The sequence below is a fragment of the Terrapene carolina genome, unplaced genomic scaffold (genome assembly GCF_002925995.2).
Source record: "Terrapene carolina triunguis isolate 2854851 unplaced genomic scaffold, T_m_triunguis-2.0 Scaffold247, whole genome shotgun sequence".
Lineage (NCBI taxonomy): Eukaryota > Metazoa > Chordata > Testudines > Emydidae > Terrapene > Terrapene triunguis.
Genome location: NW_020664598.1, coordinates 11,162,084 through 11,234,172, shown reverse-complemented (window position 1 = coordinate 11,234,172; position 72,089 = coordinate 11,162,084). Strand labels below are relative to the sequence as shown.

Below are 72,089 nucleotides of genomic sequence, written 5' to 3'. Positions count from 1 at the left end.
TAACTGCTAGCCATGTAAACCCACCCTAAGATCTGAGAGTTAAGATGGATTCTTTCTGCTTCTGCACAATCACCGGTAAAAAAAGATTTCCTGTGCCAAATTCTGTCCTCTGTTACACCTGTGCAGTCCCATTGGAACCTAGTTAGCATGATGCATGAGCCAGAATATAATCTAGCTCACTCTCCCGCAATTTCTTTAGCTCTGCAGGACTGATATGGTTAAAAAACAAAAAAAGAAAGAAAACTCATTTTTAGTAACTAGTCAGCAGCTGTGACTGAATATGAACAACCCGCTGAGTAAAAGGGTTCAATTTCCATACTCACTTTCTCAATTAGAACTGCACTTTATATCCCAGATCCTCAGCTGGCGTAAATCGGATGTTGCTTCATTGACTTCAGTGACGCTGTGCCAAATTACATCAGCTGAGAATCTGGCTCCATGAGTTTAATCTTTTTAAATCTCTTTTTCTACACTTTTATGTATGTATCTTCCAGAAAGACACAATTCTCAACTTTTCTCCCCTCTTATGGGTAGTTAAGATGTGCAGTTGGGGCAGACAGGCATTGGACAAGTTAAATCATAAACAGAGGGACAGCCATTCCATGTTTCTACAGAAAGAGAAAACAAGTAGCAAGGCCGAGGAAAGCGCAGACACAAGAAGTGCTGAATGTGGCACCATTAGGGCTTCACTAAATCCAAGTGTGAAGAAGATTAGGGAAATCAGAGTGCTTTCTCCATACCCGTATGGGTCTGAGTCAGAGCAGGGGGAAAAGAGAAGAACTCCTCAAGCAGACCTCTGTTGGGCTGTGCTGTAGCCATGTTTATACAAGTATCTAGCAGGGCTTGTCACACCAAACCCTGTGACTGAATTCTCAGTGGGACTTGGGGGTGGTTTTTGAACTGGTTAACAATTACTGTAAAGGATCCTCTCTGGGATGGAGGAAGAGGATGCAAAAGTTCTTTTAAGTACAGTCAATTCTAATCAATACTGATAAATCCTAAATTATTTTATTATTGATATGACATACAGCAGGTGCTTTCTAGAGCAAATAAAAAGATCTGACTAGAGCTGATTAGGAAATGAATTTTATTTACCACATTCAAACTTCCAAAAAAAAATGTTTTACTGGATTTTTCAGATTTTCAATGAAACCCTGAAAAATTTCAGCAGAAATGGAGATTTTCCCACATTGTGTCAAAAATTTGTTTTTGTCTAATAGTTTTTGACAAGCTCTAGATCTGACATGATCCATTCCCTGAAAATCTAAACAGTCCCATTTAAGAAATGAGCAACAAATGAGAGTAATAAAAAATGACCCTTATTCGGGAAAGCACAAGCTAGTGCTTACTTGAATAGGACCCCTTTCTTGCATTAGGGCCAGTGTGAGGGGAAAGGGGAAGGACAAGGGTTACAGTGATAAGATTGGGCACTTACACTACTCAGTTCTGGTATGTGCACATCTCAGTAGTAATTTAATTTATTATGTTTTAAAACAATATATTTGAAAATCATTTCCTCTTTGGGGCCCTGAACCTGCACTGTAGAGGTTACTGGGAGTTTTCCCATTGACTTCAATGGGAGCAGGATCAAGCCCTTACATTCCTGCTAGGCACTGGGTTCAGGGTCTGTATCAAGAGATGCCTGAAATGCTGAAAAGCATGCAGCTCCCTGCTTTGCCTTAGGTATTTGTGGCATCATGACCTCTGCAAAGACAAACACAAAGCCCTGACTTAGCGTCTTTTTAGCTAAAAAAACAAACAAAGACCTTTTCTGTTTGCGTTTCAGATGTATGTAAGTGCTAAGCACTATTATTATTTTATATCATTTTAAGGCTACACATTCATGGCCGAGTTCTGCCTGCTTTAGTCACACGAGTAGGTCTTTGAAGTCAATGGGAGCTCTGGCTGCTCAATGCCTTTGAAAATCAGGCCACTTATTTAGGTGTTTAAATATGGACTTAGACGGTCAAGTTGGAAAATATTAGCCTCAACCTTACTGCATCCCACTCTTTTCCCATCTGTACATGGGGATATTTACCTGCAGAACCTCAAATGAGGGAGGATTATTAACTAATTAATGTTTGTTAAACACTGTGTATTTCTGTAATATCTTCCACCTGAGGTTTTCAAAGTGTTATTATTTAACATTTGTTATTGTACCTCACTTAATGGTTGTAAGGGGCTTTGGAGGCCTCAGGTACTACATACCTGTGACATAGCATGAAAACTGCCCTAGCTTTGTCAACGTGAATCATAATTACACTGAGTGATGGGGAACCTTACAATAGTTTTTTACTGGTTGCCTACCTACTAATTCACAAAAGTCTGATGCAGCAATGGAAAGTCTCCCATGGAAGTCACTGGATCAGGCCCATAATTTGGAATCTACAGTAGGGTGATTTACCAACTTTTTTTATTTAAAAAAAAAAAGCATTTCAGTTCTCCTTAAAAGTTGGACTGTTCACTCTATGGCATGTTTCATCATGCTGCATGCATGGGGCAATGTTATCTTTCAGTCCATAGAGCTGTACAGCATGCAAAGCCACAAATATGAGGAAAGATTGGGGTTGGACCAACCCACGTCATGGTCTCTATTTGTAGCATGGAAATTCACACTGATCCCTTTTAACATAAACATAAATGTGAGGAAATGAACATTTGATTAAACTAAACACACAGGTCCTTTACATCCAGGACCCTAATTTAAAGCACAGTCACCTCCATACAGAAAATAGCAGCTGGAAGAGGAATTATTTAATTTAATCATCTGGCTCTTATGTGACACGGTGAATGTCTGCTGAGAGAAGGGGAGAAAAACCCTCCTCTTTATTCTAGTAACCACCGAGGAACACTTGCATGGCAGGAAAGATTAAATCCTGCATGAAGTACAGTACTTAATATGCTTTGGACTAGTGACATGCCCTTCAGAAAGACCTACCCCAGTTTTATAATTCTCTCATCGAGACTTTTGGACCTCTGGCAGTCCTTTCTCCTGTTTTAGTTCCTCCCTGCCTCCCTCCTGCTGGGATACTTCACCATTCAGAATTTCTGCCACCCAAGTAGAAATTTTGATAGTGTCAGACAAGCTTAGCGAGTGACTCTTAATCTCTGCAGATTGAGGCAAGCCTAGGGAGAGAACTGAAGTAACTTCCCAGGTTGTGTGAGAATGTTTAAAGGATGCCAGAAATAGGCTATCCCTGTACTCTGTCACACTGACCCACTACAAGCGTAATGGCCAATGGTTGTCTCAAATGTTCAGCTAGCTGGAATTCAACAGTTTTTCTCGGAGTAAAGGAAACAGTTTATGGAAAAGAACTATTCTCCCTCCCCCACCCCCCAACTTAAAAAAATGCCAATGGACAGAGGACAAATTCTAAAACCCACCTGATTGGGCACTCTCCAGTTATAATAAGGTCCTTATACAACAAGGGCCAAATTCTGCCACCTCCTCCATGGCTATGGAAGAATCCAGAAACAGCAGAACCTTCCTTTATCTCTCCCTCTCAAATTTGGTTATTCTGGCTTAGTATATGGGGGAGTACTTATGCCCAAGAAAATCTGTCCTTCAAACCAGGAGGCTGGTGCCTCCAGAAGTTCCTGTGTGGTTGAAGCCAGAATTGGTTTACAGAATTTCTTTCTCCTCTGTTGGTTTGTAACCTGCCTCTGACCTGCAGTAGAATAAACCAACCTAAAGACTCTCTCTTCTGCTTACTTTAGATTGTACTTTATTCTGCATTCATTCACCCATAGGTATGGATGGTAAACTAGGTGTTTAGGAATTTCTGCCTGTTTTTGTTAGGGATGCATGCATATGTGTTTGTTTTTCTGTTACAGAAAAATCATTGTATGTCATTGAATATTTCCATTTGAACTATCAGGCTGCGATGACCTTTTCGTACAGTACAAAGGCAGCCTGCTGTAGGTAACTCTTGTCTGTCCTCCATCAAGAACTGGAGTTTTTGAGTCCGAGGAAGGCCTAATTGACACCAGATGGAGTCAAAGCTGCTGTAAATTTACACCTTCTTCTGGCTTCTTTATCAGGATTGTCACACCAACTTAGACTCCCACTGGACTGTCATATAAACACTTACTTAGGGCCAGTTTTTCCTTACACTTATACCAATGCAACTGCAGGACTTTAGTGGATTTACACCTGTGTAGCTGAGAGAATTTGGCTTTTAGACACCCACTCACTTGCAGGGCCGGTGCAACCTATTAGGCGACCTAGGCAGTCGCCTAGGGCGCTAGCATTTGGGGGGCGCATTTTCTTCGGCGGCGACCGCAGCGGCCGGATCCTCGGCCGCCCCGGTCGGCGGCGGCATTTAGATGGAGGGAGCTGGGGCAGAGGCGTGTGGGGAGGGCCGCCTGCAGCAAGTAAGGGGGGAGGGCGGCACGCAGGGGAACTCCCCGCCCCAGCTCACCTCTGCTCCGCCTCTTCCCCTGAGCACGCCGCCCCGCTCTGCTTCTCTCCCTCCCAGGCTTGCTGATTGGCGCTGCAAGCCTGGGAGGCGGGAGAAGTGGAGCAGCGATGGCGTGCTCAGGGAGGGGGCGGAGCAGAGGTGAGCTGGGGTGGGGAGCTGCCGCACGGCTCCCTGGGCGGGGGGGGGAGCTGCCAGGGGGGGGGGCGCCTCAGGGCAGGGGGGATGGGGAGCTGCCACAGGGGGGGCGCCTCAGGGGGTGGGGAGCTGCCGCAGGGCTCGGGGAGGGGGTATGGCGCAAGGTGGAAGTTTCGCCTAGGGCGCGAAACATCCTTGCACCGGCCCTGCTCACTTGTCAGTGTATAACTTATATAACACATCACCTCTGAATTTGGTCCACTGAATGTGCACCTGAGTAGGCCTATGCCGGTGTAACTCGTGTGACAATGAACAAGAAGAGAGGGGCATAGCAAGGAAAGCAACTAAAACAAGAGTGTAAGAAGGTGTGAGTTACAGTAGGCTACAGCTTACTTTCATCTACACCTTTTTAAACCTTCTTCTAGCTCCTTGGAGTGTAAATTACACCAGCTCACACTTACCCCCTTACTGAGGTGTAATTGACCATAAGAAGGTCTAAATATGTATAAGGGTAAAAGCTAGAAGCTGGGACTGGACGACAGGGGATGGATCACTTGATAATTGCCTGTTCACTCCCTCTGAAGCATCTGGCACCAGCCTCTGTTGGAAGACAGGATACTGGTCTGTATGGATCATTGCTCTGCTCCAGTATAGCCATTCTTATGTCTTCATTCACTTTTTTTAATGCTTTGCATTTTGTTGTGACTGATTTTGACTTTAAAACCTCTGTAACTAAATCATAGCATAAATCGGAAGTCCAGCCTGAAATCATATGTCCTATGACAGATTAAATGTATTGGATGGAGGCAAGAATACTTGTGGCAGTCATTACACTCTGAATCACTTTGGCTCCTGCATAGAGTTTTTTAACCCTATGCTGTAGTTGTAATGAAGGCAAATAATTTGTTTTTTCTCCTCCCACAATAGTATCCATGTAGAGCTGCTGAGTTTTTCCGGATGGGTGACAGCATGTTGAATCCCGACTGTATCCACTGGGAAACAAAATCAAACATCTCTTGCTATGAGGAAGTTTCTGTTGCCTGTAGCAAACACTATTGATTGAATTCTTTCTGTACAAGCCAACTCCAAGGTGGCAGATCTGAGTTTGCTGTCTTCCCTGGTCAAGTCACCCCCAGTTTCACTCCCTGAGACACTGAATGTTGTAGGAGTGCTTTGGTGTAGAACTTAACAGACATTCAAGTACTTCAGTGTGGCTACTAAAATCTAACGAGAGTCGAGCTGCTTCCATCAAGCAAGCAGTTGTTAGGCTTAGGCTGTCTTCATTCATTGATATGCACACTAAGTGCCATGGCTCTTCTCTAGCCACGCCTGTCTTGATAAGGTTATTAAAAAGGTTGTAGAGGGGCAGCTCTAACATTATCTGGTGTTCTCGGGTTTCTTTGGCCCCTATCAGTCTGGGTATGGCACACAGGCAATTCTGGTAGTGTTGAGGGATTATCTGCTCCTAGCAGTGAGCAAAGGTCAAGTGCCCAAGCTGATTCTTTGATCTATTAACAGCCTTTGAGCCATATGATCAAGAAATGTTGTTCATTTATTTGTGGACCTTGGCTGAGGTGGATAGGGTTGCTCTGCAGCAATTTTGCTCTCTCCTTTCTGAGAGGTGCTTGAGGTTGACACTGGCTTATTGTTTACGTACCCGAATTTCTGTCCCCCTCCTGTCCAGCATTTATTGGGGGGATGGTAAAGCGATTTGGTCTGACCCAGATGGTGCAGTCTCCTGGCTGTCCCAGGGCCTGACCAAGAGAGGAGTTTGGGTGAACATAAGATGGCTCAAATTCATTCCAGACAAGATGGAGGGGTTGCTGCGTGGCAGGAGAAACATGCACAGCCCATGCAAGGGCAGCATTTGCTCCCATTACTGTGAAGTGTGTCCACCCTTTGTCAGGTAGATTTGCTGTTTGGAAGCGCTTCCCTAGCCATTTACTGCTGGATTCACAGTTAGTGCTGGTGGACAGAACCACCATTTTATTAGATACGTGACCTGATCTCTCTGATGTGAACCTCACCATAGTCATGCATGCTCCGGTGACCTCAAATTTGGATTGTTGGGACTACCCTTCTGGGCTCCTCCAAAGCTGCAGCAGAAGGAGACTGGCAAGTTACTCAGCAGTGTTAGTTATAAGGAATATATTATCTGTGGCCTCTGGAGTCTTCACAGGCTTCCAATTCAATTCCTGATGCAATTCACTCTGTATATTTTGTTGCATAAAATTCTATCTGATTTTAGTTCTTGCTTTCTACCCCAAGTATTGTCATGACAGTTAAGACCAGCTGAGGGGCATTGTTCACAGACTGTACCCAGATTTGATCTTCTATAGTCTGGCAAAATGGCATTGCCAGTAGAGGGCCCTTAGCTTTGGGCCAACAGAGTCTGACTAAGTGCCAGCTATAGGTGAGCATCTGAGAAACTGTCATTGTGCTCCCCGGTGTTGCAAAGTTTGGTTAACCCGGATATATCTGTACATAAATAATTATACAATAAAATACTATATACAATACATACAATAATAATAAATACTATAAATAGATGTATGTATGTATATCTTAGTGTGTGTGCACATGCACATGTAGTAAGTCATGGAGCTACAGTGATTTACACGAGCTACGGATGTAGCCAACAGTTCCCAATGGATATAGCTCATAAAAACACAGTAGGCACTAACTGGCCCCTTATTTGTCTTCTCAACAGAGAGGACAAATACTGAATGAATCCTGGTGACTGAATTACCCTCTCACTGCTAGAGAGGTCCTTCCAAGTCATGATGGAGACACAGTGGTAGGGCAGCGTGAGAAATTTGTATGGCATCTGCTGTGCTTGTGTAGACAAAGAGAAGACTTGAGTTTCCACTGCTGTTAATCCAGTTTCTTAAACCAGTGCTAAATTCCCTTTCATTTTGTTTTTTCCAATTTTTCGCACTGTATCCACTTTTCCACAGACTAGAACAGCTGATCTATGTGTAAGGAGTCTATTTGTTTTCACTAGTATTTAGGAGTCCTACCGCTATGCTTACTGCATGTTTGGATTGCCATTAGGAAGAGATTTATTTAGGAATTTACTTTCTTCTAGTAGCACTCAATATGCTTTCCAAAAAGAAATAAGTTTCAGGCCCTACCCTGAGGATCTTCCAATCTAAAGTCAGACTGAGGGTATGGGGATAAGTGCACATCTGTTAAAGACCCTCAGTCCACAAGTTGATCTGCACATGCAGACTCCTGTGCCCACGTGGAGCTCCACTGAAGGTGCAGAGAGTGGAGCTCCATGCAGAAGTCTGCGTGAGTGGAACAGCTTTCAGCATCCGGAGCTTAGATTGCATTAGTGCCCAAAATGTGTTATCTATTTACATGGCCCTCAGCACTGTATTGTCTGACCCCTTTGCAATCATTCATGAACTTTATCCTCACAACAGCTCTGTAAGGTAGGGAAGAACCATCCCCATTTTACTGATGGGGAACTGAAGCACAGGGTAGATGAAATGACTTGCCTGAGGTCCTGAGGTCATACAGGAAGCTTGTGACCAAGCCTGAAGTTGCTACCCTATCCAGAAGACCATCTTGCTTACTTCTTCAGTGTCTGGCAAGTTAGGCACTTTCTGGTCACAGAAAAAGGGTTGAAAAGCCCAAGGGAGAGATGATGGAGGAATGTGTTGCCCATAAACCTGAAAAATAAGCCAGTGAAACACGTCCAAAAATACCTCAATGGATTACACTCATTTCTAAGTTAGTAAGGAAAAGATATAAAAACACTGTGAAAACTATTGACGTAAATCTTTGTGTAAGACAATGGTCACAACATTAAAATGTCTGGTGTTTTATTACATGCAGTGTGGTGCCTCCTTTTTTCCTGCATTCTCCAAAAAGAAAGCTATTTCTGGACTAAAACATACCCAGCACTGAGTAACATTCAATGTACAGATGTGCTACACAGGGGCTTCAAGTGACATCTTAGCATGACAACCTACCACCCTCTCAGACATACCTGCCAATATTTGAAAGCGGCCATTAAGGATATCTGGAGAGAAAAGCATATTTCAATGCCTTTGAAATGCAGTGGGCTAAACGTTTTTTTGAGAGAGGGAGTCGAAAAACAAATGGAAAATATTTTGTTAAAAATATATCAGGAATGTCCCTCCTAAATAGGGATGTTTGGCGTTGGGGACGACACCCGGTCCAAGATCAGACCGTGCGCACAGCTGCTGAAGTAAGTTCAGCTACTTTGAAGTTAGAAGCATGGAAATGCCAACAATTATGTAGCATCTGACATATGAATTCACTGAGGTGCAAGTGAAAGTTGAGCTCACACTCTACTGCTATTGCCCTGGCTCTTCTTTCTTACGTAAACAAAACCAATTTTCTTCCATGGAAAATCGTCTGTTTGTGTTGCTTTATTTTGTTTGCTAAACTGCTAATTCCCTAAAGGAACTGAGGCTATTTGAAATAGCATCCGAAATTTGGGAGATAATCAGTAAAAAAACAAATATTAGCTTTTGTAAAACCTGGGAATTTTTCATTAAAAATTGGTAAACACAAAACAAAGGGCCTTAAATATATGTGCATCAAAGTGTAGACTTCTTTGCATAATCACAGAGAGGCAGGATGATCTTGTGGTGAAGGCACTGAATTTGGACTCAGGAGATCTGAGTTCATTTCCAGGCTCTGCCACAGACTTTCCCGTGTGATCTTGGGCAAGTCACTTAATCTCTCTGGGCCTCAATTATTTGTCTGCAAAATGGAGCTAATAATATTCCTTCCTGCCCCTCCTTTGTTCGTCTTGTCTATTTAAACTGTCAGCACTTACTGTCTGTTTGCACAGCACCTAGCACAATGGGGCCCCAGACTTGTTTTGAGGCTGTTGGCACTATAGTAATAGATATAATAACAATAAATGATTATTGCTGAAGTAAGGGACAAAATGCATATTGTATTGACTAGAGATGAGACAGCCTTTAACATAAGAGAAGAGTGGTAGCCCTATTTGGGCCCGGTGTGGATTTGAATAACTGACATAGCCTCTCTGCCTCTATTTCCCTTCTGAAAAAAGAGTGTAATAGAACTTATCTCCCTCATAGAAGGATCCGTCAGAGTTTGTACAGCCCTTGGAAAATCTGAAGTGGCACAGTGCTGTCTTAGCTCTGAATAAAGGGGATGTTCTAACCTGGCCAGGCATTCTCATTTTATTGTACATATTGTCTGCATACCATCTGGAATTGTTCTCTGCTTAGTATTTTTAGAGTGTAACATACATTTTTCACATGAAAATTCAATAAAATATGCATTATATATGAAAGCTGATGTAGTAAATGAAGAATGGACAGAATCCAGTCCCTGTTGTGAACCTCAGAGGCCCCAAATCTTCACAGTTTTAGTCTAGCCTGGCGTAAGTGCCTCTTGCCAATGCACTCCATGTCAGATTTTAGAAGAGACAAGGAGATCCCTTAATTTAAACTGTACAGTACTCAGCTTTACTGGGGATCTTTTTAGATGTACTTTCTCTGCCCTCTGCTGACAGAACTGAATAATAACACGTACGATCTCCGTGAGTTTTCCAAGACAGGAAATGGTGAGAGAAATGTTCCCTCTCTCTCTGTTGTAGGGCTGGAGCTTTATTTGTTTATTCTATTATTGTCCCTGTTGGCTCCTTTGTAAAATGTAAATTCATCGGGGCCAGAGTCGTGTTTGTTTATATGATGCTTTCTATCAACTGAATGTATACTTTCAGGGTTATGTAAATTAGGCCCAAATCAAGGTCTGCTACACAAAGAACAAATAAACTGGGTTTGCACAAGAGATCACCATGGGAGAAAACAGAATTCTCCCCCTCCCCCCATTCACTACTAGGGTCCATTGGAATAGCACAAGTTGTTGCCACTGTGAAGAATTTTGTGGTAAAAATCCCACTGGGCACACTGTGGGCCCACCCTCAAATGCCACAACCTTGCCATGGAGAAACTCACCACAGAGCACCGTTCCAGGATGCATTGGTCAGTAGTCTCCAAGGTAGCTCCTCCACAGCCTGCAGCTCCAGCAGTTTCCAGCGCTTAATTATCTCTTTCTTCCTTTTTCCCAGGATGTCCCTGACTACCAAAATGTCCAAGAGCTCCCTTACCTGGATATGGTGATTGCAGAGACACTGCGCATGTACCCACCTGCATTCAGGTATACCTTTCCCCTCTAGCTCCTAGAGAGTACATCATTAGATAAATACAGTGGAAATCTGTTTGGAAGCCCCATGCTCTTGGCCTCCATGTAGCTAAGCTATCAGTACTGCTCGGGCACTTGAGAGATACAATGGGGCCAAATGAATGAAGAAGACTGGCTAAAGTTGGTCTACTTAATGCACCCTTTTCAAAGCCAGCTGGAGTCTCTTTTCACTGTTCTTCGGGTCCCCCAAGCCCAGGGGAAGCAGTATCTTTGAAGCAGACTAGCCTTAGGAAGTTAGATGGTTCTTCTTTGGTCCGCTTCAGAGATCTGAGTACAGAATTTGCATAGCCTACTGGCTGAGTAGACCAGTCACCCCATTAAACCCCCGATCTTCTGAAGATTGTGCATGTCCCTTGCTGTATTCAAAAACATGAATTGTACTATGTGCTAACATTCTGCCCTAATACTATATTATACCGTTACAGCTAACTCTAGTGCCCCCATCCAGTGAGTATTAGAAATTTTCCTTAGCTGATACTAAAATATTTTCCCAGGGAGCTTAGACGTGTTCATTTCAAAAAGGTGGAGGGGAATAAAGAAATTAGCAAACTGTGTAAGATCACAAAACTGTAACAGAACACAAGTCTCAGCTCTCAGGGTGGGATTTTCAAAAGCAAACTAGCATTCACCTAACTCTGCTTCTATTGAAGTCAATGGTAAAGCTCCCCTTTATTTCAGTGGGAGTAGAGTTAGGCCAATGCTGAGCACTTTGGAAAATCCCACTCTACGGTAACAAGTACCTTAAAATAGAATATCTGAATATTAACCCCTCTTTTACTTACCCCCAAGATAAGGGTAGGATCTTCCAAGATTTTCTGTGGAGTTGCACAGGGTTATAAGGGTTAATTATGCTTGCTCATAAACGACAACATTTTACTCTGAAATCCGTGGTATATAAATGGAAGTTCCTGTGCCTATTAACCATCAGGGACATTTGAATTTCAACTCTGAAACACTGGGAAACAATCAATGTTTGTCAGATGGGAAACAGAATTAGAAGAGAAGGAAGTTATTCTGAAGCTCCCATTGGTGTCATTTGTGGTTGTTCCCGATCTCTATCTAAGGCCCAGTGCATTGCAAAGATGCCAGTTACATAAGACAAGAATAGTGCTGTATTCCAGAATACAAAGAAATAGTGAAAATTCAATAGCAAATAAAATAATTTTACTACCACGAGTGAGAGAAATTTAAAAACAATCTGAATAAATAGAGAACTTCATTCTGCAGAGCTGGTGGTCCAGTACCTTTCACCAACATCCTATTCACTTTTCAGCAAAAGGGAGGACTTGACAATATTTTTTTCAAGGCTTTGGTTCTTAGTTATCTATTTTATTTAATTTTGTGTGAGAGAGAACATAATGCTGTGAATAGTGCCAAAGTGTCAGTCCTAGAGACTGGAATCTTCCATTTATTCACTACATAGCTATAGGGCAGGCAGCAGTAATCATAGATAGTACCCCAGTCATGAGGTCACTACTGATCTGGAGAAAGCACTTTTTATGGATGAGATAACAGTTCGGCCTCCAGAGTCCATGCAGTCTTTGGTTTCTGCTGAGACTGTTGATATATTATTATTTGTATTACTGTACCACCTACAGGCCCCCAATCAAGATCAGGGCCCTGTTTTGCTTGGCACCGTTCACACATATAGTAAGAAAGAGTCTTTAATTTGAAAAGCCTGCACACTAACTGGACAAAACAGACGAAGGATGAGAGAAAAGACGTATTATCCCCATTTTACACTTGGGAAATTGAGGCACTGAAAGATGAAGGATAAAATTTTCAAAAGCACCTAAGTCTCATTTTCACACATGATTTAGGCACCTAGGTGCTTTTGAATTTTTTACCCTTCATCTTTTATTGCTTGAAATTCAATTGGACTTAGACATCTGAGTCACTTAGGGTAAAAATTTGCAAAAGCACCTACGTGGCTTGTGCAAGGTGACGCAAGAAGTTTGTAACAAAACCAGGAATTAAACCCCGATCTCGAGTGCGAGGCTAGCGCTTTAACTAAAAGACCATCCTTTCTCTCTAACAGTTCTGGTAGCAGTTTCTGTGATTTCCAGTGGCTAATGAAAGGAGACCATCACGCTAATTTAACATGTAGGATACCAAACAGCCATCAGGTGATAACAATGCACAATAGGAGCTGGGGCCTCTAGCTGCTATGGTAATAGAAACATTAAATTACTCATAAAAACCTCCCTTAAAAGAACATTATGAAGAGTTGCAAAGTCAAGCTCTCAAAAGTTAGGAAATGCCAGAATTAAGTTAAGCTTTAATCTGGCCCCCTTATGATAGTCTCTACTGATGTGACCACATGCTATTTTTTCCACAGGACCCCTGCCTCATTTGGTGCACAGGATGGACGGTGCTCACTTAGTGAGCAGCTATTCAATCTTTTCTTTCATTCCTCATCATTCAGTGGGCGGCCCCAGGTCTCATTTACTGCACATTATTCAAACTGTGCTCTGAAAACAGAATTATTAATTCCCTCCTGGGTTTTTCTATGAGCTCATCACTATATAGCCGAGAGAGTCACAGACATTAATTAATTTATTTTCGCAACACCCCTGTGAGGTGAGGGAGTGGTATTGTCCCCATTTTACAGATGGGGGAACTGAAGCACAAAGAGATTAAGCTTAAAAGTGTCCATTAATTTGGGGTGCCTGAGTGATTTTTTCAGCGTGCTTAGCATTACACAGCACTTTGTGTTCAAGCCCAGCTCCCCTATTGACTGCAGTTGCAGCTGAGTGCTCAGCACTTCTGGAAATCAGACCCCAGGGTATCAGGTTGGGTACCCAGAAAATAAGGAACATAACAATTAGTGACCAACTCTGAAAAGTTTGGTATAAGGGACTTGTCCAGAATCAGGAAGGAACTCTGTGGCAGAGGCAGGGATAGAATCCAGTTCTCCAGAGCATCACTCAACTGCCTTACCCATAAGATCATCCTTTCTCTTCCTGCAATCCCCTGTCTCATTCACTACACATCTTCTAGCTACCGCAACAGAGGCATCTTACAGACAACAGCCTCCTTCACACAACCCCAATTCATTTCCAAAGAATGAGGGCAAGGGTCCTGTGAAAAAAGTACTATGGCATCATTAATGAAAGGCTGTATCGGGGCGCTGGAACAATTTGTATAGTGGGGGTGCTGAGAGCCATTGAACCAAACTGTAAACCCTGTATATGATGGAAACCTCTTCAAGTCAGGGGGTGCTGCAGCACCCTCCACACCCCTAGTCCCAGCCCCTATAGGTTGTATCACAGTGGTCCTTCCCCAACCTTTTCAGTGTGGCGGGTGCCTGACGACTAGGCGCCGAGGAGCGTGGCCACCGGACAAGCAGCCGCCGAAATGCCGCCGAGAAGCGGCAACACCAACAAGCGTCGCCGCCGAAATGCCGCTGAAAATCAGCGGCATTTCGGCAGCGACGCTTCTTGACGTTACCCTTCTCGGCGGCTGCTTTTCCAGCGGCTAGTAGGCGGGCGCACATAGATGCTACAGCGGGCGCCATGGTGCCCACGGGCACTGCGTTGGGGACCCCTGTTGTATCATAATTCATATGCATAAGGAGGCAGAATTAAGGTTGCACAGGCACCTTAATACTGGATTTCCTGACTTTTGATTTTGCAGCATTAATTTTTTCTACGAGTAATTTCCTATGGTTATAAAAAAGCAAACTGAAAAAAAAAACTCCACCCAGAAATTCCATCATTTAGCATCATACTGATACCCACATGGACCATCATCATTGCTGGAACCTTTGGATCCACTGTTAGGGTTGCCAGCTGTCTAATCACACAAACCCAAACACCTTTACCACGCCTCCTGCCCCGCCCCTTCTCTGAGGCCCCGCCCCACTCACTCTATCTCCCCTCCCTCCATCGCTCGCCTTCCCCCACCCTCACTCACTTTCACCAGGCTGGGGCAGAGGGTTGGGGTGTGGTAGGGGTTGCAGGCTCTGGGATGGGGCCGAGGGGTCGGAGTGTGGGAGGGGGCTCCAGGATCAGCCTGAGGCAGGGGGTTGGGGTGCAGGAGAAGGTGTGGAGTGCAGGCTTCAGCTGAGAGGCGCTTACCTGGGACAGCTCCCGGGTGGTGGTGCAGCTCCCTGCCTGCCCTGGCCCCGCGCTGCTCCCAGAAGCGGCCAGCATGTCCCTTCGGCCCCTGGGAGCTGCAAAGTCAGCACTTGGGGCACATGGGGAGCCTGCCTTAGCCCCACTGTGCCACTGGACTTTTAGTACCTAAAATCCCCCGGTTTGGCTTCAGTAGCCCCTGGGAGATAAGGCCTGATTCCGGAAGACTCCCGGCGAAACCGGGAGGGTTGGCAACCCTATCCACTGCTCAGACCTCTGCCTCCTGAACTGAGTAACTGGTTGATAGCAGTAGTAGGTTGCCATTCTGTCTGTGGACCAGCACTAGAGGGAGGTGAGACATTTTGCTGGTGGGTTTCATAGATATTTGCTGACAACAGAGGAATGGTGAGGCTCAGAATGGAATGTTTGGCTCCGTCCCAGGCTCTGGAGGGCAGTGTGTTCTTGTGGGCAAAGACTCTTCTGTCCATTTCCCCCCAATCTTGATCCCTTCTGCCCTGTTCCCTCCCCAGTCCTCTCTCTTCCCCATTCCTGTTCCCTCCCCAGTCCCAATTCCTTTCTCCTTACCCAGCCAGTTCAGGTTCTTATCCAAATCCCACTCTCCTTGCCCAACCAATCATAGTTTTCCCCTCTGGAGTCTCCATTCCACTCCCCCACCACCCCCCCCTTCCAGTCTCCTTCCCCACCCATTCCCACTTTCTCCCATGCCCTCCCACCTCCTAGTCCCCAGTCTTCTTGCCCAGACAGTACCAGTTCACTACTTCCTCCTCTGCTCGGTCTCCCAGCCCCCTTGGCCTCCACTTCCTACCTCTCCCTTCAACCACATTTGCCATCCCCACTGGTTCTCAGTCTCTGTTCTCAGGCTCCTTGTCCAGTCCCATTGGGACAGTCTCTTTCCCCCACATCTTGGCTCCTCATCAGATCTGTCCCCTCCACCCCACTGATTCCATCTCCTTGCACAGCCAGTCCCAATCTCTGTCCCTAAATCTTCATTTGATCGATCTCCCCCATTTTGCTGCCAGTCCCAGTCTGCTTGCCCAGCCAGTTCCCAATCTCTCTACCCCTAGTTCAAGTTTCCATCTCCCCCTTTCGTGTCCACCAACCTCCAGTACCAGGCACCCCCACCCCTCCAGGTTCCTTGTCTCACTCTGCTCCCCTCACCTCTGCATCCCCTCCCCTGGTCTAGTTTTTATCCCCTCTGCTTTCAAATCAGGATGTTTCCTCCCACTCATTGCCTGAGCGCAACAGGGGGGCATTGAGAGCACCGGAGAGATATGCTCCCTGTTCTCAGTTAGTGTCTGGAGCCAGCCTGCAGCAGCTCAGCTACAATTGCAGAAAAAGTCCTGCTCAGGCCTGGGCGGTAGCATGCCCAGTGCAGACAGAATCTTTGGAGATTTTTAGCTATTAAACTCTAGCAAGTCTCTACTGAGCATATGCAAACTGCAGTTTTTCAAAGGCTTATAACTTGGCCAATTTTCACAAAGACAGCAGCAATACAGCCCTGATACGAAGGGCAACCTTTCCCAAATTTCAGTCCCTGCTCCAGAATATGGGGATGCTAGCACTTCCCAAAGAAAACGTCACCAGGATTTTTTAACGTGGGCAAAACAATATATTTTCCCCTTAGCCTCCTTCTCAGAAACAATGGAACTATTTTGGCTGACATTTTCAAAAATTTCAGCTTGAGGCAGATGCCTGGCATGGGAAATTAGAGTCCAAATGGAAAGTTTGACAAAGTTATAAGCAAGTGAAAACAGGGTCTAATAATGGGAAATGTCAGGTAACCTTAATAATAGTGCTACCAGACCCACCTATAGCAGCAACAGTTACCAATTTGGGATGGATGAAGTCTGGCGCTGCAAGGATCCATATTTCATTTGCAGTTCCCCGAAAAGTCCATGCTCTCTATTTTTATGGTGAAGATGATTGTAAACACCCTTTGTGCGGCAAGCAACTGCTGCTCTGCTTATCTACCAGTGACCACTGTGACGGGTTGGATCACAGAAACCCCCTTGCGGCTGCCAACTGATGTGCCAAGACTACTACTGCCAGCTTGGGACTCCAGAACCCTGCCTGGTTGTGCCAGACACGCTTGCCAGCCACAAACACAGACCCAGGTCTGAACCACATCCCACAGTCTGCAAGCTTAACTGAAAGCAGCTTAAGAAGTGTTCCTGTCTTTAACACTCAGATGCCCAACTCCAAATGGGGTCCAAACCCCAAATAAATCCGTTTTACCCTGTATAAAGCTTATACAGGGTAAACTCGTAAATTGTTCACCCTCTATAACACTGATAGAGAGATATGCACAGCTGTTTCCTGCCCCCCCCCAGATATTAATACATACTCTGGGTTAATTAATAAGTAAAAAGTGATTTTATTAAATACAAAAAGTAGGGTTTAAGTGGTTCCAAGTAGTAACAAACAGAACAAAGTGAATTACCAAGCACAATAAAATAAAACATGCAAGTCTATGCCTAATACAGTAAGAAAACTGAATACAGATAAAACCTCACCCTCAGATGTTTCAATAAGCTTCCATCACAGACTGGACGCCTTCCTAGTCTGGGCACAATCCTTTCCCCGGTACAGCCCTTGTTCCAGCTCAGGTGGTAGCTAGGGGATTTCTCATGATTGCAGCCCCTTTGTTCTGTTCCACCCACTTATATATCTTTTGCATAAGGCGGGAATCCTTTGTCCCTCTCTGGGTTCCCAACCCTCCTACTAAATGAAAAAGCACCAAGTTAAAGATGGATTCCAGTTCAGGTGACATGATAACATGTCACTATAAGACTTCATTACCCACTTGCCAGCACACACGAAAACTTACCAGTAAAACAGAGCCATCTACAGACAATGGTCCTGGTTAATGGGAGCCATCAAGATTCCAAACTATCATTAATGGCCCACACTTTGCATAATTATAATAGGCCCTCAGAGTTATATTTCGTATTCCTAGTTTCAGATACAAGAGTGATACAGTTATACAAATAGGGTGAACATACTCAGTAGATTATAAGCTTTGTAATGATACCTTACAAGAAACCTTTTGCATGAAGCATATTCCAGTTACATTATATTCACACTCATTATATGATTTTATGAAAATATTCTAGAGTGCAACGTCACAACCACCATCTTACTTCCCTTATAATTGTAAGACTAACAGAGATGACTTATTCTATGGCTGCTTTCAACACCCTGCCTTTGTACTTTTATTCTTACTCATTTGGGGTTGGTGACATTTAACTGTTGCAGGTTTACTCGGGAGACATTGAAGGACTGCGTAGTGATGGGACAGCATATTCCAGCTGGCGCTGTAATAGAAATTGCAGTTGGACCTCTACATTATAACCCTGAGTTCTGGCCAGAACCTGAGAAATTCATCCCTGAGAGGTATGTGGGATAATGCTCATCATCTCTTGTACCATTGTCCTTATTTAGACCATTTAGAACAAAGTCCTGCCTTATATGCTGTTTCCTGTGTGGCTAATAAAAAAGAACCCTATGTGTGTAAGCACTTTGCTCCCAGGATGCCGATCCCATGCACTGGAAGTGCATTCAGTGTGTGGATATTCAAATGAACACACCAAGCAACCCCCTTTGCTGCATAATTCCTGAACCCAACACAGCCCCAGCAATCAGCTGTTAACATGGAGTGGATAGACACCATATCCAGCATCACCTCCACCAAAGTAGTTGGGTACTGGTAGATGAGACTTAAATAAGAAGCAATGTCTGTGGTTGCCTACCTGGCATGGGTATAACCTGTTCCTGTTCAAATGCTGCTACTTTGGCCACTCCTGGATATAGAAATTCTGAAGAAAAATAGGCTACCCATTGTATTCATTTGCATGTAATTACCCAGAATTCTCCTCCAGCCCATGGCTGTTTCAGAGCAGCCTTTCTGTCTGAGATCTTGGAACAGTCTGGGTGTGCTGCTAGGTACTTAATCCTGTACCTGAAGCCAATGGGAGTTTTGTCTTAAGGGGAGCAGGATAGGATTCCAAGTTCTTCATCCTGCTTGCAGGACAGACTTTCATGTAAAGCTTTTCTCACTTTCAAACTGGGTCTTAACTGTGTTCTGCTTGTATAACAACTGCATGGAGAAGAGACTATCCTGCAGCTGCAGAGGTTAGCAGACAAAAAGTGCACTTGGAATTACTGCAGATCCAATACTATGTAGAAGCACAGTTTTGCTTAGTGGACACAGCTGCTAAGACCCACATCTCAAGTTGCCATCTTGTGAAAGGTCGAATACAAAGTGCTAGCCTCTCAAACACACTGGGTGTGATGCAGACATTCTAAGACTAGCTCTGAAGGACTAATGTAACTGTACATATAAGTGAGTTTGTATAGAGGAATCCTCTTGGAACAGTCCATCCTGTATACTAGTTGTCTGTTTTCTATGTCTTAGCCCATAAAAAGGGGCAGCACTGGGGTCAGAACATTAGAATGGCCACACTCGGTTAGACCAAAAGTCCATCTAGCCCAGTATCCTGTCTTCCGACAGTGGTCAATGCCAGGTGCCCCAGAGGGAATGAACAGAACAGGTAATCATCAAGTGATCCATCCCCTGTCGCCCATTCCCAGCTTCTGGCAAACAAAGACTAAGGACAGATCCCTGCCCATGTTGGCTAATAGCCACTGATGCACCTATCCTCCATGAATTTATCTAGTTCTCTTTTGAACCCTGTTATAGTCTTGGCCTTCACAACATCCTCTGGCGAAGAGTTCCACAGGTTGACTGTGTTTGTTTGTTTTAAAGCTGCTGCCTATTAAACCTTCTTTCAGGAGAAGGGAGCATTTGTGTTGTATTCTCAGGGACAGATGAGAAATGTGGCAATGATCTTTCTAGTGGCAGATGTCATGTCTGGGTCTTCCATTGACCATTGGACCATATAATCTACCCCAGCTTCTGGAAGTGTTCAGTAAGCAGTGCTTTAAAGTGTTTGGGAGATGAGAACTATAATGCACTCGACCAGATGTGCAGTGCTGTGCATAGTGAAGCTGAGGCAAATGTCTTTCTTCACCTCTTCCTGAAGCAGGAGGTACAATTACCCATAGACTCACCTTAGTTTGCATAGGTTGCCAGTATTGTTAGTGGTCATAAAATTAGGCCTCTCGCTCGCTCTCCAAAAAAATAATAATCCAACTCCGGTATTTTTCTCTGACCTTCTGCTCATGAACCATCCTCAGACTGATTATGTTGCATGAAGAAGAATTTATTAGCTCTAAATTTATTGCCCTTAGTCTTGTATTATGGGACATACTAAAAATGGAGAGACTGGCCAGTTTTCACTACACATGGCATAATTCTGAATATCTCGATCAAGTCCTTTCTGTCCTGAGGCAGGAGGTGTCTCTTACTATGTGTTTGTACAGTGCTTAAGACAGTAGGGTCCCACTCTCTCTTTGAGGCCTTTAGGTGCTACCATTAATACAAACAGCACATGATGATTTTCCTTTCCAGGAAATCTGTGTCTTGAAATAGCCTTCAAAAGCTCTCAGCATATTTAAGTCCTACTGTGTTCATTGCCTTTCTCTGGACCTTTCCAGACCCAAGTGCATGGGCTGCAACTGTGGCTGGTTCCTTGCACGGGGTATGCAAGTGGAGGGGAGGCTTGTTGCTCCCCCCCCTCCCCCCCCCCTTGCCCCCGTGCAAGTGCCCTTACAGGTATGTAGCTGGCATTAGGGCAGTTCTTGCTGGCCTGGCCCAGTAAGAGCAGATATCTAGTACAATAGCACCTCTTGAAATGTTGTTGCTTTTCTAGAATGTTCATAGATTTTAAGGGCAGAAGGCCCTAGATTTCAGCTGGATTGCTGAGTGCACTGAGCCTAATCCCTTGTCTGGCTAAAACTCCAAAGCCAGACTGGCTGCTTTTCTGGAAGGCTAGACTACAAGGGATAGAGTTTCCACCACATCCCTTGGTAGTTTGTTCCAAAGGTCACTCCTCCTCGCAGTTAAAAAATTGTGCCTTTTTTCTAATATGTATTGCCAATGTTTTTATTAGGTATTTTAAAAGAATTAGCTACCCTGTCCTCTTCTGGATGACTGCCACCTTAGTCCTCACTAGCGATTGAACTGGGCACCTCCAGAATTAAGAGCATGCCTGCCTTCAGTTTGAGCTAAAAACCTAAATCCCCTACGTCCTCTATGGATGGAGCACACATAAAACAGTGGGATACATCTGTGCAATAAGAGCCTTCTTCCTCAGCCAATCAGATCCCTGCTTTCATATTCCTGTTTTTCTCATTGTCCGTCCTGAAGAGAATCCCAGGCAGGCTCTGTCACTTTACATTGCTTTTGCAATGCAGAGGCAGCATTCTTGCTCATTCTAGATCAGGGTTCATTAGTTTGCTCTTGGCATATGCAGGCAGTAATTTCGCCATTAGTTTATGCATAGGGTCTGGGTTGCTATAACCCCTGAATTAGTGTTCTGTAGTTTCCTCAGATAATGAGTGTTTAGTGAGGGTAGTTCATTAAAGACGGACTTTTAAAAATGAAAAAGAAAGTCTGTTTGTCCTGCTGGGAGAACTACTCATTGACAAAGGACGTTTTAGTTTAGAGAAGAATTTGCTAACGGTCCCCTTGAGAATTGTTTACCGAGACCAATTTAAATCCAGCTCTCTCAAGATGGGAGTAGAAAATCACATCAGTATGAAAACCGTTTCTTGAGCTGGTTTCCAATTTACCCACCTTGCAGGTTCACAGCGGAGGCCAAACTGCAGCAGCATCCCTTTGCATACCTCCCGTTTGGGGCAGGACCTCGCAGCTGCATTGGCATGAGGATGGCTTTGCTGGAGATCAAGATGACCCTGCTCCGGATCTTGCAGAAGTTCAGATTTGAAACCAGTCCCGAGACCCAGGTTTGTATATATGGCAACTTATGGACTACACCTGTAAACTCTCTTGTAAACTGACAGACTGTTCTATAGAGGGCCAGTGGTGTGTCATAGTGCAGTCATGGGAAAAAACTAACAGGCACATGTGTATAATAGAAGTGGCAGCAGTCCTGAATCACATTACAGGTCTGTCTCATCTTACGCTGGGGTTACGTTCTGCTGTCAGTGCATAAAGCGAAAACCGCGTATAGTCAAAATTACATTGAGTTGAATGGCGGGCAGAATCGCCCGCACTACAGGTACAGTATTAAAATTGGTATTTTTTTCTCTTTTTTTTGTTTTTGCCGACCGCGTAAAGCTGAAATCGCGCATGTTAAATGCGCGTAAGATGCGACAGACCTGTACTTTAATCAAAATATAATTTGATTTATCGTTTAGCAAATAAAACAAACTTTATAAACCAGAGCCTACAGCCCAGATCCTCCGCTGGTGTAAATAGTCTATGTCAATTTACACCAGTGTGTTTATCAGAGTATGCTGGTACTTCTGTGTGTGCACCTACTGTACATTTAATAGCTCTAGAGCTTACTGCAGTTTATTTTATTTAGATTTGTAAGATACCTGGACATCCATTGTCTAACCCTCTAGGTATAAATTATTTTTACCATTATACTGCCAACAACTGGCTGTAAAAAGGACATTTTACAACTTCCACAACGTCTGTATGAGTTAATCTCATAAAGGAAACTGAAAACATCATCAATTTGTACTTGTGAATCTTTTACACGCACGTGCACACAGTGTGTGAAAGAGTAAATGTATAAAATATGTCATTTATTTTCTCTTTTTCAGATTCCTTTGCAGTTGACATCTGTATCGTCATTAGCACCAAAAAACGGAGTCTATGTTAAGATAGTACCTCGATAGAGCAAAAACCCCATTCTGAAAGCCTCCAAGGAGGTGATCCATTGCTCAGTGGCTCACTGATAGATTGGGGGTAACATTTTCAAAAGTACTTAAGTGATTTGAGAGCCTAAATCTCATTGAAAGTCAATGGGACTTTAAATGTGTGGGCCAAAATCCTGCTGACTTTCAGTGAGACTCAGGCTCCTAAGTCACTTTTGAAAATGGGACTTAAGTACTTTGGAAAGTTTTACCCAAGCACATTACTGTGAATAGTCTCTGAAAAAGCCTCCCACTTTTCATCAGCCTTAGTGGTCATAGCAGGACCCACTTCATTTTACATCTACATGGGAGTTTGTCCAGGCTCCAATGTGACAATCTTAGCAGTCTGCACTTCCTCACCTTCAGTAGATTTCTATAATATGTTGAATGATAGCTCGTTAGCTAACACCTTTTAACAACAGACCTTTAAATCCCAGTCTCAATAAACTCTGAAGGGCAACATATGTAGTGGTAACAGCAAGGACTAGGAATCAGGACACCTGGGTCCTACTCTGAACTCTGCCATTGACTGATCTTGAGCAGACAGCCTAACCTCACTGTATCTGTCAAATGAAGATAATGCTTACTCACCTTTTGTAAAGCTCTTTGAGACATTTGGAAGAAATATGCTAGTATTATTATCTAACTTTTGTTACAATGGATTTAAAAATAATGGTAAATGTCTGTACAGCACTTAAGTTCCTATAAGCAGGACCAGACCAAAGAATGTTGTAGACTGCTATTAAATTTTGCAGCCTCCTTCATTTCCTTTGACCCAATGAGCTGACCAAGAGTAGTGCCAACTGAAATGCATAGAAAGGAAAAGTGTCATGCCATGCTGGGGAAACTCCTGCTGTGCCACTATCTTCAGGTCAACCCTAACATTCCCTGAGTCCTCCTAAACACTTCAAACTTGTATATTCCAAGGTTCTCTAAATACTATTCAGTAACATGCATGAGCTAGTGCTTAAAGCCAAGGATTGGGAGCCAGGAAAATCAGTCCCAATAGCTACACTAACTCCTTAGGTGACCCTGCAACAAGTCACTTCACAAACTTGTGCCTCACTCAACCCACATAGGGAAAGAACATGGGTGAATGCTAGGCCCAGAGGCTGCCTGCATGTCTTCACAGCCCAAGCAAAGGCAGCACTTACTTGATTCTTCAGGACTGTTTGCCCACCACATCTGCAGTAGCTAAAACCAATTTGTCCATGTTTGGAATTCTTCCATATTTGCACATATGGAGAAAACTGTCTCTTCCGCTGCAGTTTTGGGGGGCGCATGATACCTAGATAGAGGCAGAAAGTTTACTCCATGCCCAAACCTGGGGGGGGGAAATTGAGAAAAAGGAAGAAAGTTGTCATAGGTCCAAGTTTTTGTGTGTGTCCCTGTTGCAGGCCCCTGGGTCCTTGGGGGGCTAGTGGAGTGTCATGGAGCATCCTTCAAACTGGGACACTGACCATGACAGCTGCAGCAGGATTAGAATTCCCACCAGCTTCTACTGCTGTCTTAAGCCTCAAGGAACTGTGGCCCAGATCCTCAAAGATATTCCACTGATTTCAATGGAAGTCAAAGAGCCTAAACACATTTGAGGATGTGGGCACTTGTCCCTTCCTAGGCAGACTAGCAGCGCCGATGACATTACAGATCACTAGAGGAAGTTCTACCCACTGAAGAAGGTAGGTCTCAGTTGGAGAGTGGGGTGATAAAGAGGCAGCCTTCCAAGTTTTGGGGGGAGATGTATATTATTTTCTTTAAACATAGGGCCCTACTTTTGTTTCCACTGCGCACTGAGATCATGAACAAGAGGAAAGAAGGAGGTTGGTAAAGTTTATTCATTTTGCCAAAAATATTATTTCCTCCACTGCGAAATTAAATTTCCTCAAGTTCCAGCCAGCTGAGCGCTCATGAGTACTTTTATCAAAAGCTCACTGGGCTTTTTTAAACTTAACCTCAGATTGCCCTTTAAAAAAATAACACCTGTTGCTAGTTGACATGTAGTGGAGGGAGGGAAAGCCACCCTGGCTCTCTTTGGGAATTGGGCTTCTGCTGCAGCAGCTTCAGCTGAGCCAGGGACCCTTCTTTTCTAAAGCTATGCTGGAGGAAACACCATCTCTCTTGCATGGTAGACACAAAAACAGCTGCAATATATTTTTCTGCTGCTGCGTGAAAGTTCTCTGCAGATAAGGTACAAATGATATTGAGTAAGGAGCTCTATTATAGGACTGATGCTGCTCCATGATTTCCATCTACAGTTTCTTGCTTGCATATGGCACATTGAGACTGGTATGATTGGCACATGCTGCTTTCATCTCTTGCTGGTCATTGTGACCACACTTTTAAAATTCATGCTCTCATCTTCCTTAGCAAGGCTTGTGTTTATTTCTGTGATGGAATTTTCTTCTAGCTTGAGTTCTAGAATAGTAACTATGGATTATAGGCCTGATAGTTAATGCTCCACCCTTGCCATGCTGGAGTTTAAATGACTCAATGTGCTTATGAAATGAGATATTGAGTTAATGGTCTTCTCTAAAAAGATGCAGCATGTACCTCTATGCACTATTTTGCCTCATTTTTTTCAATAGCATATTATTTGTGGTTGTGATTCTAAATTATACCTGTAAACTGGAATAGTGTAGTGTCTCATTAAAGATTTTTCCCCTCCATTTGACTTAAAGAAAAAGCGTTTGTCCTTTTCTTGCTATCTACATCAGAAAGTCAGCCTCCAAGTTTTCTTCCAACAGTGTTCTCCTGCTCCCCCACCGCCCGTAGAGTAGTAGGTCCTCCCTTTCTTCATTTTTAAACACACACTTTAGAGCCTAAACCCTCTTAGTTATACACTTTACCAAATCACCTATTTATTGCCATATTTATCCAAGGGACTGGAGCTACCACAACATGTCCACTGGAATTTAAAAAATATTGTAAGAAAACAGATCAGCATAATTGATACAGTGCATTGGGTTCTAAGGCATGGAAACAGGCATCTCTGAAGGGACTTGGGTTGTCAGATACTTAAAACTGATACGTATATTTTCATTCAGAGCCACTCAAATGCAGGTTAGTGGCTTAACTAAGAATACAGTGACTGTCTTGCAGGACTTTTCAGCTACTATGTTAATACCAGCTTGCCCGTTCCTGAATACAGGGCTGGTTGCAAAGGAAGTAAGTGCCAGCTGTATTTACTTGTCCATTTTGAGGTAGCCAGTTTTTCCCCACAGGTGCAAATTAAGCCAGAATTCTGAATCTGAAAGTTAGGCACCATTTTGTTAATTCTACTTGGAGGCAGTCAGTATCTTTGGACTAGCGTGGCAACTAGAAGGTTAAGAGGGAAAGAGAATGCTTCGGGACAAATGAAGAGTCTTGTACCCTACTGCTTCCTTTTAAATGGTAGTTGCTGGCCTGGCAACCACCAACTTTATTATACAACAGCACTTGATGATCCTCACTGCACCACTGATGAAGCATGGTGGGGAGATGAGCTCATCTTTGCCATCGAACTATGCCCTGAGGGTCTGAAACGGGATAATAAATGACACTGCAAGCTGCCCTTCTGATGTTGCTCCCTCCCCTCACAGACGTGAGATACAGGAAGCTGTCATTCCCTCAAGGCAGCTTTTCCAATCCCGCCTGCCACTTTTCTGGAAAAGGGGATGAGGGGAAAACAGCAGCCTGCCCCTAAAGCTGAGCTTCCTATCAAGACACACGATAAGCGGAGGTGACGCAGAGAAACAGCTGCTTGGCTGCCGACGCCTGCAAGCGCACTCGTTGCTGGGACATAACTGGGACACGTTGTTGAGCTGATTTGTTAGAAATTTGAAATAGTTTGGAACTTTTCCTCACGGTGCCACAGCAGAGAAGCCCAGCTGCACTGGCTGCTGCTGTGGAGGCAGACAGAACTTCAGGAGGCGGTGGCTTCCCATGCTGCTAGAGCAGGAGTGGGCAAACTTTTTGGCTAGTAGGCCATGAATACTTGTGAAATTGGGGTTGGGGTGTGGGAGTGGGTGAGGGCTCTGGCTGGGGATGAGGGGTTTGGGGTGCAGGAGGAGCTCCGGGCTGGGATTGAGGGGGATCAGGGCTGGGGCAGGGAGTTGGAGCGCAGGAGGAGGTCAAGGGTGCAGGCTCTGAGCAGCGCTTACCTCAAGCAGCTTCCGGAAGCAGCAGCATGTCCCCCTTTCCGGCTCCTACAGCTTCCCTTGGCCGTGGTTCCTGGCCAATGGGAGCCGCGGGGGCGGCACTTGGGACGGGGCAGTGTGTGGAGCCCCCTGGCTGCCCCTACACATAGGAGCCAGAGTGGGGACATGCTGCTGCTTCCAAGAGCCGTGCAAAGCCACATCATGCATGGAGCGGGGCAAGCCCCTGACCCCGGTACCCAGTTGGAGCGCAAGGGCCAGATTAAGACGTCTGACAGGCTGGACACGGCCCAGTGGGCCATAGTTTGCCCACCCCTGCGCTAGAGGCTGATAGGTCTAGTTCTGCCTCAATGCTACAGGCTGAATTTCCCATTGTAATGGAACTGTGGCCCTGAGCATGAGGGCAGCTTATTGCTCCCATGGAACTATAGTTGGAGGGTCTATAAAAGGATCAGACTGATCGTTACTCCTTGGAGCAGGGACTAATGTTTCAGGTGCTGTACTCACATTTCACAATGAGATGATCCTGATCAGGGACCGCTGGCACTCCTTAAAGTAACAGGGAAAGCTACACATTACCTCTTTGTTCATAGATGCAAGGCTAAAAAGTCAGTTTACTTCAATTTATCTTTCATCTGTGGCTCAGAGTGATTGCCTAATATTTCATGTTTAGCACACTTGTTTAAAGAGAGACACCACTTCAGCAAGGAAAGAGGTGAATGTATAACTTCTCTAGAGAAAGTGTAGATGCTTTATGCCTTGCACAGTCTGGCTGCAGGTTTGTTTTAAAATTACATGTGACTACTTTAGAAGAGTCTTTGCTTTCTGTCATTTGTCTGGAAGTGACTAGGACCTAACAATGAAACATCTTCAGGGAATTCACATTTTGCAATCAATGCTAAAAGCTGTCACTTTAAAAGTGTGTTTTTATATAACTGTATTGGGATAGAGAACTTTGGCAATGTAGTAGTTCACAGAGCACTTTTCAGGAGGGGGAATTTCTATTACTCTGGATTACACATGAAATTTTATCTACTTTAATTCTGCAGCATAGTAGAAAGTCACTTCACAAAATAATATTTTAGATACATTTTCTGCTTTCTATTCTATGAGTAAAATGGACTTTCCACCTGAACTTTACCATAGATGCTGATTTGTTTAGCATATATTTATTGTCCCCCCAGGCCTTAATAATAGCACCTGTATTGGAAGGGTTAGAGGTCAACTCATAAAGCTGAATCTCTCACCCCTTGTTATTGAGGAAAGTTATGCACTGGACAACAAGCTAATTTCTTTTAGACAGACATCAAGTCGGATCTGAGATGCTTGCTCTCTGCCTGGCTGCAGTTTGCCACCCCTCTTCAAGCAGTTGGCAGGATTTCCTCAATTGTTAGTATCTTTAAAACTAAGCTGACTCCCACAACAATACTCACTTAAAAATGGAGAAGGCATCTGGAAATCATTCAAGGCACTTTTGAACAAGAGGCCTGACCTATTTACTGTTCAGTTTCTATGACATGCACGGATCCAATGGTTAATTAACTACCCCCTAACAGCTGTCTAACCTCCCCATTTCCCTGACCTTCCTCCTAAAATAAAGTACTTTAACTTGAGCCACAGAGGTCTCCCATTACCTTCAGTTCCATGATTGCTGATGTCCTCTCCTTAAGGTTGCCCTGTGTCCATGCTTCTAGGTCCTGCCTTGCGTGATCTTGAAAGTCCCCACTTCTAATCCAAACATGAACGAAACCACACACACACACACACACACACACACACACACACACACACACCCCCTACCTACCTCTCCCTCCCTCCCATGTATAAACAGAGCTGGCCTTCACTCAGCCCTCAGATCAGGCCCTGGCTGCAGGTATCAGACTTGGCAATAACATAAGATGAAATGCTCACACCTCTCCTGTCATTCCCCACATAGTTCTTAGCTAACAGGCTCTGTTATCAAAGCCCTATAAATCAAGGCAGAAGCTGAATATCTTGCAAGCCTGAAATACTAAGTTAATAGATAGACTCAGTTTCCAGAATATATGCAGCAGGTTGGTCATAAAATGCTGAAGTACCCTACTGTGCTGCAGACTGCATTACTGTCAAGCCAGTTTTTCGTTTAGCCCACCCTCCATATGCCTTCCCAGGGCTCCGGCAGAAATCCATATACACTAACCCCTCTATCATCCCACTCTGTAACACCACTCACTCATGTGCCAAACAATCAAGAGCTATGGCTATCACTTGAGACAGTCAACATAAGTTTGCATATAATTTAGGTTTCATATGAAGTACCTTTTTCAAAAGCCAATCATTTTCAACCCCACTGTAAACATAGAGGACTCTACAGACTCCCTTAGTTTGTAAGAACTTGAACATGAAAGTTCACTAGAACCAAAAAGCGCAATTAATGCTGCTATTTTCAGCACCCAAGATGAGAAAACATGAAAAAAGCAATAAAGCCTGTTTTTCCCTGGGATGGAGGGAGAAGCTTCCTCAACCTTTGAAAACTTACAATAAAAACTACTCTGCTTTGCATGAAAGGCATTCAGTGTGAATCTACTTTGTTGCTGCTTACCACAGTAAGAAACAAGGATCCACCTAGGTAGAAACATTAAAGAGGATTAGAGGATACAAAGAGGCCAATATTTGACTAAAACCTTAATCAGTTTTCAGTTCAAAATATTTTAATTTGCATTAAAAAAAGAGGAGCCATACATATTGCCACAGAAGAGACACATACGGCTGAGAATAAGAAGATTCAATTTCAGTTTCAAACATTAAAAACATTGAGAACAAGGGCTACAGACTGTTTCCAGTTAGGCATTTTTTCCTCATGGAAATCCTGAGGCACTTATAATACATGACTAGCCAATGCATTTACTATAACTGAAAGATAGCTGCTGTAACCCCACCATTCCCAACAATTACAAAGGAGAGGAAGGATCCTGAGTACTGGTTTCCTCTCTCCAAGCAATGCAAATGTTAAACTTCAGTCACCAAACGAGAAGTATACAGCAGCTTACGTTTCCAGGTACCAATAAAAGCATTATTAAACCCTTCCCCACCAGAACAAACCTGTACGGACAGTGAAAGTTATGGAAAGCTTTAGTGGTTCATCCAGAATTCTCACAGCTCTATAGTAACGCATTTGTTTGTTAGTTGTAGCAGCGTCATCACAAAACTAAGCAGCTCAGCTGTTCACAGTAGGGCATTAGGCACTATAGTTTATTTTGTGTACATACGGACAGTCTTATTGACATACAAGGATGGGCAACCTCTAATCAGTCCTTGCTATGTTTCCAGCTTTAGCACTTGCTTCCAATCTTTACCAGAAGATAGATGGAGAAGTCAGAAGAGATCCATGCAGTGTAAGTAACTAGTGATAATCAGAGGCATTATTAGGATTCTGAAGTTTCTTCTGCTCTCCCATATTGCAGCAGGCTTTTGGACAGAGCTTTACCCAGCACATAAATACACCCCAGAAGGGAATGTATTAAAAATCCAGGCTTAACTTTTCATTCACACGTTAGTTAAGAGGTGGAAGGGGAAAGCCTCCAAGAAGAGAGGAAAGCTCAGAAGTGCAGTTCTATTCTGAAATGCAACTACTGTATGTGAAATGGTACATTTACTCTGTCTATCTGTTCCTTGCATCTATAAGAACTAGATAGCTGATTTTAGTGTCAGAGTTTTGATTGCTTTTTACTCCTGTTAACATACAGGAATGAATAGAGCCAAGATAAATAGTGAACTAGATTCTATCCTTTCTGAAACATCAACAGAATTGTTTTCTATATTCCAATTACAGGACCAATCACTTAAACCTGTATAGCCCCCACATACATATATATACACATATATAATATATATATATATATATATATATATATATATATATATATATATATAGTGGGTTTGCACAGATGTCACTGAAGACATACGACATGACCTACGGAACCTTTACTACTGGTATTGATAAAGGAGGAGGAAAGAACCTCGCTCAACGCTTAGATCCCCAAGTTGAGTTTGCAGGGCTGACAGCTAGGAAAAACAGCCTTGTAAAAACTTTTTTAATCTGGGGCTACTGAGACAATAAACACGATCCCCACACTGTTAGTCTTGCATCTGAAGAAGTGAGGTTCTTACCCACGAAAGCTTATGCTCCCAATACTTCTGTTAGTCTTAAAGGTGCCACAGGACCCTCTGTTGCTTTTTACAGATTCAGACTAACACGGCTACCCCTCTGATACTTGATCCCCATACTGATTCTTAAAGTAGAATCATGCTTTTAAATAATGCAAACATGTATCTATATACCACCTCTGACAACTAGGAACAGATAATAGCAGAAAGCTGTCGCAGCCACCTCTCTCACACCAGGTCAGAAAAACGTCAATTCTACAGGAAAGTCTAAAAGAGAAAAAAGAGTAAGAGAGAGAAATTCTTAGATGTTTTGCCTGAAGTAGTTCCGCTGGAGAGGAGAAAGAACACAAACCAACTGCTCTGGTGTCCCTTCTTACACACCTAAGCTTGCCGCTGTTCCAACCACAACACACAACTCTCTCATTTATGTTAACATCACAAATCCTGAATCAAACTAATGTAACTGCAGATTTAAAGCTTCCTGCATTATTTTATTTGTAACCCACATTTGGGGCTTAGCAGGCCTGAGGTATTAGGAGGAGAAATCCTTAGCAAGTAGAGGGTTATAGGAGGTCACCCTGATGTGGTAGCAGTGATCCACAGGAGGTCTGTGTGTGCAACAGTCCAAGGAAACTATTAAACAAATTGCTTGCCCACAAGAAGCCTTGTGCAGATTCTGCCCTGGCTAACTAGTTTCACAGCTAACTTCACTAGGGGAGAACTAATGAAAACATAATTACTTTTTTTAAGAAGAATTTCATATGACATCACAACCACCTGCTTTTCTATTACTTCATCTCACATTGCAAGAATCATATGAACATCTACTGGATTTATTAAATCCCCCAGAACAGACTAACAGTGGGAAAAACAAGTTAGTCCCACTAGAGAAATTTAGGAATAAAGACTGGATTTTAAAAACTCATAAAAATACTATGGCTTTTCTAAAATTTCTTAAGATAGTCACCCCTGCTTACTGTTACAAGGAGAGGGTGGAGAGTCTAAATGTGTCTAAAACATACTGGGCACATTTTTATTAAACAAAAAACTCTCCTCAGTTAAGTCAATTCCGAAAATAAGCACGCGCAGCCATTGACAGAGCAGTTGCCACCGCCTGGTCCATGTATTCAATCAGATATTCAGGATAAATCTGATGTTTCTCAAAGATGACAAAGATAGATGGATTCGAAAGGCTGTTCACGCAGCTGTCATAGAAATTGTTTCCGCTGTCCTTGGCGGGAGGACGAAGATAGGAAGAGCTACCAAGGGTAAAGTCCCCCGCCAAGACCCGAGCCAGAAACATGGTCTTGATGTTTGAGTCGGTCTTGCTATAGTTATCAGAATACGATGCATCCCTTGCAAAGTAGCTTCCTGCAGTAGACAAAGAAAGTTGGTAAGATTGCTGGCTTCCTGTAATACAACTATTGGAATTGCAAGGAGAAAAAAACCTTAATGTTTACTGAGAGAATCAATCAGAAGCTGGTGAGAGATTTGTAAATAATTTCTTGTGTGTTGGGCATCCTTTCCAGCATAATTTATCATTAGGTATTACCACAATTTGATTTTTCACAAAACATGTTAGATATTATCCGTGGTTTTTTTCTAATTCCTCTTTCTCTTTCTTAGAGTATGCTGTCTGCCCCCACACCCATCCCACCACACACACACAAAGCTTATAGTAACGTTTTGGAAGCTTGAAATTGAAGTATGTTGCCTTCCAAAATGTTCTAATCATCATAAGCAACCCACTGGGTGAATAAACTCTGGAACAACAGATTAAATGTTTAAAAAATTAAAGCCCATTTTGTTTCATTTGATATGTTGATCCTTTGCTGTAAATAGGGCAGTGGCAGGGACTGTATCATTTGCCAGGGATAGAAGGAATACTGAAGCGGAGTGTAGTTTACTTGCATGGCATCAGAGACCAACTAATTACCACTTCCTCCTGGGGTTCAGAGAAGACAAGCCGTGGCTCGGGGGGGGGGGGGGGGGCAGGGGGAAGGGGGCCAAGGCTGGGGCCACAGCTGGGGGCAGGAGCAGGGCCAAGAGTGGAGTTGGAGTGGCAGCCGGAGCTAGGAATAGTGCTGGGCGGCACTCCCTCCCTTCCCCTCTTAAGCACATCTTTCCACACAAATAAGTGGGTTTACACTGCACAGTGTGGAGCACATAGGCCAAGGTCTGTAGAAGTGCCTGAGCTCCAGCTGAGTGTGTTTGTTACACTGCCACATTAAGTGGTTAACATTAACACTACCCATTTAGGCATACAGGTAACACCTAGCTCAGCTGAATGCCTCCTCCCTCTGCCATTCTCAAGTTCAAACTACTGCTGCAGCTACTGTTTGGCTAGAGAAAGTTCTCTCTAAATCAAGGTTAGCAGAGCACGAGGTAGAGAATTACCTTTGCCATAAGCTGTCCCATGAAGACCACAGATTCTCCAGTCAAAGTTCTGCTGGCAGATGGCATCGATATGCTTTTTACTGGTCCCATGAAATAAGAGTCTTTCACACACATCCTTTCCTCCACTAGTTTTCTGCATTTGCTCTTTCTGCCTGTAATAAAAAGCATTGTCAAAGTTCCACAGTGCAGAGCCAGATTATTTTAGCCAAGCAGGTTCCGATGAGGCAGGCACTCAGATTATTTGTGATGAGTGTTGCAGAGTGTTCAGATTTTGCAAAATATTTTAATACTTTTAAAAAATTGAGTAATTGCACAAAAGTATGCTTTTAAAAAGGCCTGGTTTAAACAGAAACAGAAGCGAGATGCACCATGTACTCAAATATACCTGTGTAAGAACTTATAAGGCTCTGACTATAGCCAAGTGCCTCCAAAATATTTAAGAATAGAAATATTAGTCTTCCTTCCCAGGCTGTTGGATAAATACCTGGATATATATGTGTGTGTGTGCGTGCATGCGTGTGATCACATGTACACCTTACTGACAGAAAGCCTAGTCAGAGGGGAGTTTGAAGTCATTCTGAACTCTTGCAGAAATTCCCTAAACTAGAACTGTGAAAGTTCTGTGTGACGGGGTGTACCAATCCCGCACTGGGCCAACAGGGACGGACCAATCACTGTGGGCCCAGGAGGCCACGCCCCCTTTCCCCTGCTGTGCATGCTCCAGGTGGAAGAGCTGGATAAAAGGAGGCAGCCCAGCTCAGTTGGGGCTGGCTGCGGAGGAAGAGGGATGTGTAGTGCAGGCTCCTCCAGAGGGGCTGTTGATACTCCAAGCAGCAGAGCCCGTGGACCTGGACTACACTGTGGGCAACTCGCCAGCTGCAGGGAATGAGGGGGACACTGAGCAGCCACCAGCCGAGGAGATGCCTGGGATGCAATTTGTGGTAGGAAGTGACCAAGGGGATGTAGTAGAAGCTGATGCCTACACCCTTAGCGTGGAAGTTCCCAGCTTCATAGGGCCCTGGGTCAGAACCCGGTGGAGCAGGAGGGGCCGGGTTCCCCTACCACACCCCACAGACCAGTAGGCATGGCTGCTGTTTGCTCTTGGTCCCAGTCCAGAGTCTCAGGGACCATAGACTCTTTGTGCTGCCCCGCCCAAGGGCTACAGGCTGACTGCAGTTCTGCCCCGCCCAGAAGGCCAGAACCCCAACTGCAACTGCCTGCCCTAGCCAGGAGTCTCAGGGGCTACTGACTGTTTGCTTGCTTGGCCCTGCCCAGAGTCCAGAGCCCACCACACTGCAATTACCTGATCTAACAGGGAAGCCCGACAACTGGGTGACGGGGTGGCCCAGCTCGACAAACAGTGCCTCCTGTCACATTCTGTCATTTGCACTTGCAGATCTCCTTCACTGGCTGCCAAACTTCAGTTCTTGTGAAATGCAACTCATGGAAGATAATGCCTCTTCCCCTCTGCAGGCCGTATCTCAGTGAGATGGGCTACTCCCACAGAGGGCTTTGAATATCAGAATAACCTCCATCTTGCCGGAGTTCTGCCTCAGCCAGCTGCAGATCTCAGCTAAGCAGTGGTCAAGCAAGTGCTAAAAAGCAGTTGTGCAGCAGTTTACATGGCTGCATACTGGCTTCTCACACAGGACTCTGAACATAACTAACAGCAGCAAGTACTAACATACTAGAGCAATGTTTTACACATACCACTGATACACTTTCCAAAGAGTCGGGTTCTGGATTCTCTGAATCTCTCGAATGACTGTTTTGGGCATTGTGCGCTGAAAGTCAGCCTGGACCTTCTTGTATTCGTCAGAAGAGCTGAGAAGTTTGATCAGCTGTAAAAGAAAATATATGTAAACCAGTCTCCTATCTTTTACAGAGCCATCACAAACCACCACATTATTATTGCTCAAGTCCTGAACGTGGGGGGGCGAGGGGGTTCCTGCTTGTATTTTACCTTAGAAACACCACGAAATCAACTTGAGCCTTCCTACTTTTACTAGAAGATTTGTTGAGGGTTTTAGTGGGGGAATACTGTGAGTTCTTATACTTTAAATAAAGAGATGGGGGGCAGGGATGTTGAAGATTCAACAAAAAACTTTCTTTCTCCAATATGTCAATCACAGTAGCCAAATAGAGCGGGGGGAGGAGGAAGTCACAAAACGTTTGTCAACATTTTTCCTTTTTTATTTCAAATTTTTGAAATGTGAAAAATTTCCACCTGCTCTACTAAATAGATGTTAAAAAGCAAGACAAAAATCCCTACACAATTTAAGAAACTACCTCCTCTTCTCCATTGCTTGGCTTTATAATCAGGAACAAAAAGCCCAACCTTCCCCCTCCCCCACCCCCTTCAGATCATCTTTAATGTCCTGCCTTAGGAACAACGTGCCTATCATCGCCTGCCAGTACACCCTACGATGAAAACAAAATACTGCACTCCCACCGGCTCCACCCAAGAACAGAAGTAAAATAAGTTTGCTTCACCATCCGCAACTATCTTGTGTTGCTGAATTTAGTGTCCGTGCCCAAGGATCCGTGAGCCCTTGGACCACAACCAAACACAAAAAGAAGACAGCAGAACCAAAATAAAATAAATAAAAGATTGAAAAGCCTTTTGGATCTGTCTGCCCTCTTTGATTGCTGGATGTTAACCAGGCCTTGGGTTAACGTAGTCACTGCTTCTTGATTAGGCCAAACCCTGATCCTGCAATAAGGGATTCACAAGTGAGCCCTTGCACCCCTACCAAGCCCCACTGACTTCAGCAAGGCTCTTGCAGGTACAAAGATCCACCTTCCCCCATCTCAGTGTGATAGCAGGCACAAGATTGCAATTACTAATATAGTAAGTACGTCGTGTAAGGGATGGTCATCTACAAGGGAACATGCAACACTGAAATGAAGGTTGCTTACCTGTAACAGGTGCTCCAGATGGCTCTGCATAGTCACACACATGAAATAATGCACCACCATGTGGTGCCTTGCAGGAGAACCTTCTTCTAGCAGTGTTAGCTAGAGCGCTTTCGCACCCCCACCCCATCTGCCCCCCTCAGTATCACTGACATAGCACCTTTGTCTGATCCATCAGATTCAGACAGCTCTGATGCATAGATATCAGCAATGCTAACAGTGGCTCCTTTGCCCTTGTGCCTCATTTCCTTTGGTGTCACGACGGCTGTAATCGAAGGCACTGACGACTCCGGTTATGACAGACTGATGAAATTCATCTTCCTGGAACCGGTAGTGGACAGTGAAGCCGACTCCATTCCTGCAGTTGCAGAGTTTTGCAACAGCTGGAAAGCAGTATGGCAGAAGGTACGGAACTGGGAAGAGTAACCGAACTGTTGCTCATCCTTTCCATGAGAACTGGGGCAGTGGTATCCGACGATGTGGCCCTCGGTTCAGCCCTATACAGCCTTCCAGGAGCTGCAGGGACCAGATACGGCCCCGACAGAGGATGCGGCTTCTTGTAACCCTTCAGTCTTTTGCTGCTGGGAACCACAGGGGCTAAGACTGGCCTTATGGATCTCAGATTGGAGGGCTTGGATCCAGAGGGTCTGGCCTTGAGGGCTTCTTTCAGGAAAAGGAGTTGCAGGCGAATCTCCCTATCCTCGCATGCTCTGGGAGTTAAGATCCACCCAGAAGGTGAATGTTCTTCTCCCAGGCACCACACATGGTCATCGGACACCATGAAGACAGCCAGGCAGGAAGCGCACCTCTTAAATCCCAGCTTCTTCTGTTTCCTCAATTCTACCATAACACAGAACCAAAAAAGATCACTCACTAAACTGACCACTAACACTAACTACCTAACACAACAGAATCTTTGGTTCCAAAGAGGTTCACATCTGTCCAGCCACGCAGTTGGAAGGAAATGAGGTTGTGAGGCACTCTGCCCCCTAAAAAGCCTCGCCCTCAGAATGTGGCAACGCTGAGGGGAGAGGTGAGGAGCATGAGAGCACGCTAGCTGATACTGCTAGAAGAAGTTGTATCGGAAATCACCACAAGGTGATGCGTTATCCCATAAGTGGGAATATGCAGTGTCTCTTGAAGAAGAGCCTACATTTTAAGAAAGCTGTATGTGATCAGACAGAAAAACTTAAGAGCTCCATACCTTGTATCCCAATTCTGGTAAAGCTGATTTGTCCCAGTGAGCTGGAATGGATTCTTCCTGTGAATGCTCAACACCACTGTATATTACAAGAGAGTTATTGTTTGTTTGTTTGTTTTAAATCATAATATTTAAGAGTATTACCTTAGAGAGTTTTGCCTAATTTAGAATAAATAAAAGGTAACCCAATATATCCAGGCATTTCAAAACTGTATCTTCAGTTTAGCATGCGTAACATATCCTGTCAAAAGTGTTCCAAACCTCATGTCTGTTAATTAGGAACTGAGGCCCCAAGTCATCAAAGCACTTTGGTACATATCTAACTTTAAGCATGAGAGAAGCCCTATTGATTTCAATGGGAACTATTTCCATGCTTCTAGTTGGGTATGTGCCTAAGTGCTTTGCTGAATTGGGGCCTGAGCACATAAAATGACAGAAAAGCACTCAGTATCAATTGTTGGTATGAGTTGTGTCACCAAACTGAGCTCAAACTACCAATAGTTCTGGTGTAGGTCATCGGTTCTCACACAAACCCAACATTTAAAGGGGTTAAGTCTCTTTTGTTACCATTAAGCTCACTTTGCTTGGGCCTTCTGCAGTTTTGAGTCCCAGTCTCCACAAGGTGAGAGTTTATGGTTTCCTTCCTACTGATTATAAACAATCTACTATTACACATGTCCAATTCCACCTGCCTACACAGGACTCAACCATATATGATATTTCCAAAGATAACAGGTTATAGATAGGGTTTCATAATATCAGAGCATTATGTGAAAAGACTGAAATGCTCAGCCAATAAGCCCCCTCACCCCCCCCCCCAAACTCCTGTACTACTTCAAAATACCGGAACATTATTTTCCAGTACCTAACGACCACAATATCAAATTTATTGTCTTCAAATCCTGCTTGAATTTGATACCAACAAAAGCATGATTGGGGCACCCATTATGTATGCACCACAGTGGTTAGGAAACATTTCAGCATCACAAATGCATTGTGCTTTAGTTCTCAGTTACAAAAAACTAAAACATGTATCTCCATCATAAACTCACTTAGCTAAACATGTTATTTTGGGTAAGTTACTACACTATTTTACCTTAGGAGGTACAAATGCCCATCATCATTTTTACACCAGGTGTTCCTAATCCTCCCAAATACTATACTTCATTACTTAAGCAATGACCATTTCCAATTTGCTACATAAAATTGTCAGTTACAAATTTATGGCATAAGACAAGCCAGGAACTGCAAAATGGTTAGGCAGAACTCACAGCTGTTACTTATATTTTCATTAATGACCTACGCACAAAAAGCAGGTGTGTGCCAATGAAATCTGCTGACAACATAAAACTGGAGGCATTTTCAATACAGAGGAGGATCAAAATATTATACAAGAAGAATTGGATTACCTAGAGGACTGAAGTAATAGAAAATGGATGAAATTTAATAGTACAGCATGGAAGGTCATGACCTTAGGGACTAATAAGAATTTCTGCTATAAACTGGGGGCTCATCAGTTGGGAACAGATAAGACAGATCTGGGTGTATTAGTTGATCCCAGGACGACTATAAACCAGCAGTGTAATGCAGCTGTAAAAAAAGTGAATGTGATCCTAAAATGTATCAGACGAGGCATTTCCAGTAGAGATAGAGAAGTATTAATACCATTGTATAAGGCACTGGTAAACTGGAATCCTGTATACAGTTTCTGGTCCACGAAAGATGAATTCTAACAGGATCAGGTATAGAACAGGGCTACTAGAATGAGGGGTAGGCTAATAGAGAGACTATCTTACAAAGAGGACACTAAAAGAGCTTGGCTTGTTTAGCCTAGCAAAACAAAGGCTGAAACAGAGTTAACCAACCAGGTTTAAAATAAAAAAATGTAGCGTTGGTGAAAAGGGATACTGGGCTTCCCATCAAGTCACTGACCTGAATCCTGCTGGTGGGCTCTGCCCCTTCCTACCAACTCCTTGTGGTCTATGCTTACCCGATTCTCAATTGACTCCAGCAATGAGTGAGCTATTTTGTGAACAAAAAAACCACCCACTCAACTGGATAATTATTTTCCCCCCATAGCTGTTCAGTTTTAAAACACTGCCATACTAGTTTTAGCTGGGCCTGGACACAGATATTTAAAGTAACTGTGAGAAAGGCTGTTTCTGTTACCAATACCTCAAGGGTTAATTTTGTGTGTTTTATAGGCACCAAGTACTATAGAAAGCGAGATGTGGGCTATTACATACAGAAATTAATCCTCGCTTACCTTCACATTTTCTGAATTCTATCTGAAATTGCTCTCGGTTTTCAGACACATTCCATCCTACTTCACTATTATTATAATTAGCATTTATAGTTCAGTAGTGCCTAGACGTCTCAGACATTTCAGGGCCCCATTGTGCCAGGTCCTTTACAGACATATTAAACAAAAGACCTTGCCCCCAAAGAACTGACCTCTCCCCCATCTGCTTATGCAATGTTTTTCATCTTGATCCAGCCTCTTCTCAGTCAGGTAGGGTGTTCAGGACCCCTGGGTACAGCCATATCTAAAACTCTTTCCACTTCACATACACTCCTATCTTTCCCTCCAAGAGTGTCAATTCTTATTACAATTATCTTAAAAGCAGTCTTTTTACTTTTGCTTAGTACTCACGCTCTCTCTGCAAGACACTGCATAGTACTGCATGAATACATAGGTATCCACCACCTCTGAGTAGAGTAACTGTAGTTTACCTGATTCTCCGTTTTTCCACGTCTTGCGGGGAGAGGAATTTGGGTCTCCTGCAAACCTCTCTCTGTGTCTTATAGCGAAGGTTTCTCTGATTCATGGCTGAAAACACAGCACAGACAGCCAATTTCTCTTTCAACAATCTTCACATTTGGGGCAAAATTCTCCATTAAGACTCTGCCAAGACTGCCACTAAATGATGCCAATGTCCCGCTCTTACTACATGCAGCCAACTCCCATTTGCATCACAGACTACAGGAGCCAAGCTCTACCATGTAGATCAGATAGGAGAATTCTGACTCCATTTTTAAGTTTTGCTCTGAAATCTAGAGGAAATGACAGACAATTCACTTCACTTTCCAGGGCTATGGAGAGAACGGATGCATCATAGGTAGCAGTTGTGGAAGCATCCCCACACTGTTCTGCTCGTGTGCTTCAACCTTCACCTGGAAGGACCACCTCTACAGAATGGGTAGTTGCATTCTTCATACTCAGGTTTCAGCCTCTCCCTTAACGCTGTCAACAAAGGCGACCTTTCTCCCCTTACAGCTATACTTGGACCATTAACTCTTCAAATAGGCTACCAAACAGCCATCACAGGGCACCAATTTTTATTGACTGACAACACATGGTAGTCTGGATTTGAACGAATGATCCAGGAATGAAAGACTTCGCTACAGGGACTCTAACAGCACAGTTATGCCGGCATAACCCCATAGTGCAGACGCTGCCTACAGCAATGACGGAAGGGGCTTTTCCCCCATTGCTGCAGGAACATGACCTCCTTGAGTGATGGTAACATTCTTCTGTCAGTCTAGCTGCATCTACGCTTGGGGTTAAGTCAGCACAGTTATGGCTCTCAGGTGTGTGGATTTTTCAGACCCTGAGCAATGCAGCTGTGTTGACCTAAATTGTGTGTGTATACAAGGCCTTTGTATCGCATTTACTGTCCCTAAACAAAACCAAAAAAAAATCCAGTCTCGTAGATTTTTAAATAAAAATAAAAACGGAAACCTTATTTTTGGAAAATAAGCCAGAAAGTTATACCATTCAGGCTGTCCAGGCAAAGATGCCTGTATTCGTTTACAAAAATAAAGAGATGGATTGAAGGAACAACCCTCATTGGTTACTCTAGTATTTCTAAGGAACTGACCTACAATAGCTTAATTTCTTGCAGAGGTAACTGGCTTTCATCAGATGCTGTTAGCACACTAAGAATACACACATATGGCCTCTACAAGCCAAGTAATTTGCTCATGATACCTGCAAGAATGAGGATGCTTTCTAATAAATGGTTTTAAAAGAAAACTGCACCCATTCTGCATCATGCTTACCAACAATAAAGTGACTTTTTAAAAGGGTGGTCATAGTTCCCAATTTTTTATTCTATTTATTTATTTTAAGTAGAAAGTTTCAGTTGCGTTTCCCATCCTGATCAAAACTATTTTTTGGCTTACAGTTCTCAGCCTCCACTTCCTGAATGAAGAATGGTCTGACGATACAAGACCCAGAACTAGCAAAGCTTTATGACTAGACAGCAAATTCCCTCCCCTCACCTTTCCCAGTGCAGGAGGCAATCCAGGAAGAGAAAGGAGGCATGTCAGGGAAGAGGTAATCAGGCTGTGGAATTTATAATCCAGCAATTCTGCCCACCACATTAGCACAGGGACACAAGTTAGAACAGGCCTGAGGTCTACCCTAGACCATGCCTGGGGCCAAAACAAGCCCTGGCTGTCCGTAATACAGGGAGCTGTAAGCCACCTACCCTTTGTCCACATGCTGGTGCCAGGGCCAGCACAGTGATAAAGTTTCCCTCTGGTGTCTGCATAAGGATGCATGGTTTTCCAGAGTCATCCTCTTATCGGGGGCTTGTACCCTCCTGACCGTGTACTGCAACTGTTGCCAAGTCATACAAGCAAATGGATACAATCATCCGCAACCAGGTTTTAAAAAGGGATGGGGTCTCTCTTTCAGGGAAAGAGAGAGAGAGAAAGAGGCTCTGCAGGGAAGACCCCTAGAATTGCTAAGCGTGGGGAGTAATCTCAGGGTGAAATTTACACTGTATAAGTTACCAGAAAGGGGTTTAGGTAGGACTTTTATACTCTCTTCAGAGCAGGATGGGAACCCCATGCTGCTTACAGGCGTATAGACTGAGGTCCAGCATAACTTCCAGTAGGAAGTTCATGTTTCCCTTCTGCATCTTTTTCTGGATAGAAGGCAACAGTAGCAGAGATTCAAGACATAGACTAGTACTAGCGAGTCTGAGTGGAGCCAGATGACCAGTCCAGGCGGTTTGTGCTTCTCCAAGTGTATGGATAGCAGGTTTGGGGAAGAGGTGGGAAGGGGAGTAAATTCTCATAAAAGGGGATAATTAGTGGTCTTAGCTTCAAGTTTGAGTATCTGGTCACCTTGGAAGCGCTGCTTTAAGTCCTGACATGGTTAACCCACTACTTCATCCTTCCCAGGCAGACAGAGCCATGGTCTAGCCACTCTGCTTGCTAGCAACCTACACTCCAGCTCTTCTGGGTTATAGAGCAGCCCATAGGCGGCTGTGGGAAAGCTACTTTAAGTTAGGGCAGGCCTTGAGGTTGCTCTAATTTATACTGGATGTCATGCTAGCCTCTGGAACAGGCCAGAATTGGCATGAAGCGGTGGCTTCTGTCCTTTGCCCTGCAACAGATAGATTCTCAAGGCGAGATTGTGTAAGACTCTTCTCACACCTCAAACTAGATTCCTGGAGAAAGCAGCAGAGGGGGAAGTTTATTATTTGTGGCAATGGTTCCACAATAACCTCCTGCTAAAACACTAAGTAACGACTGTCTGGACACTATGCCAAACCTATCTTTAACTAGGAAATGGATACATGGTTTTTAAAAAAAACACACACAACACCTTAGTTTAAGTCCAATTCTGAGGGGGGGCTGTCTGGATGTAAAAGGACATTTGTGACATTAACAGAGAAAGAGCATCATGGAAGAGATTAAGCAGTGCCCAGCCTGCCTAATAATGATTTAACAGTGGTGGGAGCAATATGTAAATAGTGTTTAAGATTTACAAACTGAAAAAAAGCAAAGGCTTTCTTCTCCTTAAACCAGTATTGAGAGAACCTGGAAACTGGTTTGCAGTCTACTCCTTAGGGCTCATTACTTGCCATAACCAGAATGAGAAATCCATGAGAAAAGACTAAGCTAGTTTTCAGGCTTCTTTAGAAGTGGCTAAAGAAAAGCAAGCTTTGCTAAAGTATTCCTTTTCTAGCTGTTAACCTGTTATTAAAAGGAAGTTGGAAGCTGGTTTACAGATTCTTCCATGATTCTCTCACACTGTTAGCGTCAAAAAACAATGCAACTTTTCACCAAATCAGCGGAATCTTGCAGAGGAGGCTTTTAAATTAAAAAAAAAAAAAAAAAAATTCAGTCTGAATAGGCACATGAGTTTATTCAGGGTGACTAGCTCTTGTATTGAGAGCTTTAATGGATTCCCTTTTCCTTTGACCACCACAAAGCAAGATTAATATCTTAACTTCTCCTCTACTAACATAGTTTACACAACATATCTGAAAGGAAGGGGAAAAAAAACCCAGTATACCTTTAAAGTTGAGTTCATATTCATGTCTCCCAGCTTTGAACTGCAACGTTGGAGACACTTTTGCTAGATAAGCGTGCTCCAGGTCACTGCTGCATACAGTGGAAGCATCATGATCATCATCCTGTCAGGTCAGAACCAAAAGAAAAAAGATTTTTCTTTATACTTTCTCATTTTAAGAAGATTAAGTATTTGTTCTGTGGCAGCTGTGGCCTTACAGGCCTGTGTGCTACTTCCCTTTAAAATAAGGGCCATCCACCACCAGCTAAACAGAGAAACTTCCCCAACTCCCAAGATGGAGATGGGAATGGGGAGGGGCAGAGCGAGCTGCTGAATCCAGAGTGTCAAGAAACACGGAAGGAAATAGAAGGTTACATTTCAAGCAATGAAAACAGGTGGAACTACCTGTCACCTATTTCAGACAACGCACTGAACAGATGTCAGTCAGTAATGATTTTCAGTAATACTGACTGCTCCTGTATCTGAGCCACTGAACCTAAAAGTTAAAGTCTCCATATCCCATTACTAATCCTCTGAGCCCAAATTTGATCAACAGACTATTAAAATAAAAAAAGACAGCCCATGTAGCTTCCAATAGTTTCCACAGATTTAATGCAATAGGGTTGGGCAGCTGCCTTTCATCTACACACTTACTTCTGTTCCATATTCACGCCACACACCATATTCGTCCTTCCAGTACCAAAGCCAATCTGTTGTAAGAATGAAGTGAGGGGGTTTGGTCACAGACGATGCTGTGGAGAGGCGCCTAACTTTGGCAGAGCCATAGGTCATGTTCTGAAAAGATATATACTGCAAGCCACTGTATGAAAATCTGTATGAGAGGGTAAAAGGGTTTAAAAAAAAAAAAAAAAAAAAAAAGAGTTAGCAGTCAGTTGAGCATACTTACAACTTCTGAGTCAGAGATCCATAAAAATAATGCAAAATATTATGCCCAGTGTCAAAGTAATGTAACTGCCCCCAAGAGTGAAGGGTAAAGTTATGATTCCTCCAACATTCACCCCTCACACTGCCCATACATGTGTATTATTTTGTATTGCATATGGTGCCAAAGTTAAGACATAATATTGTAAATCTATATGAAATTATAACTTATAGAAATCACAGTCATGACCCCAGTGGTTCTTCAGTCAGATATAAAATGGGCATGTGTAAACTTCACACACACTTCTGCTAATTCCTTATATTCTGAGCTGGAACACCTCTTGCCTTTTGATCCCTCTAAAGCAGAAACAGAAGACTGTGGATACTGCAATGTTTTTGTGATATGAATTAATAGATGAGACCCTCAAAACTGATTTGCACTTATAGCTTAAGTCAGGCTTTGATCCAACATAAGCATGGGCTAATCAACAGATCTGTTCATCAGCTGCTCCAATCCTCTCTTTACAATTTCCAGTGCTTAGTGGCCACTAGCCACAGACATGCAACTTGGGAAACAGAACTTCAACAGTTTCTTCCAAAAGCTCCTCATCGCTACAGATGCACGAGAATCTCTTGGCTGTTAGCAGCAGCAGTACTGCTGTCCTTTTTTCAGGCCATGAGCCATTAGAAGCCGAGACCATTACAAAAACACTAGGTGGAATGTGAGATCTTTTTAAGTAAGTGGCCCATATACATATTCCAGTACATTATACCATATATTGGTATGAGTTGGGGATGTAAAAGGTTAACCGATTAGCATTAGGCTTACTATTAACTGACCTTAACCATTAACTCCCAGCCCCATCCGCCCCATGCCAGCCAGAGCGACCTCAGCCCCGGCCGCCCCACGCCAGCCGGAGGGACCGTGGTTAACCATTCAACTTTTTAAATGATATTTACATCCCTAGTATGAGTCTCCTCCAATATCTTCTTTGCACTACCACAGCAATTCCAAAGCTTTCTGAAGTTATTCCCACCTTCGCAATTGCTACCTAGGCCCCTCAGCTGTCTCTCTCTCTCTCAGCTCTAATCCTCCCACATCTCTTATTGCAAGGACTCCTCGCTGAAATGAGTGAAGAGCCATGCACTACCTCAATATGATACTACAATGGTAAAGGAGACGCACTCTGTCATAAAGGCAGGGATGAATCAGGACAAGAGCTAGTCAAAACAGGACAAATTTTCAAGAATATTTTAGTCTAAATTATTTCCTTCAAAAGTTTTCCCACCATCTCCATTGTAAATAATCCATTTGTGCAATAGTGCAGAACAACAAACAAGTGAGCTAGCCACTCAGGTCTATAGCATAACCCATAAACACCCAAGATGGATCCCAGGCTACAATGAACAACCAGGGGGCCAGATCCCTCAGCTGGTGTAAATCAGCTAAGTCCCATTGATTCACTAAATAAAATTAAGCAGTTTAGATATCGGCTTTAATGGAGCTGTGTCAATTCATGCCAGCTAAGGATCTAGATCAGTATTTCACTTTCAGAAGGAAAGCCCCAAACATTAGTAAATTACTAACAAGGTATACCTGATATTACTGGGGTCACAATATGCCTTTTCAATTTTCTCCATATCCTTCAAGTCCTTCCACAGGGCACCTTCCAAGATCTGCCATCTATATGGCAAATTAAAATGAACTCTGATACACTTATCTAAAAAAAGGTAAAAATGAAATGAAGCTATATTAGTTCTATGGCCTAACACAAGATGATTTTTCTGGGTATGTGTATTGGAATCTAATGCTTGTGAAGGTGCCAGGTACACAGCACTAGAAAGTGTCCACCTACTGAATAGGTACAGAATAGACATCTCAATGCAAGCTTCCATACACTGGCCAACCAAAGTGATTCAGTTGTGACCAAGAGGGACCCCCTCCTCTAGTCCCATTACATTCTTTGCTTGGGTTTAAAAGCTACTATTAAAGGATATAATTGTGGTGGTGGTGGTGGTGGTGGTGGTGATGGGTGTTTGCTTTAAAGCTATAAAGTCATGTGTTACTATGAACTCAAATCCCCACAATGGATTAAATAAATATTTTTTCCAACCACATAGATTACACCGGTGGCCTTGTTAACAATGACAATGAGAGTGGGGGACCCAGTTAGATTCCCAGAGTTAATACCCATCACTCCCCAGCTGATACTGTTCAAACAGTCCAGTCCTCTTTACCACTGTGATGCTGGCAGACAAGATGCCAGCTCTTGCCAAACATCTGTACCCCATGTTATAAGGTGATATTACAGAGGATTGCGATGCAAATACTTAATTGTGTAAGTCAGTCAGTTATCGAACAGAAAAGAAACATTAATGAATGTAAAATGCTGGCTTTCTGCAGAAGGTGTTAGAACCTGCCCACAAAGAAGACCCATTGAAACCCAAATGAGCCATTGTGAAACATCAAACAAAGACTCTGTTAATTGCATTCCTCCCCCCACCTCATGACGAGGAGATGCAAGCATGTACTCATCCCATCAGCTTGAACTCTGGGTGGGAAAGTAAGAAAAATCCCTAACAAGAAGAAACAGTATCTCTATGCTGTTTGGATTTTGGGAGGACAAGATTTCTAAGCATAAGCAAGGGATCCCCAGCTGCTTAGCCTGGGTTATCCCTAAATGACATACAGAGCTTGAATATTACAAGCAGTTTCTATCACCTTTGGAAACCTAAGATTGTAATTCATTTGTGTACTTATGTTTACCTGCTTTAACCCTGTAAATTACTCTCTTAACTTAGTTAATAAGTCTTTAGATAATTTATTACAGATTAGCTACAAGTGCCATTGGTTTGAGTTCTCTGGTGAAACTGACCCTGAAGTAAGTGACTAGTCCTTTCAGACTGGGAGTAACCTGAATATTGTTGTGATTTCTGATGTAAGGGACCATCTATCACAAAGATAAGCTCACCTGGGTGGCAAGACAGATTGGAGTACCCAAGGAGACGGTCTGTGACTCCATGTTAAGGCTGGTTTAGTGCCTGAGGAGTTCACACTTGATAACTGGTTGGTAAAATCTAAGTATAGAACTCACAACTAGTTTGTGGTTTGTTCCCTGCTTCTGCACAGTCTGCCCCAGACTGCACTCACATTCAAGCCACGGCAGGACAGCTACCACTGTCCCTCTTGACAATCTAGGCATTTTGTAACTGAGACAGAGCTCATACATAAGAAGTGTAGATATGCACAGCTGCTCAGTTAACATAAAGCCCCTCACCAGGAAAGAGTAAAGACAAAAAAAAAAAAAAAAGTCTGTATGCACAAAGTTCGAGCTGTTTTTCATTCTAGAGCAAGAGGCAGAGGACCTTGAACAGCAGCTGAAGTCAAAGAAACCACACCGTACAAAATTATGAAAAGAGGCACAATCAGCAGAGAAGCAGCAGGCTGAGACCATGAGCAGGGAAAAGGATGAAAGGTGAACATGGCAATGAGGAATAGAAAAAGGGAAGGAGACATGCAACCACACACAGATAGCAGCAACAGCTACTTCACCCTGACAAGTTGGAGGACGCTCAAAGTGAGAGGAGGCTGAGGTCAGACAACAGCTCAAACAGCCTTAAAGAGACAAGTACTGAAAAGGAGCAAGAATATCTTATAGTGATTTAGGGTCACAGTACAGTAATTCTTACATTCCATCTAATCTAGTATCCAGTCTCTGACAGTGACCAGTACCAGTGGTTCAAAGGAAGGTGAAAGAAACCTGCAGTAGGCAGATATGGGATAATATGCTTCCTCCCCACACCACCACCACATTAGATATTAGAATGAGATATAATTAGAGACTGCATAAGCCCTGAAACATGAGGTTTAATATCCCTTCCAAAATGTATTAGCATTAATCATGACAACTCTTGATACTCTTGTTATCCATATAAAGGTCCAATCCTTTTTTGAATCTTGCTATGCTCCTGGCCTCAACAAGTTTCATAGTGTAATTACACGCTGTGGGAAAATATTTCCTTTTATCAGTTTTGCTACTTTTTAATTTAATTAAAAATCTCTTTGTTCTTGTATTGTGACAGGGAGAACACAAGACTCCCTATCTACCTTCTCTAGACCATACTAACACTAGTCTGTATATACTTTTATCATGTCACCTCTTTAAGAAAAAGAAATTCAATCTTTTCAGTCACTCTTCATGAGAGTTTTCCCATGCCCTTGATCATTCTTGTTGCCTCTCTCGGAATCCCCTTTGATTCTCCTGTATCTTTTTTTAGATGGGATGACCAGTACTATACACATATTCCAGATGAGGCCACACAATTGATATGAGGCATTATAATGTTCCCTTGTTATTCTCCATTCCATCCTAACATTGTTTGTTTTCTGATCACAGCTGTGCATCAACCAGAGATCTGTCTACAGTGACACCCAGGTTTCTACCCGGAGCAAATACAGTTAATTCAGAACCTTGAAAGGGATGCTAGTAGTTTAAAAGTTTTCCCTCCAACACGCATTAACTTTCATTTATCGACACTGAACTTTAATTGCCACCTCATCATCCATTGACTTAGCTCAGTTAGGTCTCTCTGAAGCTCCTCAATCCTTCCTGGTATTGATGAATCGAAGGCCATGTCTACACTACAAAATTACGTCGACCTAACTTAAGCCAGCATACAGCCACCACAGTTGTTATATTGCTTGTGTGCGCACGCACTTGGCTCCTTGTATTGGTGGTGCGCATCCTCACCAGCAGCGCTTGTATTGATTGTACTGTCAGTGTGGGGCATTGTGGGATGGCTCCTGAAAGCCAGTAACAGTCAACACAAGCAACACAGTGTCTAAACTGACACTGCGTCGAGCTAATTACACTAACCATGGTTCTACGCCATTGGAGAGGTGTTACTAAACTGGCGTAGAGAGGCACTTACATCAGCGGGAGCCAAATTTAAGTGTAGACACTTCCACCCCTAGGTTGACACAAGGCAGCTTACGTTGACCTAACCGTGTAAGGTGCCACAGGACTCTTTGTTGCCTTTAACCGTGTAGTGTAGACCAGGCCTAAACAACTTGTGTCATATGCAAATTCTGCTACTTTGCTCCCTTTTCCAGACCATTCATAAATATATTAAATTCTGTACCCAGTACATAGCCTTGAGGTATCTCAGTGTTAACCTTTTGCCAGGATGAAAGCTGACTATTTAATTATACTCTGTTTTCTAACTCCTAGCTAGTTTTTGATCCATGGCAATACTTTGCCTCTCACCCCATGACGATTTTGCTTCTTTAGTAGTGTTTTGTGAGGGACTTTGTCAAAGGCCTTTTGAACATCTAAAAAAATTGCCCACCAGTGGATATAGGAGTTATTTGACACATTCAAAGAATTCTACTAGATTAGTGAGATATCATTTTCCTTTGCAGAAAACATACTAGCATATAATGATCCACCAGATGTTTTAGTCATCTATTTTTTAATTATCATTTCAACCAGTTTGCCAGGTGCAGATGTAAGACTTATTGGCCTGTAATTCCACATATCACCCCTAGCATCTTTTCTGAAATATTGATACATTTGCTATCTTTCAATCCTCTGGAACAGTAGCTTTTTTTAAAATGAGACTACACTTTATACTTAAGGGCCTTCAGAACTCTTGGGTACATATTAGACGAGTCTGATTACTACTAAAGCTATTAAGTTAAGACTCTTGCCAACACCATCTGTGATAGAAAGTACTGTATGGGGTTTTATGGTTACCAGAACAAGCAATACAACAGAAAGGGTATATGGCAGAAAGGGTAGAGGAACTGTCACATATAGACTCCCAGTTGTAACAGTAACATAAATGAAGGGAGAGTCAACAGAATCAAGGGCAACTTTAGGGATCTGGAAAGAGAATCAATGGGGGATTGCCCAAACTGATGTTCTCAGAGATTCTTTCTGTGCCAAGTGTAAGTAAAGGGGGGAAAAAAAGACCAATACTAGAAACCAAATGAGGGCTGCATACATGGTAAAGGAAGAAGGGTCACAAATTCACGGGTTTCAGCCTTTGCAGATGGAGGAAGAGAATAGCAACAATGGCTTTGTGGACAAAGTGTACAGACTAGGGACAGTGAGGAGAAAGGAAAAAGGTCTTATTAGGAAGTGAAGACCAGCTTCCAGCCATTTTTACTGAGTAAAATCATTATACAAGATGTACCATAGGAATATTTGGTGATTAATTAAAAACAAAACACACACACCCACACACATTCTAAGATAAAGGAAAAATTAATGCAACTTGCTAGTATCGTGATGACTTACCTTGAAAGCTACAACTTTTCCGTATGTAGTACAAGCAGATCTCATCTAATTCTTCATTACTATTTGTATTCGGGGACACCTGACTAAGACTGTCTCTTCTCGCTACAAAGGGAGAAACAGAGTTGTCATTTATAAATAGCTTTAGTATGCTTAGTTTCAACAAGTTCTCCTAAAAAATACACTTATGTTTAGAGAACACCCCATGAAGAGACTTTGTAATACACAACTCTGATCCAATTCCAAGAAGACTGAAGTTGAAGCCTCCCCACTACAAAAATAGATTCAGGCATATAGTTACGACACATAACAAAAAGTCATAACATACTTAAACCCCATCTATGCTATAAAATGTAACTATGTTCCATAACAAAACTAAAGCCTTTGTCATTTTGTCCAAGCCATTAGTCTGATTACATAAGCCTGTGTTTTGTTTTGTAGTATAGACAGTCCCTAATTTGGCCCAACTTATATTTTTAGATCCTGAGCATGTAAATGACACCTAACTTAGATTCCCTTACAGATATAACTTAAATACCTTACCTATCACGAAGGCTGCGATTCTTTCATGGAGGTCATGGATTCCGTGACTTTCCACAACCCCCGTGACTTCTGCAGCAGCCGGTGCAGCTGACTTCAGGGCCGCCCAAGCAGCTGGCCCTGGAGCCACCTGTTCCGGTGGTCCCCGGGGCCAGCCGCACCAGCTGCTGCTGGAGCGACCCAGAGCCACCTGCTCCAGTGGTCTCCGGGGCCAGCCGCTGCTCAGGAGGCCCCGGGCAGCTGGCTCCGGGGACCACCTGAGCAGCAGCCGGTGCGGCTGGTCCCGCGGACCGCCCAAGCAGCAGTCCTGGGGAACGCTCAGAGCAGCAAGGCCCCAGAAGTAGAGATTTAGTCAGGGATATTTTTGGTAAAAGTCATGGACAGATCATGGACCATGAATTTTTATTTATTGCCCATGACCTGTCCATGACTTTTACCAAAAATACCCGTGACTACGTCTTAGCCTTACCCATCACCTCTGAATTTGACTTCTGGTCTCTATTTAGTTCCTTGAATTCCGTTTGTAGGTGTATTGTAAAAATACAAGAACAGAATCAAAACAGACAGTGAAATGAAGGCAGAGAGACGTTAAATGACTTGACCAACATTACACAGAGAGTCAATGGCACATCTGGAAACAGAATCCAGGAAGCTTGCCTCCTAGTCCCCTTCTCCAGCCACCAGACTTAGTCAGATCAGTTACAGAATATCATGAGTGAGACTTGCTTGGCTTACTAAGAAAGATATCTACATCACCCCAACCAGTGGAGTAACAGCCTTATTGTTTCAAAACACACAAGTTCTGTGGGTATCCCAGACACCTATTCACCTTGCCACCTTTTAACAGAGTCTACAATTTAGAACTGCTGTGGTTCCAAAGGTACACAAGAGAGCTGAGTGATCAGGTGGCAGGTATACGTTCTGTTTTTCTATTCTGCAGTCCTTTAATTAGTTAGCATAGTTTAAAAATTTAAGTGGAAAAGGAATAGAAAACATTAAAGCTATTAGAAGCAATTAGGGCACTGCTTTCCATGGCTTCTTGTGCTATACACCATAGATAAGAAAAAGGTGAAGTATATAAAATCTCACACACACACACACAAAAAAGCCTGCCCTTCCTTTGATGTGCTCTCTCTCTGCTTAACCCACTTCCACCAGAACTATAATAAAGAATCCCTTTCTTCCCATTTCCAGTCCTACTCTTCTATTCTATAGAGGTTTTTAATACCACACATCACCACAGTATCTGAGCACTGACCATAAAGCATTAAGCAATGTGCCTAAACTTCTATCAAATGTTGTTTGTTCTCTCATCCTCTTCCCAGAGAGAGAAGCACATGCAATGGAGTATCTTGTATTGGCACTGTGTGTCTTTTTCTTTTTTAATATACACATATACCTGTTACTCTGTGTTTATGTTAGAGAAGGAAAGGTCAAAGAAATTCACCTTGCACTTGGAGTGGAAAGTGGTGAGGTTTGTGATGGTCCTTACTCCCTGGAGAAGATCATTCTGCCCCAGGATCAAGGCTCTTGCATCATGGCAATCGTTTTATCCTTCGGAATCCTATCTATGCCTCAAAATTTGAATAGGGGGATGTTTATAAAGAGAGAAAAGGTACCTCACCTGGTGGCAGGGTTGCCAGCCCCCCAGGATTGTCCTGGAGTCTCCAGGAATTAAAGATTATGTCATGTGATGAAACCTCCAGGAATACATCCAACCAGAATTGGCAACCCCTAATAAGAACTAGAGCTAAGTCTCAATTTCAGTTTCCCCTATCTAGCAGAGATCTGTGCTAATGTTTTAAAAAGGATAAAATGTTTTACCTTTGCATGGTGAAGAAGTGCCATTTTTTATGTCATACATGTTCCTGAAGATAGAGGGCAGTTTGGCAATCAGGTTTGGGCTCATTCCCCGCCTCTCCAGTTTTTCATAACACTCCAGATTAAAAATGTCATGTGATCGCTTGCAACTACTGCCAAATCTGCACTCGCCCTGCAAGTAGTACTGGCACATATGGAGTTTGGTGCAGATCTTCTTGAAGGTACAAGACCCATAGAGTCCATCGCCTTTGTTATAATGCATGCATACCTGGGAAAGAGGAAAAAAACAAACAACTCTAGTGCAAGTAGTATATTTTGGCCACTTTCTTGTTCATACACACTCAAAACAAAAACAAAAGCCATGAAGAAATTTATATGGGCTTTTCTGAACCATGGCTACTGTTTCGAACAGTGGGGCCCAACTTATTGCACAGGAGGGCCACGTAAACCTAAGTATAACCTTGTGTGGGCCAAACAGATTCTACATATTTTAATAAGATTTAAAATATAAATCAATACAGGTGACTACGTTCAGCTTGTTTCGTATGTATTTAGATAGACAATATTGTACATAGATACAACCTATTTACACACTTGTGTAAACTAAAATGATGTAAACAGGACGACAAAATACTAATGAATCAGCCGTTAGTATATCGTGTTGAAGCAGGCCGCGGGCCTTATGAAATGCTCTGGCTGGGCACCCCTGGTTTAGAATGGGCTTTTGGACAGACCCAAACATCCGCATCAAACACATTCAGGCCCACTTTGATGATGGCAAATGGAAGTTTACTCTAACTCACATACATTCGGCATGGTTGAATTGATGTTGCCGTAAGAACCTCAACTCTTTGGGTTGCTAATTTTGCTGTGCTTTATTTCTCATCTATAGTGTTTTAGGAAGATAGGTTTTGAATTTAAATTTCCTTGTAGATTCTAGTCATGCAAGTCAAGATCATTTGAGTTTCTCTTTTGTTAATCCTTCTAAACAGGTAACACCCAGTACAACAGATTTATATTATGGATGATTAAATACTAAAGAACAGAAAGAAAGACTTATAGAAAGTTAATACAAAAATCATTGCATACATATATTAGAACATTTTTAAAAGATTCAAAAGCTATTAAATTAGCATGTCTAGTTTCTTGAAAGCCACTAGTCCTGTGTGTTTGGGTTTTATTTTTTATTCTGAATGAACCTGGGACTCATGAAAAAGCTAGTTTCTACCATCTAGCTCTGCTAATGCACTTCAGTCTTAAATCATAACACTCCTGATATTCCAGACTCAATTTCAGATAAAGTTCTGTCAATAAACTTCAATCTGACCTGCAATATCCATTAAAAAAAAAAAAAGTTAGAACAGCAGGGGCGTTGCAGGTCAGCGATGAGGTGCAACGCCGAAGCTATGAAGGAAATATGTACAAAGCAAGACACTGATCCTGCAAATACTTCTGCGCAAGCTTGATTTTACTTCAGTGAAATTACTCTCCGTAATAAAGTTAACTATAATTACAAGTGTTGTAGAATCAGGGCCCACATACCTCATCACCACAGCGTTTGCCAATGCCATACCTGGTTCTACCCAATGCCATTATTTCTTCTTTTCATGATACTAATTGTAAAGGGAATACTATATTGCTAGAGTAGTACTCACCTCAGGTAAGAGCGAAGAATCATTCTGAAGCAGGAGCTGACACAACTCATCATCATTTAAGTTTTCAAGACCATGTCTTTTTAGGACACGGAGGTTATGCTCTGACTGAAAGTTATGAACAAACTTGCATTCTTTCCTACAAGTTAAGAAAACCAGACATAAAGAAGGATGCTTGTCTTAAAGGTGCCACAGGACCCTCTGTTGCTTTTTACAGATTCAGACTAACACGGCTACCCCTCTGATACTTAACCAGCACAGTTTTTCCATTACTGGATATACATTACATTTAACAGTTTACCAACTGCACAAAGTTAGCTAGTCTCAGGAAAAAAATCCATGTTTCTTTACAGAGTAATTACATGATTATCCTCAGAGTAATTACTATGTAATCTGGTAGGCACAATCATCATATCATCATTTCTAATTTACTGCTTCCGTGTTATTCAGTAATTACAGCAGCACAACAACATTGGTACCTATGCCCCCCAGATTACATAGCAGTTACACTCCATGATGAAAAAGCAGGAATAATGGTTTATATTTCTAGCTCTCCTACCACAAATACACTAATAAACTTGAGCAGCATAAAATATTCAGAATCGGTACATAAATGATTATTTGTATGATGCATTAGTCCAGGGATTGGCAACCTTTCGGAAGTGGTGTGCCGAGTCTTCATTTATTCACTCTAATTTAAGGTTTTGCGTGCCAGTAATATATTTTAATGTTTTTAGAAGGTCTCTTTCTATAAGTCTATAATATATAACTAAACTATTGTTGTATGTAAAGTAAATAAGGTTTTTAAAATGTTTAAGAAGTTTCATTTAAAATTAAATTAAAATGCAGAGCCCCCCGGACCGGTGGCCAGGACCCAGGCAGTGAGAGTGCTATTGAAAATCAGCCTACCCCTGCATTAGTCTTTGTGGATCTCCATGACTGTAAGTAGTCAGCCTATAAGGGGTCTTGTGAACTATGTAATCACATAATTGAAGATTACTTTTAAATTCCTGCATGTTTGTGCCTGTGTCCCCCACTTTTCCCCCATTTAAATCAAGCCTCTAGTCCTCATGGTCGCAAAGAAAGTCTTCAAATTTGAACCGAGGTCTTGTCTATAGTAGACAATTTTACTGTGTTAGTAACATTTGTTTCTCCTTAATAGACTGAAATGCACTCAGCATACACACACATATGCTTCAACCATCAGAGTCCTTAGGTAACGTTGCAGACAGATCTTGAATTCTCAGGGCTAAACAAAAAGTGAGCCTGAATCACTTCGGGGTAAATTATTTGTGAGCACAAGCCTTTAAAAGTGAACTCCTACCAGAGGGGTGTGTGGAAGAAATGGAGCTGCTCTGTAATACTGTATGTTGACCTGGTTATTGGGATGTTTACTGTATGAATATATTGCTTAGTTTAAAAGGGAGGCTCTAAGGAAAAGCAAGCAGGAAGGACACAATGGCTCATGATACAAAAAAATCCTTAAATATTTACCAAGGGATGACAAGAGACAGTGACTGAACTATTAGCTGTGAAATTTCTACCACCTGGCTCCAGCCAACTTACAGAACCGGCGTTGACATTCAAGGCCAGAGCCCAGGAACTGAGAAGGACTATGGCTATTTAAAAAAAAAAAAAAAAAGACTCCCTCTCAAGAAGCAGGGAAGGGTGGAGAGAAAGGGAGGTTGCCGATTTAAGCCACCATCATCCATTTGCCTATAGGTAAGACAGACATGGGTGTAGACTGTTTTAAAAATCTTTTTTTCTCTCATGATTTGTTCCTACTGCTAATATAAACAATACTTTGGTTTTAAGATGGCAGTGCAGTCACTATACACACACACACACCACTCAAGAGGTCGCAGACTTCCAAGGGGAGGAAACACAGGAGCTAAACCCAGCACCAGTGATACACAGGATACTGTAGCCAGGGACCGGACTAGGAGTGAGAGAACTGCAAAATTCCACCCCACGAGAGGTAAAGGCATGAGGCCGGACACCTGAGGGAGATGCACTCAAAGACGGGCCAGAAGTACAACTAGCACTGCAATTGCCATAGGGGCAGTATAATGAGCAGAGTTTCCAGCTCCACAGCTTCCTCAGCCATAAGCCATTTGCAAGTGGGGGTGCCATTCTGACCACAGTCTAACTCAGAGACAAATTTAAGGACGGGTGCATATGACTGAGAGGAGGTCTTCTCCCCCCCGCCATACTTAATCAATTTTAATGCCCTTCCCACACATCTTGTCCCCTTATAACCTTACTCTCTCTAGGGCCCTACCTAGAGTCCTACGTCACTTCTTCCCTCTCCTCAACATGGAGAAAAATGGGGAACAATTTAGGCTGAGCACACCTGGGAAGAATAGACAGAAAGGGGCGAGAGAGGTACACCTCTTCAAAGGGGTACAAGACATCAGGTCTCTGCAAGAACACACATGTAGAGAAGGAAACATGCTTATTTTAAAACTGGAGCATTCACACATAACTTAATTAATGTTAAGATTACTATAGTTTTTTCCATCTAGCAAACAAGGAAATAAATGTTTAAGTCATTCATTCCATCTACACTTTATTCACTATTTAATCAACTCAACTCCCACCTTTCCTCAGTTCTTTCACTCTCATCCTAATTAACTAATAGGGGTAACTTTACCTCCAACTATAATTACATACACTTGTATAGTTTCTACATAGAAATTAATACCAAATTTAGAACAAGCACAAAAATACAGCCATTAACATAACTTTTTCAAACATTATCAAAAAACCCACGGCGCAACCATCATTCACAGCTGAACACTAACCCTCACCTGCACATGCCCCTACAAAAACAGGTACAAGGTGATCTACAAAAGCCACACGTACCCTAATTAGACCAATAAACATAGCCAGAATTCAAAGGCATCTCCAGGTTGCTCAGGAGCAGGGTGGATACATAGTAGGCTGTGGATGGTGGAAGGGAGATATCTGTTGTTGAAAAGGAACGAGTGAGTTGAGTGAATAATTTAACTGCTTACATCTTTGGGCATGTCTACACTGGCAAAGTTACAGCGCCAGCAGTTGCAGCGCCGCTCAGAGAGCGCAGAAGGAAAACAGCTGTTGTGTGTTCACACTGACAGCTGCCTGCGCAATAGCATGTTCACACTTGCAGCACTTGCAGCGCTATTAGGAGAGGTGCACTCTGGGCAGCTATCCCACAGAGTACCTCTTTCTCTTTTGCTGCTAAGACTTGTGGGAAGGCAGAAGGGGTTGCGGGGCATCCTGGGTCCAGTCCCAATGCCCTGTGATGCATTGCTTCACACCCCAGCAATCCCTGTGCTTCCGTCCACATTTGGCGCCATCTTTCAACGGTTTGTGTACTGCGCGCTCTGCCTCTTTCAGGCTGCAGGAATGGATCCTGAACTGCTGACCAGTATGCTGCTTGCTCTGACCAACACGTCACAAGTGGCAGTGGAGTTATTCCTTAAACTACAAAGGCAAGAGGAGTGTGACATTGATCTCGCCACGCAAAGTAGCTACGACACAAGATTGTTGCTTGTGGCATTCACGGAGGTGCTGACCACAGCAGAACAGCGCTTTTGGGCTCAGGAAACAAGCACTGAGTGGTGGGATCACACCATGATGCATGTCTGGGATGACGAGCAGTGGCTGCAGAACTTTCGCAGGAGGAAAGCCACATTCATGGGACTGTGTGATGAGCTCGCCCCAGCCCTGCAGCGCAAGGACACGAGAATGAGAGCTGCCCTGTCACTGGAGAAGCGCGTGGCAATTACACTGTGGAAGCTGGCTACTCCCGATCGGTCGCTAATCAGTTCGGAGTGGGAAAGTCGACTGTTGGAGTCATGTTGATGGAAGTGTGCAGGGCCATTAATTGCATCCTACTCCGAAAGGCCGTGACTCTGGGCAACGTGCATGACATTGTGGATGACTTTGCACAAATGGGCTTCCCTAACTGCGGAGGGGCGATAGGTGGCATGCACATTCCAATTCTGGCCCCAGACCACCTAGCCACAGAGTACATTAATCACAAGGGGTATTTCTCAATGGTCCACAGCGCCTAGAGAATCACCGTGGGCATTTCATGGCCATTAACGCAGGCTGGTCCAAAAAGGTGCATGACTCACGCATCTTTCAGAACACTGGCCTGTCCAAGAAGCTGCAAGCAGGGACTTTCTTCCCAGACCAGAAGATCACAGTAGGGGAAGTTGAAATGCCCATTGTGATCCTGGGAGACCCCGTCTACCCTTAATGCCGTGGCTTATGAAACCATACACGGGGTAACTTGGCAGCAGCAAGAAGCAGTTCAACAACAGGCTGAGCAAGTGCAGAATGACTGTTGAGTGAGCATTTGGCCATTTAAAAGCCTGCTGGCGATGCCTGTATGGGAAGCTGGACATGGCCGATGACAATATTCCTATGCTTATAGCCGCGTGCTGTACACTCCATAGTATTTGTGAAGGGAAGGGTGAAAGCTTCACTCAGGGCTGGACCGCAAAGGCTCAGCACCTGGAGGCTGAGTTTGAACAGCCAGAGACCAGGGCTATTAGAGGGGCACAGCACAGGGCCATAAGGATACCTTGAGGCAGCAATTTGAAGCTGAAAACCACTAATATTTGCTGCTATGCTCGGGATTGCAGTGCTTGTAATGCTAGGAGGTGACTGATGCAATAAGGGGGTTAAACATAATTGTATGTTGCTTTGCAGTGTTCTTTTTTGCTTTCACTTAATACAATAAAGATTGCTTTCAAACCAACACAATTCTTTTATTAAAGAACAACAACCGGAGGAGAGAGTCAAACGACAAAAATACATAAGCAGGGAGGAGGATGGGGGAAGGGAAGGTCTCCAGAGGAGGAGAGGTCCCGGGATGGCTAAAAGATTTGTTTATGTCCAGGGATCATAGCCAAACTTCTCCTTTGGAGTACAATGCAGCGGGTGCTGTACTTCAGCAGGGCCAAACTGCAGAGGGATGGGTGTTGAGTGCAGTGGGTAGTGGGAGTCCACACTGCTGGACTGTGAGGAGGGAGGAGTGGAATGCCGCAGGTAGAGAATGGAGCCAAAAGGTTGATAACAGTGGGGGTGTGTGGGGGGGGGGGGGAGAGGCATGCATGGGAAAAAGTTTTGTGAGAGCGGCTGCAGGGGAGGGCGGGCGCAGAGCTGCTCGGTTTGAAGAGTTAGTATCGCCTGGAGCGTGTCCACTTGGCGCTCCATAACCTTTAAGAGCCGCTCTGTGGCTTCTTTCTGGTGTGCTGCATTCTCCTTCCAGTCCCTCTTCTTGCTGTCCCACCACTCCTTCAATTCCTGTTTCTCGGCGGCAGAGTGCATCATAACCTCACGGAGAAAGTCCTCCTTAGTTCTTCCTGGCCGCTTTCTAATTCTGTGCAGATAATTCAGCTGCCAATAAGGGAGGCTGGCTTCCCAAGGTCATCTCTGTGAAGTTTAAATGCAACATTTTACAGCAGCAGTATTATTTGCAACACAGAAAACAATGATTCAGTGCTTTAAAACACAGCCAGTACTCACACATCTGTCACTAACTGGCTGATGCCACGCAAGCACACATGAGCCACAAGACCCCCAAAATAGTTAGTAGCCACAGAGGCAGGGTAAATCACTCTTCCTGGACTCTGCTGTACACTGGGCCCATGGCTCTTGGGGAGAGCCATCACTGTGGGGTGGGTCCTGACAATCATTCCTGTCCCTACACTTTCCACAGGACGTGATCGTTATGGAAGATACCTCACTGCTGAGGGTGAGCAGGGAATCAAGGGTCGGTCTTCTTCAAGCTTGCGGCTTCCACCCTGGTCCTTATGCGGCTCACCTGTGTGCAGCAATGGTCCCCCCCCATGACGGCACAGTGGCGCGGGAAAGTTCACGTTAATGGGGCAAGAAACAAAGCAGCTCTGCCGAAGAACCTGCGGCAGCGGATTGCCCAGTATCTCCAAAAGAGTTACCTGGAGATCTCCGAGAGAGATTCTCATGAAATGACAGAGTCTATCAACAGCCTGTTCCACCACTCAGAATAGGCATGTGGTGGGAGACAAGCCTGCATTCTGCAACCCTACTGCCCCCAACAAATCGTTTCAGCAATTCCCAAAATCAGATCCACTTACCAGGGGCCTCCTCTCCTGTTTGCCAAGTTCCAACTGCTGTGACTGGCTAGGCTCCTCCGGGGTAGAAAAGAGCTCCTGACTGCATGCATCTCTGGGCTCCTCTGCCTCTGGGTCCCCCTCCCCCTCTTCGTCCAAGATTTCCTCCTCCTGGATCGGTTCACTCTCGACTGGCACGCGAGCCAACGAAGTATCCACAGGGGCCTTCGCAGTGGAGGTGGGGTCACCACCGAATATCACGTCCAGCTCTTTGTAGAACCAGCAGCTCGTGGGCGCACTGGAGTGACGGTTTACCTCCCGCGCCTTGTGGTAGGTGTTCTGCAGCTCCTTCACTTTTACCCTACATTGCAATGTGTCCCGGTCATGGCCCCTTTCTATCATGCATCGTGAAATCTGTCCGAAGGTATCATAATTCCAATGGCTGGAGTGCAGCTGGGACTGGACAGCCTCCTCTCCCCAAATGCCGATGAGTCCAGCAGCTCAGCATTGCTCCAAGCGGGGGATCACCTGGTGCGTGGAGCAGGCATGGCCACCTGGAAAGATGCGCTGAGACCACTGCACGCATCACCGAGCAAACAGGAAGGGGACTTTCAAATTTGCAAAGGAATGTATGGGGTGGGGATAGGGTGACCAGACAGCAAGTGTGAAACATCGGGACAGGGGGTGGGGGGTAATAGGATCCTATATAAGAAAAAGACCCAAAAATCAGGACTGTCCCTATAAAATCGGGACATCTGATCACCCTAGGTGGGGATGACTGTTGGTCACCTGAGGACAGGGCAGTAGAGTTCAAACCGATGACCAGAAAGGTGAGAATAGGCATTGTGAGACACCTCCCGGAGGCCAATCGCAGCGCTGTAATCGCCACGGTGTCTACACTGGCACCGCAGCGCTGTAGCCCCAGCGCAGAAAGCTGTATGCCTCTCATCGGGGTGGGTTTTTTTTTTTTAGAGAGCTGCACCTGCGCAGTTTCTGCGCACTGAGTGGCTTGGCAGTGTGTACACCTCGGGAGTTACAGCGCAGAAAGCTGCTTTACTGCATAGAAACTTGCCAGTGTGGACAGGGCCTAAGTCTGAGAATCTCCTCAGAGCATCACAGCTAAATACAAGATGGAACAGATTATCTTTAGCATAAGCAGTTAACACACATTTCAAGGGACTATTCAAGGGGAAGTGGCCCATTAACACCCCTCCAGTCACAGGAGGGAAAAGGACAGAAGGGGGAAAAAATGGCAGCTGGGGGTGAAGGGGTTAGTGGGTTACAGACTGTTGTAATAAGCCATAAATCCACTTTCTCTATTCAGAACAGATGCAAAACCTGCAGACAGACACACTGCTATGATAATCAGTGCCCTCCACAACACACATTTGAAGATGCATTGGTTCTACACATGCCTATCGCAACATATGGTGTACCTCATCCAGTGCACTAAATGCTCTAACAACAACTAAGGCAGGGGTGGCCAACCTGTGGCTTCGGAGCCACATGCGGCTCTTCAGAAGTTAATATGCGGCTCCTTGTATAGGCACCGACTCCAGGGCTGGAGCTACAGGCGCCAACTTTCCAATGTGCTGGGGAGTGCTCACTGCTCAACCCCTGGCTCTGCCATAGGCCCACTCCACCCCCTTCCCACCCTCCCCTGAGCCTGCCGTGCCCTTGCTCCACCCCCCCCTCCCCCCGTAGAGCCTCCTGCATGCCATGAAACAGCTGATCGGGAGGTGCGGGGAGAAAGGGAGAGGCGCTGATTGGTGGGGCTGCTGGTGGGTGGGAGGCGCTGGGAGCGGGGGGGGCAGGGAGCTGATGCGGGGCTGCTGATGTATTACTGTGGCTCTTTGGCAATGTACATTGGTAAATTCTGGCTCCTTCTCAGGCTCAGGTTGGCCACCCCTGAACTAAGTACACATCTTCACTGGCAATGTTAAAAGCGCTGCTGCGGCTCCCAGCATGGCTCCCAGCGTTGGTGCACTGTCTACACTGGCACTTTACAGCGCTGAAACTTGCAGCACTCAGGAGGGTGTTTTTTCACACCCCTGAGTGAGAAAGTTGCAGCGCTGTAAAGTGCCAGTGTAGAAAAGCCCTAAGTGGGTGAAATCAAACAGACAATCACTACGTTCTCAAATAAGCTTACACAGGAAAATGATAAAAGATAAAAACACTATCACCTGTGGGTGATCACTTTCTACAAAATTATCACTCTATATGACCTCTCACTCCTCATTCTCAAAGGAAATCTGGACAACACCTTCAAAAGATGAGCCTGGGTGCTTAAATTCATGACTTTGCTAGACACTAAAAATCATGGTGTGACGGATCCACACGATCCGTGCTATAGCCCCACCTTTGGAACATTCTCTTGGAAAATCCCTTCAGTTTGCCAGACCCCCCACCAAGGGTCTCACTGTTCCTCCAGGGTAACTCACGCTGCTTCACTGCCTCAGACTGAACCTCAGAGTCTTCAGCACCCCTGCTTCACACCGTGATCTCTGTTTAGCGAGCCATACTGGGACGGACACCTGAAAGACACTTGTATGCCCCTAGGGAGCTATGCACCTCCTCATTCCTTAAGCAGTCACAGCAACTCTCAGCCAGTACTGTAAAGACAGTAGTCAACTGGAACACAGCACAGAAAGTCCTTAGTTAGCGTCTAGTGCCACTTTCAGCGCTAAAACTTTAGTCATTCAGGGGTGTCGCCCCCCCCCCAAGCGACAAGAGTTTTAGTGCTGAAAAGCACCAGTATAGACAGCGCTTCTACCACTGCTCATTCAGGGTGGTTATTTTTTATCGCCGGGAGAGCTCTTCCCCAGCGATAAAGCGTGACTACACTGCCCACATCACAGCACCGCCATGGCCACGCTGTAACATGGGCAGTGTAGACATAACCTTAGAGAGAAGAAAGTTACAGCATGGTCCATTCTGGTTAACCCAGAGCCCCGACCAGTGTGCCCCTTTGGCTCCTGCTGTCTCTCTGTGTCCTCTTTGTTCAAATTCTTGGGCCAGTCCCACCTAGCCCCTCCTCAGTCCTTTTTTGTCCAGTTGGTCAAACACGGCTTGCTTCCTGTAGATGGGGTGGGCCACCTACGGTCGTAAATTGATCGGTATCAAATGTCCCAGTGACTGGATTGGCCACTGTCTTCATGGGCTCTCCACTGACCTAGGGCAGACCCCAGACAACTAGGCATCAGTCACACCTGTGTTATAGCTTACCCCAAGAGTAAACAGTCTTTTCCCACCACCTAGTTAACAATTCAGCATATGGGGAAACCAAGGCACACAGCATTCATACAAAATATTTACAGAAAATTCCCACTCCATCACACTTGGACAGAATACAAACACTGGATTTATGGCTTATTACAGTCTAGAACCCACTAACAATCCCCCACAAGCTGCCTGTTTTCCCCCTCCCTTCTTTTCCCCCCCATGAATGGATGGATTCTAATGGGCCACTGCACCTTGAAATATGCATTAACTACTTATGAAAAACAATCTGTTCCAGGTTGTATTTAGCTGTGACACTCTGAGAATGAGTTTCCCAGACCTGAAGAAGAGCTCTGTATAAGTGTGAAAGCCTGTCTCTCTCACCAACCAAAGATGATCCAATAAAAGATATTACCTCACACTCCTTGTCTCTCTAACATCCTGGGACCAGTACGGCTACATCAACACTGCATACATCTTTATAGTTTACAATGGTAAGTCATATAGTCTAGCAAGCTATTTCAAAGTATATAGGGGGGAGGTATAGTTTAGTGGCTTGAGCATTTGCCTGCTAAACCCAGGGTTGTGAGTTCAATCCTTGAAGGGGCCACTTAGGGATCTGGGGCAAAAATCAGTACTTGGTCCTGCTAGTGAAGGCAGGGGGCTGGACTCAATGACCTTTCAGGGTCCCTTCCAGCTCTATGAGAGAGGTATATCTCCACATGTTATGTTAAAGTAAATGAAGCTTTTGGGAGGAAAACTAGTATTTGTCTAGTACCCAGTGTGCTACATACCTATGATAAGAATTTGGTTATGTTTTTTACTTTGTATATTTTGCTTACTATAAAGAGCCCTGCAGAAATGGCATGATACATTTATTTAGCTAACCATTATTCACTTACCCAATCCATTAAAGCACTGTCTCACATACACCCTCTATTTTCCAGGATTTGCACCATCTTATGCCAAGCACCTCGACTATGCTATTTCATCTTGCTCTGCAGCTTTGAGACTTTTTGTGATGCTTCTCTCTGGTTTTATAACATCACAAATAATAAATACATCAAACCCTGGGTGTTATGGCTTTAAACATACCACAAAGAGCATCCCAACCTTTTCCAACTTAGGATAAACAGTTGCTTACCCAAGAGGAAACTACTAGGGGAATCAACAGGCTTCATCTCCAAAATGAAACAACCCCACTCAAAATTCAAATATTTACCACACACACAACTATTATAGCTAGACCCTAAATGGAACCTGTACTCTTGCAAATCCCCTAACCATAATAATGCAAAATCTGAAACTGGGAGGTACAAAAAGCACAGTGGAAAGCCAGATAGGAACAGTGCAACCAAGGTAACAAGATTTATCAAAACAAACACCCTTTTTATTTTTAACTCCACTCACTGTCCAAGTTAGTAAAAGATAAATTCCATAAACTACCACAGCTAATAAGAATCTCATTTTTTATTTAAAAAAATACAAAGACACATGGAAGAAAAAACACATATCCCACTAGAAAAATAGCAAAGATATCCTCATGCCATGGAACAGCCTATCCCCCAGTGAGTAACAATGATCAATTCCTGGTTTACTAAACTTTTGAAAGTCCAGCCCCATAATCAGAAAAGCAAAACCAGTTGCACACCCCCTTCCACTCTGCCCTTTGAGCTTTAAAGGCCTCCCCCATCTTCATGTCCACATCTTGCACGCACCAAACTAGCCTTTTGTACACAACCCCTAAATCCGTCCAGAGGGGAGCGCCCCACATTTTGTGAGAAAGTGGGATGGGGGGGGGGAGAGAAGAAATGAACACCAACCCCTGAGCAGACACTGGGTGTGCTGTCCTGACCCAGCAGCCCTGAGGGGCTTTCCCTCAGCAGAGGGGCCGCTCCCTTGAACAGTTTCGGTGGCACCCACTGACAATGTAAATGGCTGTGTTGGGCCCATCCCCCCCACCCGAGCAGGGGGCCCCTCCCGCCCAGGGGTGGGGATGGCCAGAGGGGGATGGATCCGGGCTCCCCCCGCCCGGGGGTGGGGATGGCCAGAGGGGGATGGATCCGGGCTCCCCCCGCCCGGGGGTGGGGATGGATCCGGGCTCCCGCCGCGGAGGAGGGTGGGGAATAGCCAGAGGGGGGTCCCCAGAGCCCCGGGGGTGACCCCGGCTCACCTGGTGCGCTGGTAGCGGCAGTTGCCGTACAGGAAGTACCGGCAGATGTGGAGCTGGCCGCACTGGCCCCCGCAGCCGGCTCCCGGCGCGCCGTGCTCCTGGCACAGCCGCACCGCGCTCGTGGCCACCACCACCCGCTGCTCCTGGGGCGGGCCGCCGGGCGAGCAGGGCCCCGGCCGGGTCACCAGCGTGAACCGCTCCGGCTCCGTCAGCAACAGGCTGTCCAGGCTGGGACCCGGGGCCGGCAGCCGCCGCGACAGCTCGCCCTGCTCCAGGGAGCCGCCGGCGGAGCACAGCGCCTGCAGCGCCTGGCTGGGCAGCGCGGGGCGGGCCATCCCGGGCAGCTCCGAGCCCCTCACCCCGCGGCCCCCTGGCGCAGCTCCGCCGGGAGGCCTTGGCACGGCTCCGCCCCGGCGCTCCCCGCAGCCTCTTTGCCTATTTATTGTTGTGAGTCTCTCGCAGAGAAACGAAACTGAAAGCGGCTCTTCGCGCAGGTACCCCGCCCCGCCCCCGGGAGCCCGAGCGGCCTGAGGGCGTCCCCATGTAGCACCCGTGACCCGGCATCGCTGTATTAGCTGCCGCCGGGGAGGCGGAGTCGCCCCTTCAGGAAGTTCCGCTGCAGAGCAGCCAGGTGGCCAGTGCAGGGACCTGGTTTCCCTCCCCTGCCCTCCCGGGCCGCTCCCTTGCGGGGCGCTGCAGCCGGGGGTGGGGACACGCAGCGCTGTAAACAGCACCTAACGCGCTGGCCTCAGGCTCCCTCAGCGGCCAGGGCTAAGTCCGCTGCTGCCACTGACTTTGCCCTCTACACTGGTATCTAGGGTGACCAGATGTCCCAATTTTATAGGGACAGTCCTGATTTTTGGGTCTTTTTCTTATATTGGCTCCTATTACCCCCCCCATCCCGATTTTCACACTTGCTGTCTGGTCACCCTACTGGTATCACAACAGCTCTCCTGTTGCTGCTTCTCCAGCCGCCACCCAGCCCTAGTGTCCTGGCTCCCTTTCCCCCCCGGCCGGGGCGTGCCTATAAACCCAGCAGAGATGCTAACAGGAACCATTCTTCAGCTCATCTTCAGGAAGATGTAACAAGTTGTGTAATTAGAATGTACCCAGGTATCTTTGGGCACAAATCGTTTGTCAAGTATTTCCTGGTGGTGAGGTTGAAACCCAGGTCACCTACATTACATGATCCACCCACCCACAGGATCGGCTTCTGTGTGTGACATCAAGTTTTTGACATCACAGCCCCTCTCTGTCCCTCAGTTTGCCCCATCTGTAAAGGGGGACACTGCCCTCCTTTGTAAAGCTTCTTGTGATGTACTGATGAAAAGTCCTATATAAGAGCTAAGTTTTATTACTTGTTAGTCAATGCCATTGCATTGCACTGCAATGTAAGCATGGCACAACATTGTGACACACATGGTTTGTAAACTTTTTGGGGGCAGGGATCACCTTTTTATTATGTGTGTGCATAGTGCCTAGAACAATGGGTCCCTGGCCTTTGATGGGGGCTTCTAGGCCAGGGGTTCTCAAACTTGGGATCAGGACCCCTCAGGGGGTCGTCAGGTTGTTACGTGGGGAGTTGCAAGCTATCAGCCTTCATCCCAAACCCTGCTTTGCCTCCAGCATTTATAATAGTGTTAAATATATTAAAAAGTGGTTTTAATTTATAAGGGGGGGTCACACTAAGAGGCTTGCTATGTGAAAGGGGTCACCAGTACAAAAGTTTGAGAACCACTGTTCTAGCACTACTGCAATACAAATAATATAATTACAGTAAATGCAAAAAAAAATAATCTTTGTTTATGCAAAGTTAGGGTTTCCCAGCGACCGCTCATGTCCTTCCAGAATGTAGAGTTCAGCAAAATTTCAGAAAACCAGGAGATGCAGAGTGAGGGTCAGAGTGGATATGATTTAAATCACTAGTCAAGAAGACTCGATTTAATCATGGATTTCTACATAAAAGTGCATTCTTGTTGGTTGTTATAACCTTAATAGATATTCTTCACAACTCAGAGATAGATGTAGGTTTCATTTTTAGAAGGTACACACTATACATTTTTAAGTGATTTATTTTGAAAACTTTTCAGATCAGTTTTACAGCTATACCAGAAAATGAAATAATTGGTTATTTCATTTACCAAAGGTAATTGAAGCAGATATTTATGAAGTCATTGGGAGGTGAACTATCTCCAATTTATTAATATTTGGAGGATTTTCTTGCCATGCTATATTAGAAGGAGAACATCAGCAGACAGACATTTAAATTGTTTTATTTAACTAAAACAACAAGGTTATATATTCTGGATTTTTTTCTTCAACAGCAAACATAATATTTTAACAAGACAAGGATATGAATTTTTGAATTTAGTTAAACATTCAAGTTTTTTAAAATCAGGTTTGTTTTTGTTAAAATTATTTTTAACTAAAATAGTTAAATGAAATATTAAAAAAAAATTAAATCGACTATGTCAGCCAGGTCAACATGAGAAACTTAAAATATTGGCTTCTGCAGCTAACTCGGTCGTCTTCACCTTCATTTTCCTGTTTGTTCATAATCTGGAAAAGAAAAACAAGCTTTCCTGCTTTTTCAGGTCCCAAACGATTTCTCAGTTCGGAATGAATTAGTCCAAAGGAAGAGAATATTCTTTCTACACTGGCAGAAGAAGCTACTGCTGTTAAAAGTGGGATTATCACTTCAACAGTCTCTGAATCCAAGTGTTTAAGTGACTTCCACCAGTTCACTAGCGTGACTTTCTTTAAAGCATCATCAGCAAACATATATTTCTTGAATGGTTCATCCTTAGCTCTGAAGATTATTATAGTTGACATGGAGGGATGATTGCTGGATGTTCATGTCATAGCCAACTCCTCTTCTTCAGCAGTTAAGGTTTGACCCTGGTACCGACTATTGAGAATATTTGCAAGAAAATGAGCTGAGATAGTGCTTTTCCCATTCATTTTTTAAATGTTTGTAATCTAACTCTGTCATTGCATATTTCTCTTTTTAAGGTCTCACTCAGTTCCTTCCAAATTTCAACAGCATCAACAATAAAACAGCTATTTCCCTGCATTTTGTTCAAGGCTTCAGGGTACTCAGCATGTGTTCAACATTTCTCTTAAGCCCAATGTTGAGAACTTTGGCTGTGACAGTGCCATCTATTTTTTCACAATTTTGTTCACAAATTGTCATCAGATTAGGCCAGTTCTTGCTATAGTGCTCAAAACAGTCCACTACTGAGTTCCATCGCACGTCTTGTGGGAGAGTTAGCTTGGTTCCTCCCACTTTTTTCAGAGCAGCTGCTGCAAAGTGGTTGTTACGAAAGTATTTTGCCAATTCAACAATATTAGTCTTTATTTCTGGAACACTGAAGTCTTTGGCTAGGAGGTGCATCAAATGAGCACTGCAACAGTATGTTATTAGCTTGGGACTCTCTTCTAAATAATTTCTTCTCATCTTGGATACATTTGCAGCATTGTCTGTGACCAAGCTGTGTACTAGACATTTGCATTTTTTTTTCACAGTTTGTTATAGCTTTTACTGCTACTTCTTGTAAATATTCTTCTGTGTGTGCATTTCCTGATGTATCAATTGTTTCTGTATTATACCAATAGAATAAAAACCAGCAGGATCTTATTAAGAGGGATAAGGCAAATATGCCACATTCATTGTAAATATAATAATTTAGGTTGTTTGACTACCTATTCCTATCACTACTTATTCCTTATACACACACACACACACACACACACACATGTATATATATTCATTCACACAGTCATTCATTCAAGTTCTGTATAGGTGTTATAGTTACCAGCCTAGAAGTTGCTCATGCCAAGTTACTGGCCAGGTATCTTGGTCATGAGGATGGAGCCGAGTCTGTGTCAGATGCACCTGATGCTCCTGGAGGCTGGCAGCAGAACCAGAGACTCAAAGTCCTCAGTCTTTAGAGTCCATTCTTATAGGAATTAATTCCTATGTTAGTCTATGGGAGCTGTTTCATCCTGCTGTTGCTGACTCAATCAGCAGATGGCACATTCCTGGCGGCTCCACACTGTCCAAAGTGGCACATTCCTGGTGGCTCCACACTGTCCAAAGTTTATGTTTCTCATCCTTCCAGGTGATGGGGTGGATCCCAGTTTACCCTCCGGGGGTTGTCTGGTGGTCTACTTGACACATTCTTTGGCCGATGGATACTCCCTTTCTAGGCTGGCACATCCCTAACCATTCATGTACATCAAGCATTCATCAACATACATTCCATATCTTAACCATATTTTAATTTACTGTCTCCACCACTTTCGGGGTATATGCTAATTCATTTGAGACTCCTGGCCCTTTAATCACAGAGGGTGGGAGTCTGTTCCTAGGAGCTGTTGCTGTAGGGTGACCAGACAGCAAATGTGAAAAATCGGGACAGAGGGTGGGGGGTAATAGGTGCCTACATAAGAAAAAGACCCCAAAATCGGGACTGTCCCTATAAAAACAGGACATCTGGTCACCTTACGTTGCTGTTACAATGAAGTGAAAGTCACTTAACGGCTTATAGCATTTGTTTACATTGTATCAATTACAGAATAAACTGCCTGAAGCACAGAGTCAATTGACGGCTTAAGGCTCACAGCAGAGGTGGTAACATAGTGTTCACTTCAAGAACAAAGTCAATTAACTTGTTTGTAAGTTTTACATAGTAATAAAGTATCTTTCACAGGACAGATACAATCAATGGTTTCTACAGACAGTAGCTTACAAATTTTAACAGAAGACCCACGAGATTTTTGTACTTGGTGAAACTGTTGGATTTTAAAGTGTGGGGGACAAATTATGGGGGGGGAGGGCACTGTCACTTGGGGGAATCACTGTTAGTACCTTCTTTAATATCCCTACATCTGTAAGGAAGACATTCCCTTCTTCTGTTGTCACACAACCACATACAACAGGATCATTGTGGACATTGCTCCACCCATCAAGACTCGGGTTAACAATTTTACCGTTTAGACCTTTTGCACACTGCTCAATTTCTCTTTCACACACTTTATCCAGCAATTTGCCTGTGACATCTACTCTGTTGGGTGGACTGTATCCTGGTGTTAATGACTGAACCATGTTAATGAAGTGTGGGTTCTCAGTCACACGGAAAGGAGAGTTTGTTGCATAAAGAAACCGGGCAATTTTTTCATCAATTACCTCTTTTTGTAATCTGCTGGTTCTTATCACAAACTTATCAATGGTTGTTTCTGGATGATGGAGATTTTTTTTTCTTTTTGCTACAGGTGATATACTGTGGCTATGTGACATACATGATGTGACTGAAACACTATCATTGGCAGATAACTCTGAAAGTATAGAAAATGATGGTGATCTTGAAGGTGGATAGTCTTCAGAATCCTGTATGTTGAGGATGGATTTTCCTAAACAAAATAAGTCAATGCAGTTATTTAATTATTATTACCATTTAGTATTACTCATTGCATTTACTGACACTCACTACTACTTTAAAGGTGAAATTGTAAAAGGAAGATCTGCCTATTTCAGCTATTTATTTATCACAACTGCATCTAAAATTATAGTACCATAGAGTAACAACTATATTTATTGCTCAAACATGAGAATTCAAGAATAGTCCAGAAGGAAGACGGGCAGTCCTTAA

The 72,089-nt window shown here is 44.0% G+C and overlaps 2 protein-coding genes across 2 annotated transcripts in view; one reads left to right on the top strand and one right to left on the bottom strand.

Moving 5' to 3' along the window:
• Positions 1 to 22,784, top strand: part of TBXAS1 (thromboxane A synthase 1) — a 335,034-nt gene extending 312,250 nt beyond the window's left edge. Inside the window, exons 11-14 of the mRNA XM_024211589.1 lie at positions 10,642 to 10,730; positions 18,128 to 18,265; positions 21,577 to 21,739; positions 22,568 to 22,784. Coding sequence (XP_024067357.1) covers positions 10,642 to 10,730; positions 18,128 to 18,265; positions 21,577 to 21,739; positions 22,568 to 22,642 — 465 coding nt within the window. The 3' untranslated portion in view covers positions 22,643 to 22,784. The remainder of the gene's footprint in view (positions 1 to 10,641; positions 10,731 to 18,127; positions 18,266 to 21,576; positions 21,740 to 22,567) is intronic.
• Positions 22,785 to 31,679: 8,895 nt separating this feature from the next.
• On the bottom strand, positions 31,680 to 66,965 carry PARP12 (poly(ADP-ribose) polymerase family member 12). The gene is made up of 12 exons (XM_026657581.1): positions 66,439 to 66,965; positions 54,961 to 55,096; positions 53,309 to 53,573; positions 50,948 to 51,049; positions 46,243 to 46,366; positions 44,418 to 44,595; positions 43,767 to 43,887; positions 40,187 to 40,283; positions 37,457 to 37,532; positions 35,047 to 35,177; positions 33,337 to 33,488; positions 31,680 to 32,310 (listed from the first exon to the last, which is right to left on the bottom strand). Exons 1-12 carry the CDS (start codon positions 66,771 to 66,773, stop codon positions 32,003 to 32,005), a joined length of 2,025 nt encoding a protein of 674 aa, XP_026513366.1. The 5' UTR covers positions 66,774 to 66,965; the 3' UTR covers positions 31,680 to 32,002.
• Between the last annotated feature and the right edge of the window lie 5,124 nt (positions 66,966 to 72,089).

Bases quoted from the DNA above. Each gene is read 5' to 3' on its own strand.
- PARP12 (XM_026657581.1), bottom strand. From the start codon at position 66,773: ATGGCCCGCCCCGCGCTGCCCAGCCAGGCGCTGCAGGCGCTGTGCTCC. The intron at 44,596-46,242 runs GTATACCTTGTT...CCTCTCATACAG, and splicing joins TGTGACCCCAGTAATATCAG to ATTTTCATACAGTGGCTTGC. The intron at 35,178-37,456 runs GTATGGAGCTCT...TTTCTTTTACAG, and splicing joins TACCAGAATTGGGATACAAG to CTGATCAAACTTCTCAGCTC.